This window comes from Vigna unguiculata, chromosome 4 (genome assembly GCF_004118075.2).
Source record: "Vigna unguiculata cultivar IT97K-499-35 chromosome 4, ASM411807v1, whole genome shotgun sequence".
Taxonomy (NCBI): domain Eukaryota; kingdom Viridiplantae; phylum Streptophyta; class Magnoliopsida; order Fabales; family Fabaceae; genus Vigna; species Vigna unguiculata.
Genome location: NC_040282.1, coordinates 14,817,350 through 14,889,438, shown reverse-complemented (window position 1 = coordinate 14,889,438; position 72,089 = coordinate 14,817,350). Strand labels below are relative to the sequence as shown.

The following is a 72,089-nucleotide window of genomic DNA, read 5'->3' as shown; positions in this document are numbered from 1 at the left end:
TGTTTTATGCGTGTTTGTGTGTTTTTAGTGCTCATTTTCACCTGAATTTTGGCTTGAGTATGTGCTCTATATTGCTTCATTATTGTTTTACTTTGAAGTCAATTCATTATTTCATTTGCTACTGCTTTGCAATGAGTACTTCAACCATATTTTGAGCACTTAATGAGTACTTCAACCATATTTTGAGCACTTTTGTCTTGTTGTTTTTTGTTGTTTTCATCTATTCTAGTGCATTTCTAGGTTTCTTTTGTGGTGCTTGCTTTTATTTTCTAGCCTTTAATTTCTTGCTTGTCACTTCTTAACTCTCTTTCCAGTCATGTTTCATTTCAATTCTCTTTGCTTTAGCATTTCTAATTAACTTTTCTTACTTTCTCCTTTGATGGGTTCATATACTTGACTCTTGGTTATTGGTTGTGTTGATAATGCTATGAAGTTTAGAATGGTAATGACTTGGTAGCATCTTAGGTGGTGGATATTGAAGTATAATTTTAGCTTGTGTGCTTACCTTTTTCCTCACCTTTGAGAGTTTTGGACCTATTCATTTGAGTGTGTGTGTGTGTGTGTGTGTGTGTGCTAACTACATTGCTTGGTATAGTTTTCTTATTGTTTTGTTTGTTTGGTGCAGGTTTGGTGGTTGTTTTGGCCTTAAAATCGAGACTATTGTTGTTGTTTTGCACTTCCATTTGGTGGCCTAAGGTGCTTACAAGTGCCTTAATTGGTTGTGGTCTTTGTTCAAATTAAAGGGAGGCTACAAGCCAAGCTCTTGGCTCTCAGTTATGTGCAAATTGGCAGCACCTTGGCAGCACATTTTGGAGTTGCATCGCTTCTTATTTTGGCTTTATTTCTTTCTTCTTTTACTTCTTTTTGGCACATCTTATTTGGTACCATTTTGAAGCCTCCTTGATTGTGAAATTGCATCTTTTAAGCATCAAAATTTGAGACATTAAGTGGTTTGAGGTTACTTCATTTTGAGTACCAAATTAGTGAACCAAAATTGCTTTAGGTTCTCAATTGTAACTTATGGCCTACTTAGGTGTCTTGGGGAGCCAAAGGTGTTCAATCTCATCTTCTAAGTAGAACCTTTTCATATCATAGTGCAACGTTTTAGTAATGTGTTGAACGTTCTAAGTGTTTTCTCACCTTGCTTTTAGGTCGCATAGTTAGACGTGTAGTGGCTTCAAATTAAGAGACCAAAGTCTCTAAAATTTTACCAATTTAGGGGTCCTTTTTTAGTGTTAATCTTTTTCCTTTATTTGAGTCTTGTTTGTGTTTTTTTGTGCTTAGTGTCTCAAGTAATTCTATTACTTAGCCTTAGACAATTGTGTGTTCTTTGAAACCTTTTGCAAGTACATCTTGGCAAGGATTGGCCTTGGTACTTAAGAAGTCTTTTAGACTCACCTCGACTAACCTAGAGGTCTACTTGTGCTTGGTTTCCTCTTTCACAATTTGTTAAAGTTTTAAGTTCTTTCAATCACCATGAGCACTAGAAGGGCTACTCGTGTTAGTACCCAACATCAACAACATGTTGATGAAAACAACCTGCACACAAGTGGTGATGAGGGGGTTGAGGTTGATCCTAGAGTCCTAAATAACCTCTCTCAAGAGGTTAGAGTCCTTAAAGCTCAAATGGCTTCCATGCAAGCCAATCTTCAATTAATTGCCAATCAATTTACCTCTCCCACCCATAATACACGTGCCTTTCTTAGGCCTTCTCGTGCCCCTTCAAGGCATGAGTATGATTTTGAAGAGGAGGAAGATTAACGCATCAATCTTAGACAATCGCCTCGTGTAAGAAGGCAAAGGCGCATCCCTCCTCACCCTAAAAAGGTTAAAATTGATTTGCCTCATTTCCATGGAAGGGATAATGTTGAGGTTTTTCTTGATTGGATTGCAAAAGTGGAACAATTGTTTGAGACTCATGTTGTGAAGGAAGAGGTGTGTGTGTCTCTAGCTACTCTTAGCTTTCAAGGGCATGCTCTTAATTGGTGGACTTCCTTAGTCCTCCAAAGAAGGAGAAAAGTGCTACATGATATTGAGTATTCGAATGATCTTAAGGAAGCCCTTCATGCCCGCCATGTTCCCTCCTACTACAAAAGAGAGCTCTTGGACAAGCTCCAAAGGCTCCAACAAAGATCTATGTCTATAGAAGAGTATAGACAAAAGATGGAGCTCTACATCATGAGAGGCGGGATTGAAGAAGAGGAGGACCTTACAATTTCTAGGTTCTTAAGTGGACTCAATTACAACATAGGAGATAAAGTTGAGTTGCTCCCCTGCCACAATTTTAATGACCTTGTACAAATGAGCGTCAAGATGGAGCAACAAATTTTGAGACATCCTTCTCGCAAGGATTCTCCCTTTTTTTCAAAAAGTGATTTCTAAAAGAAAGATTTTTCGAAGGAAAAATAGTCCACTCATAAGAACCTTACAAAGGTAAGTGACAAAAGTTAGTCCTCCACCAACAAAAAAGGTAGTGACATCAAATGTTTCAAGTGTTTAGGTAGAGGTCATGTGGCCGCCCAATGTCCTACCAAACGCACCATTGTGCTTAAGGGCAAAGACTTCTACACTAACCAAGAGGAATCATCTTCAAGTGACTTTGATACTTCCCATTCTAGTGATTCTCAAGAACATTCATATCCAAATGAAGGGAAACTTTTGATGATTAGGAGGCTTCTCAATAACCAACCTAGCCTTCCTTTCAATGACCAAAGAGAAAATATTTTCCACACAAGATGTGAGGTTTTGAAAAACACTTGCTCTTTGATAATTGATAGTGGGTCTTGTTGCAATTGTTGTAGCACAAGATTGGTTGAGAAGTTGAACTTGACTTTGTTGCCCCATCCCAAACCTTACAAACATCATTGGCTTAATGAAGATGGGGATCTCAAAGTTGAGCATCAAGTGAAAGTCAAGTTTGCAATTGGTAAATTTAAAGAAAAAGTTTTATGTGATGTGATTCCAATGGAAGCTTGCCATATTCTCTTGGAGAATGTAACATCCCTAATGAATATTACTTAATTTATTATTTAAAGATATAAAAAGAAGTTTAAACACCACAATATTATTAATCCCACACATGGGAAAAACCAAATTTACTATTCATTGCGACAAAATCAAATGTAATTAAATTAAAATTCATTACAAGTTCCAAATAAAACCATGAAAACAATAGTAAATCCCTAGCTCTATCCCAGCTAGCCCTCACTCTGTCGCCTGAGCACCCTCAGCACCACCTGTAACACCATCTGCTCCCGTGTAATGAATTACACGATCATCGCCAATCACAAACAGAAAGGGTGAGCTCAAAAGAGTAAAAGAAACATATCAATTAAATCATATATAAAACAAAACCCCCAATTATATTCTCATAGTTAGACCATAGTCACATCCTTAACACCACCAAGGCTTGTAAACCTCCAATTTAATCAACCAAGTTAGCCGTGGACTTAGGATTTATGATGCTCACACGAACCTGCCCGCTCGTGGTCCTGCCTCTACGAACATCCTCGCTCGTAGTCCTACTCTATGGACCTGCCCGCCCGTAGTCCAACACATGTGATCCACTAGCTACGTACCTCCCGCACCCAACATCTCTCAACTGTGAGCACGGAACATACGAACCTACCTCACTCGTATCCCCACAGGAGAGTAATTGAATATGAGCCTCCCCGCTCATACCATCACACGTCAACCACCATCCATGAACCTACCTGCTCATGGAACAACATCTCCTGATCCACGTTCGCATCAATGCATCCAACAATACACACAAACTACACTAAAATTGCTTGGGCTAGAAACCTTAGCTTAAGCGAGCAGGCCTGTCTCGCTTAGCCTAAGCTTTCTCGCTTGAGCGAGTGTGCTTTAAAGGTTTAACGCAAGGTCTCGCCTGGGCGAGCCCTACTCGCTTGGGCGAGATCATCCATCGCTCAACAACAATTTCCCTCGCCTAGGCGGCGAGATGAACAATAACAGGCATCCCATTCGCGATTTCTCGCTTAGGCGAGATGCCCAGTCGCCCAAAACATAATGCTACTCGCCTGAGCGAGATGCTCGACCAATACCAGGTTTTGTGTCACTGCTATTTTTGCCTAAGCGACCTTGCTCGCCTGAGCGAGAATAACAGAACCTCCCATCTGGTCACGCACACAGACCATAATTTCAAGTCTCTAATTCTTCATTCCAACATACCAAGAGTCTATTTTTAACAACCATTCACGAGAACAAGTTATGTACACAAATAAACCCCCAAAATGTGATATTACACCCTACCAATTCATGCATTGCAGAAGTGATTAGCATATTCATATACAAACTTAGGGGTTTGCTCAAATACCACAAACACAATCACAACTCCATAACAACACAAAAAGATTACAGATTAAGTATATAGCTACCAAAAAGAGCTCCCCTAACCTGGAATTTCTTGCTCCAATTGGGTCTTCTAACCTTAGCTTTGCAATGCCCCAATGGACTCTAGGTTTCAGACTTCACAAAACCCTCCTATAGAGATTAATTTGTTCTCATCAAGGGTTGAACCCACAACCCATCAATTACCAAGTCAAATGCATAACCAATTCAACCAAATTCACATTTGTGATAATTCCTATAATTTTAGGATTATATTATCACGTACAACATTCAAATATATTAACAAAATAATGCATAAATTAAAATAACACACAATTGGCATACTTAGGACTCGAACCCAAGTCCTATCACACAATCAAGTACTCTCAACCACTTGAGCTAGTACTTGATGAAGGATTATGCTATTTTCTTTTAAGATTATTGAATATGGTGTGAGTTGATTAAGAAAGCTAAGTGAAATCCCACTGGACATTAAGATAGCAAGCTATCTAGATGTGAAGGTTCCTTTCACAAAGCTCAAGAGAAGAAGATGATGGATTGATTCAAAAAAAAAGGAAATGGAAAGCACATAAACCATAGAAAACCAAGAACAATTAAAGGAAGAAGAAAACATAAAATGGAAAGGAAAGAAATGGTAAAAATGTGAGAAGCACGCCACTACAAGGCTAGGCTAGAAGCCATGGCAACCTTGAAGATGAGTGGATGTGTGCCGCCACTTGCTATGCAAGATAAGGCTTAAAAGTATTCACTCCCAAGGGAGGAAACTCTCACAAATGGTTGAGACACAAGAGTGTTTTTACTTCAAAATGTTCAACCCTTTTACATGTCTAGGAGCACCCCTTATATAGAAGAGTTTAGGGGCCTCTAAGCAAATAAAAGATACCTAAGGATGTCTCTACAAAAACCTAACCCTAGCTTCTAGAAACTAGGTCAAATAAGGTTACAAAAATGAGAGACAAAAGAGCTATGGTGTGTGCAAGGCTAATTTCGTTCTGGAGACAAAGAATGTGTCTCATATGTCTCCAAAAAGTGGCCAAAGTGTGCTAAAAACAAAGGAGACCAAAGGTACATAGGTACACTTGCTTCATGCCTTTTACTTTATGCTTTATGCCTTTGCTTTACTCTCCTCCACATCATTTATGCTCCCCAATCACCATGCGCCACCTAGCATTGCTTTCTTACTCCTAATTAACCTACAAAGCAAATAAACATAGATTAGCATGTTGGCTTAAGTCAAGTCAACTATAGTCAACAAGTCAAACCTAGTCAAAGGTCAACAAGTCAACTAAAGTTGATTCAACTAAGTCAACTTAGGGAATCAAAAATAACAAACACAAATGAAAGGGATGAAGGATTAGTGAACTTCCTTTCTAAACATGCTTAGTCTTCTTAAGCATGTGCCTCATCCTTGGTTGGGGTCAATCCTTCATCATCCTCCCCTCCTTGGAGAGAATTTGACCACAAATTCTTTAAGCCTTTGTAGATGGAAGCTTGACTTGATTTGGGGGAGGATTTGCGCCTCCCTTTTTGAGCTCTTGTTCCATCCTTTCTAAGGTATTACCCTAGCTTTGGTTAGGCCATCTTTATTTTCTAGAGTACTCTTCCTCTCTTGCTTGTGCTTTGGGCCTTTTTTTGGCTTGGGAAGAGAAGGAAGGGTGATGCACATCTTGCTTTGGAAGAATTTTTTTGTAGGCAAGTAACACCTTAGTGAAAGCTTGCCCCTTTTCTTTTTCTTCTTTATCTTTTCTTATTATATTTCTATCCTTATTAACTTCTTGAGGTGATAGAGGTTGTAAAGTGGTCTTTTTCCCATTTATGAAGAAAATGTATTGGTTGGTATGACCATCATGTAAAGTTTGTTTATCAAATTGCCATGGCCTACCTAGTAAGATATGTGTGACTTCCATGGGAACAACATCACATAACACCTCATCTTTGTAGCTTCCTATAGAGAAGTTAATTAGGACTTGTTTATTGACATCTATTTCTCCCTCTTTACTTATCCAAGCAAGCTTGTAGGGCTTAGCATGAGGAATGGTCTCTAAGCTAAGCTTTTCCACCAACCTTGTGCTAGCTACATTGGTACTACTTCCTCCATCAATAATTAGAGAGCAAACCCATTTGTTAATTTTGCATCTAGATTGAAAAATGTTTTCTCTTTGAGTTGGCTCAAGCTCACTTTGATCTTGACCTATCATGCGCCTTAATAACATAGGGTCTTTCTCAAAAATTTAGTTTTACTAGAGGAAGAAGATTCTTTTGAAAGAGAATGGGGAGATGAGTGTTCACTTTCAACATCATTACTCTTCTTTAAGATCATGGTCCTTTTGGTTGGGCAATTTAAAGCAATGTGATTATAACCCAAACATTTAAAACATTTAATGGAACTTGATCTTTGAGAAGTGGAATGGTGAATGTGATCACTTGGTGACTTACTTTTACTTGGTGGTTCTTGATGAGAGTTAGAAGGGAACTTATCATGTTTCTTTTTATCCTTTCCCTTCCATGAGTGACTAAAGTAGTGGTTGGGTGAGTAACTCTTCTTTGCCCTTCTTTTTCTTTTCAATTGAATTTCAATCCCAAGGGCAAGTGTGAAAACATTTTCAAGAGTGGAGTACTCATACAACTCTACTTGGTCTTGTATGTCTCTCCTAAGACCACTCACAAATCTTTTTATTTTCTCTTTGTTAGTTCTTTTATTTCAACCCTACGCATTTGAGACTCTAATTCTTTAAAGTACTCACTCACACTCATAGAACCTTGGTGAAGCCTTTGGAGCTTCAAAAGAAGTTCCTTCCTATAGGAGGGAGGAACAAATCTAGCGCGCATAAGAGTTTTAATGTCCATCCAAGAAGCCGCGGGTGGCCCTTGGTCATAATTCTTACAAACTTTATGCCACCAAGTATTGGCATACTCCAAAAATCCTAAAACTACTAGATCAACTTGTGCTTGATCCTTTACATGATTTTCATTGAAAATTTGATCAACTTTAGCTTCCCAATCAAGGAAGATTTTGGGATCACTTCCACTATAGAACTTAGGAATCTTTGGAGTTTGCTTCTCTTGTGATGGGTTGCGCCTAGAATGCCCTCTTTTCCTAGCTCTCTTTCTTGCTCTTTAGCTTCAAGCCTTTGAATGTGCTCTTGGATTCTTAGGTCACTTTGCTCCTTGTCTTTTCTCAATTGTTCAAAGGACTCCTTCCTAGACAACTCCAAATCCCGAAGCAATCTCATCAATGTATTGTTTTTGTTTGGTGTAGGTGCATTTGATGAACTTGCCATGATTCCTACAACAAAACACTCAAATCCGAGACAAAATAAATGGATTAGGGTTAGACAACATGAAAACCAAGACCAAATTCTAACCCAAGTGTTTAGATCACTCTCCCAAAGTAACAAGGCAAGGCTAGCACTCAAAATCCACCAAAGGAGTGAAGCAAACACTTTGTTCAAAACCTTTCAAATGCAATACAAGTGATTCGGCCACAACATCCCAAGAGTTTCAAGAAAAGAAAACTACTAAGACAAAACAAAGAACACCTAGTGACAAGCAAGAAAAGCACAAAAACAAGAAAGCTAAACTCTAAAGAAGAAAAGTTTGAGACAAAACTTTTAACAAGACTAAAACAAGAAAAGCACATTTTAAAGACTCTATGGAAAATACTTGAACAAGCATCTACTCTAAATCATGCATACACCAAGAAAGATCATAACCAAGTTAAAGCATGGAACTAATTTGCCAATATCACCCATTCTCAAGCATGAAAACTAGTAGCATAACACTAGTGAAAACACACTTTGAGTTCACCAATGAGCAAGTTGCTCTCGTTTTTGAAAAATTTTGGTGTAAAAATTTTCTTCTTTTCACAACTAGTTTCATAAAATGGTGAGAAAGAGTTTTAGGTGGCTTGGACACTTAGTTCCTCAAGTTTTAGGCAAAATCAATTTCATGGAGCATACATCAAGCAAGACATAAAGTGAAAGCAAGATTCAAATACTTGGAAAAACAAGAATAAGAAAACTTCAAGTTAACATATGACATATGACTCAAGCAAAAGTTAGACACATTTAAAGACTCAACATGACATACACAAAGACACAAACATGTAGCTATCATGCATTTAAACTCATGGATTTGAGGCTCAAAGACTAAGCATAAAAGACATGTTATCCAACCACATTAGGAGTAAAAGAGTCACAAAACCGAAGCCAAAATTGCCACAACATAACTGAAAACGTTGTTTTTCGTATTCTCGGCAGCTCTGATACCAAATGATGAAGGATTATGTTGTTTTCTTTTAAGATTATTGAATATGGTGTGAGTTGATTAAGAAAGCTAAATGAAATCCTCACTTGACATTAAGATAGCATGTTATCTAGATGTGAAGGTTCCTTTCAAAAAGCTCAAGAGAAGAAGATGATGGAAGGCACACAAACCATAGAAAACCAAGAACAATTAAAGGAAGAAGAAAACATAAAATGGATATGAAAGAAATGGTAAAAATGTGAGAAGCACACCACTACAAGGCTAGGCTAGAAGCCATGGCAACCTTGAAGATGAGTGGATGTGTGCCGCCACTTGCTATGCAAGATAAGGCTTAAAAGTATTCACTCCCAAGGGAGGAAACTATCACAAATGGTTGAGACACAAGAGTGTTTTTACTTCAAAATGTTCAATCCTTTTACATGTCTAGGAGCACCCCTTATATAGAAGAGTTTAGGGGCCTCTAAGCAAATAAAAGATACCTAAGGATGTCTCTACAAAAACCTAACCCTAGCTTCTAGAAACTAGGTCAAGTAAGGTTACAAAAATGAGAGACAAAAGAGCTAACTATGGTGTGTGCAAGGATAATTTCGTTCTAGCACAAAAGGAGACAAAGAATATGTCTCATATGTCTCGAAAAAGTGGCCAAAGTGTGCTAAAAACAAAGGAGACCAAAGGTACATAGGTACACTTGCTTCATGCCTTTTACTTTATGCTTTATGCTTTTGCTTTACTTTCTCCTCCACATCATTTATGCTCCCCAATCACCATGTGCCACCTAGCATTGCTTTCTTACTCCTAATTAACCTTTAAAGCAAATAAACATAGATTAGCATGTTGGCTTAAGTAAAGTCAACTATAGTCAACAAGTCAAACCTAGTCAAAGGTCAACAAGTCAACTAAAGTTGATTCAACTAAGTCAACGTAGGGAATCAAAAATAACAAACACAAATAAAAGGGATGAAGGATTAGTGAACTTCCTTTCTAAACATGCTTAGTCTTCTTAAGCATGTGCCTCCATCCTTGGTTGGGGTCAATCCTTCATCAAGACTTCTCCACATCACAACAACTAACATTAAAGGCTTTCACTACCCGCATTGATTAAATAATTATTTATTTAATTATTCAATTTTCTCGGGTCTTACAAAGAGACCTTGGCAATTTGATCGTAAAACCTTACACCATGCCACACTAATGAGATCACCCTCCAACATCAGTCAAAAACTTTTGTGTTGCATCCCCTCACTCCTAGCCAAGTTGCTAGTGATCAAGTTCAAATGTGAGCTAGGAGAGAGGAAGAGAGTTCCAAGAACTCTAAAGCTTCTAAAGATTCTAAGGACAAGACAAAGGTAGAGGAAGTTTCTTCTTCTAAGGATGTTGCTCATGAAGTTCTTTTAACTCATAAAACTCTTTTGCATACTCTTCATGATGAGCAACCTCCCTTCCTTTTACTTTGTCAAGCAATCCTTACTTGTCTTGAACATCCTTCTCTTAAGGATCTACCTCCTTCCATTTGTGCTCTCCTTCATGAATTTAAAGATATTTTTCCAAAGGATGGCCACCACGGTCTCCCACCTTTTAGAGGGATTGAGCACCAAATTGATTTTGTCCCAAGGGCAAGTCTTCCTAATAGACCCGCCTATAGGACAAACCCAATTGAGACTAAGGAGATAGAAACTCAAGTGAATGAGTTACTAGACAAGGGATGGGTGCAAAAAATTTTATGTCCTTGTGTAGTGCTTATGTTGTTGGTGCCCAAGAAAGATGGAAAGTGGCTCATGTGTTGTGATTGTCGGGCTATCAACAACATCACCATAAAATATAGGCACCCAATCCAGAGACTAGATGATATGTTGGATGAATTACATGGAGCTCAAATCTTTTCAGAAATAGACCTCAAAAGTGGTTATCACCAAATTCGTACTCAAAAAGGTGATGAGTGGAAAACCGCTTTCAAAACAAAATTTGGTCTATATGAATGGTTAGTCATGCCTTTTGGCCTAACCAATGCTCCTAGTACATTCATGTGCTTAATGAATCATGTCTTGCATGATTGCATAGGAAAGTTTGTGGTTATGTATTTTGATGACATATTTGTGTACAGTAGAAGTTTTAGTCTTCATGTAGGTCATCTTAGAGTTGTGTTATCTCTTCTCCGAGATCACCAACTATATGCTAACATTGACAAGTTCACTTTTTGTGTAGAGAGTGTCATCTTTTTGGGATTTGTGGTCAATAAGACTGGGGTACATGTTGACCCCGCAAAAATCAAGGCCATCTAAGAATGGCATGTGCCAAAGAATGTTGGGGACATTAGAAGCTTTGATGGATTAACTAGTTTTTATAGAAGATTTATTCCTAACTTCTCCACCATTGCTTCACCCCTCAATGAGCTTGTTAAGAAAGACATATCTTTTGAGTGGGGTGAAAGACAATAAAAGGCCTTTGATGATATCAAGGCTAGGCTCACCTAAGCTCCAATTCTCGCTCTTCCAAACTTTGAGAAAACTTTTGAGCTAGAATGTGATGCTTCTAGGGTTGGAATAGGTGCAGTTTTGTTACAAGAAGATCATCACATTGCCTATTTTAGTGAAAAACTAAATGGTCCTTCTCATAACTACCCCACCTATGAAAAAGAGCTATATGTCCTTATGCGAGCTCTTCATACTTTAGAGTAGTATCTTGTGACCAAAGAGTTTATCATCCATAATGATCATGAAACTCTTAAGTATTTGAAGAGCCAACACAAATTGAATAAAAGGCATGCAAAGTGGGTTGAGTACTTGGAACAATTCCCTTATGTTATCAAGTACAAGAAAGGGAAAGGTAATGCGGTGGCTGATGCACTATCAAGGAGATATACTCTCTTAGCCAAGCTTGGATCCCAAATTCTTGGATTTGACAACATATGTGAATTGTATATCCATGATCCCTTCTTTGCTACCATTTATCATGGTTGTCTCACTAAGTCCCAAGGCGGCTTTTACCTCTAAAATGGGTATCTTTTCAAAGAAGGTCGCCTATGTATTCCTCTAGGTTCTCATAGAAAACTATTGATCAAAGAAATGCATGAGGGGGGACTTAGAGGGGGGACTTATGGGTCACTTTGGGGTTGCCAAAAATTTGGCCACGCTTAAAGAGAAATTCTTTTGGCCCCATATGAAAAGGGAAATACAAAACCATTATGCTAGTTGTTTGAATTGTTTGCATGCTAAGTCTAGTGCAACGCCTGCAGGGATGTATACTCCTTTGCTTGTTGCTTCCACCCCTTGGGAGGATATAAGCATGGACTTTGTCCTAGGGCTTCCAAGGACTTCTAGGGGTGTTGACTCTATATTTATGGTAGTGGATCATTTTTCTAAAATGGCACAGTTTATACCATGCCAAAAAGTAGATGATGCTAGCAACATAGCAAGGTTGTTCCTAAGAGAAGTGGTTCGCCTCCATGGCTTACCCAAAACAATTGTGTCTGATAGGGATGCTAAATTCCTAAGCCATTTTTGGAGGACCTTATGGTCTAGGCTAAGAACAAAACTTTCTTTCTCTACCTCTTGTCACCCACAAACTGATGGGCAAACAGAGGTAGTCAATAAATCCCTTTCTATATTGCTTAGGGTTTTGCTTAAGGGGAATCATAAATCTTGGGATGAGTATCTTCCTCACATTGAATTTTCTTACAATAGAGTGGTTCATTGCACCACCAAACTCTCACCCTTTGAGGTAGTTTATGGTTTTAACCTTCTCACACCATTGGAAATATTACCTCTTCCAACTTCTTTTAATTTTTTCATAAGGAATGGGTTTCTAAGTCCAAGTTCATAAAAGATTTTCATGAGAAGGTTAGAAACCAAATTCAAGCCCAAGTTGAAAAGATTGCTCATTTTAAAAACAAGGTCAAGAGAGTTCGGTCTTTTAATGAAGGAGACCTAGTTTGGTTGCACTTAAGGAAAGAAAGATTTCCCAACCTAAGAAAATCCAAACTTAATCCTTGAGGTGATGGTCCATTCCAAATCATCAAGAAGACCAACAATAATGCTTATCAATTGGATCTTCCTGCAGAATATGGTATGCATCCTACTTTCAATATTACTGATTTGGTTCCTTTTGTAGGTACTTTTGATGAAGAGGATGACAACCAAGATTTGAGGGCAAATCCTCTTCAAGGGGGAGGGGATGATATGACCCCAACAAGCCCAAGCTCAAGTGCATCAACAAGCCCAAGCCTACATCAAGGCCTAATCACTAAAAGCAAGGAGCATGTGACATTGGCAAGGAGAGTGTGACATGCCACTTGGCATCATCAAGGCTCATCTCCTACATTCTCATTACATCTTTGTTGCATCTTCATTTCATTTGGCCAGCCATGTTCCCTATAAATGGGGCCATTCTACTCTTGTAATGGTTACTTTTGAATTGCTAATAGATGCTAGTGTTGAGATAACTCCACCCTTCTATTAATTTGAGAGCACACATGGCTATCCTTCTCCAACATTTCCCCTAGTCACCTTCCACTCCATAGTTCCATTTCTACTCTTCATCTTCACCAATCTTCCATGGCCAAGAGTTTACAACAACTCCTCCTCCATTTTCATTGCATTGCTATGGATCTCCTTCCACTCCTCCACCAAGGACGTCCATCATTGGCTTTACTTTAGACGTTAATGCAATATTGAACCCACTCTCTTAGGTGGAAATTATAGTACTTATTTTAGATCATGACTAGAAACTCTTTCACAACTGCAATCCTTTGTGTCTATACTTCACTTTTCTTTGCTAGACAACTCTGATTACCATAACGCTCTGTCCTCACCTTTCAACATGATCCATACTTGATACATAACCATTGACTTATCTATAACCAGACATACCACTTATCTATAACAACTTCAGTATTGCTAAGAAAGTAGTCAACAAAATAGAAAGGGTAAAGTAACCCAAATTTATCTCCCAACAAATACGGAATTTATTTCTAACAAATTAGTACTTATAAAAACTACACAAAAGAGTTAGTCAAACAAAATAATAAAAATATAAGAGGATTAAGATGAACAAAGAAAGAAATAGAATTGAGAAGATAAAAAGAGAGAAAAACAATAGTAAAGAAAATAGGTTGACTCCACCGTTTTTTTCAAAATAGAATTCATCAATGGTTTCCTCAAGATTATTGTTATTGATTTCTTGTTTAAGATTTTAAATTAATCAATGTAACTTCTCAATTAATTTGTTGGTGTCCTCACTTTTAGCCAAAGTAACTTCTCAATCAAAAACAAGAACTTTGTAGATTAATCATAGTAAATATAACCAAAGTAACTTCTCAATTAAATATTACTAATCCTAATCTTGTCCATTCTTTTACCTCTTATATCTAGTAAAAAGCTAATCAACCAAAGTAATTTTTTGATTAATTCTAATCAAATTTTTCACCTTTAATCAAAGTAACTTCTCAATTATTGGCAAAAATCCCATTCAATCATATGAAAGTTTATAAATTTAATCAATGTAACTTCTCAATTAAAATTTAAAAACCCTTAGACTCATATGATTATTATGTTATGTAGATTTAATAATGCGCTAACTTGCTACAATGTAAAACTCATTACTTTTGTTAGATTAAGAACCAAAAGACGTAGATGAAAATAAATCATAACAAGAATCAAAAGAACAAACAAATTTATTCATCTAACCTTAGAATCCAATTAAGAAATAACCCTTGAAGCTTAGCACTCCATGAAATCTAAATAAAAGAAGAATAGAGGAAAAGAGTGGAGAGAGAGAGAGAAAGAAAGAAATTAGCCCCCCTAAATGGTTCCTAAACTCTGAAGTTTCAAACTTGTCCTTTTCTGCTTTCCCTTAGTCTCTTTTTATAGGACTTGGGCTAGGCTTTTCTGTTTCTAAAATCTTTCAAATATCTTTCAAAATAAAGATAAATATCATTTATCTTTATCGTTATTATGAATATCTAAAAATATTTGGAGATATAAACTATTTGACAAATATAGTTGGTTCATAATTTCTTATATAATTAAATAAATTAATTACTTAAAGATATCAGATAAATTATCACCAACTAATATTTGCATTAATTTTCCAAATCACCCATTTGCAATCTCCTCTAATTATCTTTTAAATAATTCAATATCTTTAAGATATATTTGTTTGTTGCAGAAATCTAAAAAGATTTGAGAAAATCTTGTATATTTAAAAAGATTTGGTAGTTATTATCTTTTTCTATTTTATGATATAATTAAATAAGATAATTATTTTAAAATATCAAATAAAATATCTAAAGATATATTTTCCTAAAATTATCTTTTATCATAAATATTTGTAAATTATCAAAGCCTTTTTTTCTGAAAAAAAATAAAGTCTTAAGGTCCAATTTTTGTTGCATGTTGCCTCTTCTCAGCTTAGCCAACCTTCTTGACTTAGCCAAATTGTTTTTACTTTTTCAAACTTTTCTTGCCTTCTTCATGCAATGCTTGACTTGAATTTTTTGTAATTTTGATAATTTCTATTCTTGGATTTATCTTTAAGGTGTCATGAAGCTTTAATCAATTTATTTTCACACTTCTATGAGCTCAACTTAGCTGCAACTGCACTAACACACCTCAAAATATCCAAAGAACATTTATGCAACTAAAAAGCTATTTTTAACGCATGTTTGTATCTCATGCTCAATAAACCCAATTGTAAGAAATCCAAATTAAATAAATCTTTTAATTACAAAAATTCAATTAAATCCCTAAACCTAAACATTTAATGAGGGCATAAATATGAACTCATCACATGTATCTTTGAATGAGATCATTCGTGCTAACCACTTTAGCATCATCTATCGTTAACACCCTTTCAACTACTCAAAAATTTTCTTTTCCTTTCCTCCTTCATTATGCTCTAACATTACTAGATGCCCTTCCTCATAAGAAAAATCTTTAAAGATGTGTCTCTCCTTTTGGTACTTAAAACCTTCCATCTCACATCCAAGGTCAAGCCTTTCTCTCGTGTGAGCCAACTTACTTAGAACATCCTTTCTACTCTTGACTTGAATTGTTGCTATTGTTGAGAAAATTCAATTGCCTCCTACTAATGTTGATCTGGTATAAAACCCTTAATATACTTCCTTTTCATAAAATGGTTATTTTTCTCCTTTACTTAGAAAACACCTCCCTGTCGGACTAATCTTCCAAGCTCTGCCTCATCTTAACCTCTTACTAGATATTTGTCGACCTTATATATTTCATGGTCTTTACCCTTATTAGCTTTAAACTCAAACCTTCTATAACTTTCAACATCGGATATCAACATTGTCATGATCTAGAGTCAAGTTGATTTCTGAAACCTTAACATATAAGTGTGCATCGATACCTCTCCTTATTCCAACCTATAGACTTAACTTCTCTTGCAACAGTTGTGGAATTTGATCCCAAGAACTTGTTCTTGAAACGCTTTCAATCAAAAGTGCTTCTTTTGAACTTAACCTTCATTTCTCAGCCCACTAAACCAAAACTAAAATTTTCTCGTCTACTGATATACAACATTTTACATATTCACATATAACTACAAAATTATCATCCTTTAGAGGTGCTTCTCAAACTGCATCTTCATCTACTTCCACCAAAATGGTGATCATCACAAAAGAATAAAACAACACAAAATCACAACGTGCAAAGGTAAGCTAGTATACAAAAAAGTCATCCTAAGGACATTAAAACATATCAATTATAAGCCATACATGGACAAACTACAATAATTCACATAATTGCACATAGACAGTTGACTCTAAACTTAATTATCCAGATCCATGCATTTGGAATCGGAATCAATAGAGACTTGAACTTGTGGGGCCTCTATTACTATATAGAGCCATTGCCAATGGGTTTCACCCTACCATACAAAAGGTTAATCCATGATCATCTAACACCATTATCCTACCTTAGACTAGGACCTTTTGTTACTCTAACCATGAACCATTCTACTCTATTTGGGTGTGAATAATAATTAGAATTTGAAAATGCCGCCTTACTTGAATCCATTGTCAAAAATTCAAACACTAAAATAATGTAGGCAAGATATTCTCGCTTGGGGGACAAGGGCCCTCGCTTGAGTGACACAATTTTCGCTTGAGCTAAAATTTTACAGAAGCAAACTAAATTATAATGCCTTTCTCGCCTAAGCGAAAAGCCTGTTCCTTAGGCAACACCTATTGCCGCTTGGGTGAGAATATTTTCATTTGAGGGACAACTCAAACAAAGAGTAAAGTGGAATTTTGGTTATTTTCGCCTGAGTTAGATTTCTCTCGCTTGAATGAATTAGTTGATTTTCACCCTATTCTCAACACCCAAACTCAGAAACACAAACCATAACAATTCCACATGCAATCATCAATTCAACATACCAAGTCACAATTAAATACTACGATGAGTAATTCATTTTGAAAATTCAACGAAGATCTAGCTTCTCTTACCTAACAAAATGGCTCAGCATACTTAAACAACTATAGGAATACAAAAATACCTTTAGCTCCACAGGATGCTCTATCTATACCTAGGAACAACACTAGAACGATTAGGACCTACCGTTATGATCACTAACCGACAAAGACTCATAAGAAGGGTTAAAAACTCACATGCAACCAAATGAGGGCCATATGTGAGCTAGAACAAAGAAGACCTAGAAGAAAACGAGTAAAAGGTCAACTTACACGGATGAAAAAACTAATAGGACAAAAAGGAAGAGCTCACCAAAAGGATCACCCTAGCGGTCTATGATAGTCAAACATATGAACAGAAGATGAGAACTCCTCTAAAGATTGTGTGTTTTAAAATAATGAAACTCGTTGATAACAAAACTATTTATACTAAAACCTTTTAATATTAAAATAATCAAGTCTCACTATTTTAATTTTCTAGGGTTTTACATGATCACCTAATATATTAAATCGAATACATTTAGAGTTTCGTAATTTACAATCTCATTTAAAAATTATAAAACATATATTCTGCTTTAGGACTCTAAACTAGAGATCGACACGTTTATTTAGAGTATTTGAGTATATTTAATTTTCTCATGCTCTCTATATCGTTATATTTCTTAATTAATATTAAGTTATAAGGGAAATAAAAATAAATGAAAGTAACTAATAGAAAGTAAATATATGCATTTTTACAATCTTAAAGAATCTATTCTCATAATGAATTTAGTGAGAAGGTTGGAAAATAAATGTTCACATAATATAATTTAAGATTAAATTATTGATTTCTTCTTAGAGTTTTCACCTTGAGGAGTTCTTATAAAAATATGATAAAGAAAAAATAAAATAACCTATCAAGAAATGATAATTAGAAGGAAGGTTAAGAAGTTTTAAAAATAGTTTATTATTTTTATAGAAGTTAGAAATTTTTTATTTTTGTATGTTGAAAATATTGTTGAACGACTTGGAAGCATTTAGTTTATTTTTGAATGAAGTGAAATGATATATGAACAATTTTTTTATTTAGTGGTTAAGTTGGATCATAAATCTAAAGTGGTCTAGAGGAGACTAGTCTAAAGGTAACTTCAAGAACAAGTAGATGCAAAATGGGAAACATTTCTTTACAAATTCCAAAAGTATATTTACAAGAGGTGGACACATTTATTTATAGGCCTATAAACCAACCTAGGACAAATTAGCCCAATTGAAACCCTGGCTAAATTACTTTGAACTAGACACACTTTTTGCTAAACTCTTATGCCCAAAGTTACACTACTAGGCCCAAAGCCTAAAACAAGGCCCAAACAGCCTACACTACTTGGCCCAAATTAACCTATTTTAATTATTTACAATTGGTATTAGCCCATGAGACTAAAAGCTTAGGCCCACTCAACTCAGTTGAGGTCTAATCTTTACGTATGCGTCTAATTGTAGATATTGTGGTTGGTCCCTTGGCTAGGGATTTTCCATCGAAACCTTAATTGTGAGCTATGCTAGCTTCCCTTAGAAGGTGTAGAGATTGTAGATCACACCCATCTACAAGATCATGAATTATTTCCATATTAAACATATGTTAAATATGTTACATGCCTTCCATGAGTGCTTGGTCGTCCATGTGCTTTCAATGGCTTCGAAAACATTCAAATGCTTCTTGTTTTCCATGTCTTCTACTATCACAACCCCTAGTCTTATTGGGCTAAATAGGCCTAAATAAAAAAAATTATTATTTATGCTTACTTATAATTGAAAATAAATCTTAATGATAATTAAATTAAACTTATGAAAATAAACCACAAATACAAGAAGAGATGGTTGACATAACATGACATATCAAACCTAGACATATAACTTCTTTCTTCTTTAGCATAACATGTAGGTCCTAACATTGTTGGTTGACTTCACAACGTTGACATTCGGCCTTTTTAGAAAAGTTGTTTGTGTAGATAAACTTTAAGCATGTTCTTCAAGATATATTGATGTAGACATATCATTGTGAGATTCTCATGAGATAAATGAAGAGTCAAACATTTCTTATGTAAGAATGTATAAGTCTTCAATGTGTATAAGAAATGCTGAGGGCTTATCACCTATCAAATGAAGTATACTTATTGTTTTGTCTAAGAAAAAGCTTATCAAACAAAAATATAAACAAAAACTCTTATGTTTGTTCAACCATACTACTTATATTTGTAAGGATAAAAAATATACTTGTGTCTGAAAGACCCTGATGCTCTAAAAGATATGTTTTGTACTTCATTGTTTAAGCACAAAATTAAAATTAAACCAAGGGTTTATTAAACTTTGATCTAACTATTGGAAGTCTCAAATCGACTAGAGATAAAGCCAATTTAGAATATACATGTGGGTGCAAACCTCACTTCACAAAAGGGTTTTGTAGGTTGAGTTATGCTTAAAGTTCCCTTCTAAACATGGCATCAGAGTCAAGTTAGATCCTGTCCTAGTAAAATTTGATGTTTGTTGGATCTATTGTTCCACTCGATATCGGGTTGGTAACAGACCATCCATTAGTATGTAGTCTTACGCAAGAGATGTATATACTTCAGCGTGAGTGGTTATGTTGGAAGTCCCCCATTGACTAAAGATAAGGCCAATTTAGGATAAATATATGGGTGCATACCCACCTTAAAAACAAGTTTTGTAAGATTAAGTTAGGCTTAAAGTCCACTTCTTAACACTAACAAAAGTCTATTCTACAAAGAAGCATTTGTTCATAACTAATAAATTGTTACATTTTTTATGATAACAAAAAAGATTGAGAATTTTGAATGAATAAAATGTTAAATAATCCATCCTCTTAAAATTAAAGTTAAAGGCAATATGTTGTATGTATGTACAAGAAAAACAAACCATCTAGCATTTATATTTTAAGTATAATTATTGATTTGGTCCCCCAATTTTTTGAGTTGGTTCAATTTGGTCCCCTATTTTTTAGAAGATTCAATTTGGTACCCTTATTTTTTAAAGTGGTTCAATTTAGTACCTCTCGTTATATTCTAGATAACATCATTTGTATAGTGGTGAGCTGTCACTGTGCAACAGAAACGTGTCAATGATCTAGGTTGCTAATGGCAAATTACAAAGAAAGAGAAGTTTTTTGTATATCATGCCCAAATGTGGCCACACTTTTCATCTTTCTTGCATTGATATATGGTTGAGAAAACAATCTACCTGCCCAATTTGTCGTTTGCCATTGAAGAACTCTTATGAAACAAAACATGTAAGACTTGTGATGTTGACCATGAGCCAATCCATTGATGAGTGTCACACATAAGAAACAAATGAAAATGTTGAGACATATGATGAAGCTACTCCTACTGCTAGTATCACTCAATCAAGCACAAACAAATAAGCATGCATTCATCAAATAAAATACAAACCCCAACACAATATATACAAACCTACACCTTCCAAAAGCACAATTGAGTCAAGACTAGAAACTCACCTTCCATATGAATGTGAAAGCTTCTTCTACTGCAATGAAGGAACACCACAAATTCTTCCTCTCCAACGATCGGACGCAAATGTCACAGGTTCTTCTCCAATCAAGGAATTCCAAAGCATCTTCTCCGATGACAGAACACATATGTCGTCTTCTTCTTTTCCATCAAGATAAAACAAACGAACCCTAATTCCCAAATTCAACCTCTCCAATATCAACCTTTTTTATTTTTTTTGTAACGTAAATATTTATTTTACACGAAAGATCCAAATCAACAGCCTAGATCATTGACATGATTGACATCTCACCACTATACAAACAATGTTAATTGGAATATAACGGGAGGTACTAAACTGAACCACTTTAAAAAATAAGGATACCAAATTGAACCTTTCAAAAACTAGAAGACCAAATTGAAACCAACTCAAAAAATTGGGGAACCAAATCAATAATTATACCTATATTTTATTAATAAAAGAAAATACGTTTTTACAATAATTTCATTCAAAATCTTTTTTTTTTTCGTTGCTAACTGAAAGATTACAATTTTATCTAAGATTAGTACTAAAATAAATTAACATCCTTGCTTCATTTATATAAAAATTGAATCATCTATCTACAAAAATAATATATCACATTAAAGAAAAAATGCATTAATTTTTCATGAGATATTTTTGTATTTCCTTTATAATTTTAATGCGTAAACAAATACAACTAAATCAAAGATTTAGAAAAAGATAATTTCTAATTTGTGTAACTTATTGCCCAATATAAATATCACAAGGAGATTTACTTCATAAATAAAAGTATTATTTCTACAAAGAAAACTTTTTTGAAACATATAATACATGAGTTACAACATTTTAAAAATATTAATATTTAATAAAATAAGGATAACTTAAAATATCGATGCACAAATATATTGTTAAAAGGCTTTCAACAAAATCAAATTTAATCACAGCAATAACTTAGAATATTTTTAGTGACAATTACCATTGAAGTCGTGTTTAACGTTCATGACTTCGTCATGTATACACAAGTTGCGCTATTGGTATATGCCTTCACTTACATGGGTTGTCCATAACGAGCACAACTTCTTTCACATAAAGTTGTGTCACTTTAGCACGACTTAATTAACTTTATCCATAACTTAAACAAAAAGTGAACCCATATTCGTAATTAACAAAAAAAAAATGACCCACATTTGTAAGGAAAACAATTTTGATTGTAGTTAATTCCTTTCCTTTTGACTAACACCTTGTTACAACTAAATGGTCCTTGTATCCAATTGCTTCAACTCTAGGTGACTTTTCTTTATTCTTCTTAAAGACTATTTACAACCAACATTTTGGAGGTTTCACTAGTTACCAAGTTTGGTTCTTGTTAAGAGACTTCATTTTCTCACCCATATCAACAATCTACTATGCACCGACAAAGAATACATATAAATTGCTTTAGCCAGAATTCTTTTGGCAATCTAACATTAGAAGGCAAGCAATGAGCTCTCTTTAAAATATGTCTATTCATACCTTCTACAAAATCGTTTTTCTTAAGCTATCTTTAAATTGACCTTCACAAAACTCTAAACATTGTCAGTTCAAATATGCTAAATCTTTTTCCTAGTTTGATTTTGTATAAGCACTTTCCACTTCTTACAAGTGGGAAAGACAACATTCTTGTGGTTAAGAACAAAAATCCAAACTTTTCTTAAATAATCATCAATGAAATTTCTAATTCTTCATACCCCATTATGTTACTTGAGTCAAAAGGGGTTATTTACTTTCAAAATATAATTAAGTAATGCATTATAAGTGTTAAATTTATGTGGAAATTAAGGTATTCTAGACACTTATCACTTACCCACCCTACGCTCCCAAATTCACTTACTAGAATCTCCTTTTCTCAATCGAAAGGATTCATGAAATATCTACTTCAACAAGTATAACTTCCTAATTTGAAAAATCCACACAACTTACATACATGTAAAACTTTTTGTCTTCTTTTAAACTAGTTCATACTCATGACCTTTACCAATATATCTAAAACAATGTTATAGGCATTAATGATTTACATTTCAATCCTTAACTAATTTTGCACTTGATATTTTTGTAATCATTCTCATCTCAGGAATCCTCAATGACACAATTCACACGATAATCTTTAAAGTAATAATGATTCATGATCACAATTTGGTAAATAATATTTACTTTTTCTCCATGTGGATTGTGAAATTGAGGATTCCTGTGATGAGGATGATATTGACAACATGAAGTGGTTAAAATGGTTGAGGATATGCAGTTCACCATTATGCCTATAACATGCGTTAGACTATAAAGAATGTTATATATATATATATATATATATATATATATATATATATATATATATATATATATATATATATATTAGATATTAGGTGAGTAACTTACCTAAAATCTTGAAATATGTAATAACAATTAGAAAATATAAAAGAAACCTTAATATTAGTGTTAGTTTTATCATTTCTTCGGAATTGAGATATTCTATATTACATAAAAAAAGAACATAGAATAATGATTGTATCTTGATTTCGTATTTGATATTTTAATATGAGAATAAAATTAATAATTTAGTTGAGGATAAAAAAGGCTAAATGTTATTAAAAGAAAGGGGGATAAATATTGAGCAGATGCTACATATTACCTAAAGAATGAGATTATATATAAGATAAAGACAAATATAAGATAAAGACAAATAATGTCTGTCATTGTTTTAAATTTTATAAAGAGTGTCAAAAGTAAAGGGAAAAAAAGGATACAACTTTGCATATTAAATACATCAACAACAAAAGTATTGTGCAAAGAAACAATGTGAGTTTCTAACCAAAATAAATATTCATTTTAACTCTTCACAAAAATATAATAAGTAGGTATATGCATGTATTTGAATCATCTCAACAATCACCTCAAACTCCATAAATCAACTTACTTTTCATTTTATTTAAAAATTAAAAGACTACCACAAAAGAGGTGAACTCATAACTATGGGTACCTACACAAGAAACAAACTTAATTACATAAGAATGATCAAAATGACAAGAAAAAAAATCATGATAATAATAAAATACACAATTTTATTGTTTCTTTCCCCACCATCTTGTACTTCGACCGACAACTTACAAAACTTTTAGCAATCGTAAATAATCACTAAGAAATCTTATGTATGGAAATTTTGTTCTTCAAAAATGAATGTTTCTGAAAATTCAAAAGTAAATGAAAGTGCATTAAAAGAAGAGTCAAAGATAAAGAGAAAAAAACCTAGGAATGATTGGTAAAACACCAATCACTGTTACAATTTGACCCTAATCATCCTTGAGGAAGATCTATGGAGGTGAAAACCTCTTTTTCCTTTTTTTTTTCTTTTCATGCACTCTATTTGTGGGTTGGAAGTTCTCCACCAACATCAAATGGACAACAATTACACCGCTCTCTGGAAACCTTTACAAGTATGTGAGAATTGTATCGTACTCTATTGTTGTTCTCCATTTCTTGTGCATTTATAGCATTAGATTGGTAGTTGTTAATGCACTAGAAGACGGTCGCACCCAACAATTATGTGAATTAGGGTTTGAATCATTTTTGTGTACAAGTTCAACTTTAATGGGCTTAGCCCAATTTAAGATGGGCTCTTTTATCTTAGTTTTTTCTTCCTATGATGAATTTGTGGTGTCATTTTTATATAAGTTAGAATGATCGTATATTATTTTTTAAATAGACTAGTATATTGACCTATGCGTATGCACGGGGCGTGTTTGTTTTATTTTGTATATTAAAATAATAAAATAGTGAAAGTATTATGTAATGAAATATTATGAAAATTAAGTTATATTGATGTAATAATAATTTCAGTTTTAAATATAATAAATATAATTGATATCACAATATAATACAATTAATTGATTCACAATTATAATTATAATAGAACATTTTTTTTTGTTTTTTTTTTATTTTAATTTTTTTTAGAATAATAATATAATTGTTATTATATTTATTTAACCATTAAAAATACTAATAATAATATTAATATAAATTATAAATTATAATTATAAAAATTTTAAAAGATTAAAACTCTACTTAACAAAAGTATTTAGTATAACAACATTTTCTATAATTAAAAAAAGCACACTTATAATAATAACACCATTATGACTAGTAATAATAACAATAAAAATAATAATGATATCAATAATAATAATATTTATGCTATAAATATTAATATTTATTAATGCTAACACTAAGGCTATGTCAACTATAATAATCCATAATTATATACAAAGATATACATTAACAACAAAACAAATAAAAATGACAAATAATTAAAATACCCGTAGTAAATTAATTTAAGATGTGTGTCTAACAATAATAATAATAATAATAATAATAATAATAATAATACCCTTATAATAATATCTCGTAGTGATAAAAATAATAATAATGCAATAACTACATAAATATACATTTTTATGTCCTCTTTTGTTTATACAATTTTATCCTCTTAATTATTATTTATTAAATTAAAATAATTATTCATAATAAAAATTATTTGTCCATTTTATCATTATAATAATTTTAGTAACTATTTTTTTAATTCAAATAATTACATAGATATAAAAATAAAATGAACAACAAAATAAATAAAAAGTACAAATAATTGAAATATAATCATGTAGTAAATAAATGTAAAATGTGTGTTTAACTATGATAATAATAATAATAATAATAATAATAATAATAATAGATAATAATAATAATAATAATACAACTACATATATTGTAATGCCCTCTTATTTCAACCCCAATATTTAAGGGCTACCCCAAAATCTAATGGACCTAAGGGTTGGTCCATAGGGTGTCCAAGGCCGCTAAGGCAGCCAAACCTCTCTCACTTTTGTTATTCTTGCAAAAATAGTACCTTACTCTCTCCTTTTTTCCCCCAACAGAAGCTCTTCTAGGATTTGGATCTCCTCCATCTTCAAGCTAGCTCAACTTCGTCCTACGTCACGTAAGTTTGTCTCCAACCCATATCCCCTTCCCTCTAGCTATATTTTCATGTTTTCAGTTAAGGTTTACCATAGTGAGCTTGTCTTAAATTTGTTCCTCTATTTTTTCAGCTTCTTAGTTTGTTTCTAGAGCTGTTGTGCTCACTATTTAGCGTCAAAGTATTTTGCTAGCTATTTCCATGTAAGGGAAGCTAGAGTTTTGTGCTTTAATATATATATATATATATATATATATATATATATATATATATATATATATATGCTTGATTCCAGTGTTGTTTAGTGCTCTTGGTGATTGTATGCTATTTAAAATGACATAAACATGTATTGTGCATCATACTGGGAGTATTTCGGTGTTAGCCTGCATGAAGAGTGGAGGTGATCTGATAATCTCGTCCAAGCGAGTGGGTCTCGCCTAAGCGAGAGTATCAGAAAACCCTCATAGGTGTTGCGCGAGCTGTCGTTCAGATGACGAGCTCCTGTTTTGAGCGAGGGCCCATCTCGCTCAGGCGAGGAGATATCGCCTAAGCGCGATAGCGCGACAACACCCCTATTCCTCTTTTCTAGCTCCCGCATAGGCGAAAGGAGCTCGCCTAAGCGAGACCTTCCTGCCTTAGCGAGAAGCTGGGCGAGAAGCGTGCTTGTTTTGTTGTTTCTCTGTTCTTGGATGTTTGCCATATGTTTGGATTGATTAGTCTTGTGAAACATGAATAAGACGAATATGTTTGAGTAAAATGGTTCATGGTCTATGATTGATAAGTTTAACATGACCTTGGCATGTGACATGTATGGGATGGATGGTTATAAAAGTGGCATGATTTTGGCATGAGAAATGATTCTATATTTGTTGATGGAAACATGATGTTGGTTTGGTTAGGACGTAATTCCACGATAGTTTTGTGGTGATGCCTCATTGGTTAGGGCGTAATTCCATGAATCTCTAATGAGATCTCATGGTGGTGCCTCAGTTGGTCAGGACGTAATTTCATGACCCATGTTAGTGGGAATTCATGGTGGTGCCTCTTTATATAATTTAGTAAGGATTCAAGGTAAGGATGCATCTTGACACTCTAAAGAGTCAGTTAGTTTTACATAGAGCGTATTGACTCTAGTGGTGAGAGTAGCAGGAGGCCTAAAACACTTTAAGGGCTAACCTTGTGTGGGGGGAAGTGAGACAATGTAACAATTAGCTCGGTAGAGTAGCTCAGTAGAGTAGTAAAGGCCACCACAAGTGCAAGCATTCGCTGAATCTAACTAATTATATGTATCTGGATGAGTCATGTCTTGAGTCTTAGTGTATTGTTTGCAAGTCATAACATGGTTGGTTGACATATGTATCTTGGACTATGGAATTGTATGTAATTGTATGATAAATTATTTTCTGCTCTAGCTTACCCTTTGCTTATTTGATTGTTATGTGTGTGGTCTTCTCATTTTGCGATGATCATCAATTTATTGATGTGAGCAGATGCGAGAAATCCTTGTGGTCAATAGGAAAATGGTGACTCTGCTGCTTAGCCTGCCTAGGCCGGATTTCGTTTATTTGGACTTTTCTTTTAGAGCTATGGCCCATGTATTGCCTTATCCTAGAACTTTATTTGGAATATTTTAGATTCCTTAATATATTGTGTTATTGGCATCGTGGTGTGCCTTAGTTTCTTTTCTGTTTTCTTTTGGACAACTGTAAGGAGTAACGTTTATACTCCAGGACCGTGCTTACTATATTATTTTGTGTGACACTTCCTTTAATTAGAGTTATTAATTAAATGGGGTGTTACATATATAAAGAGATAAACATCTTTGGTGTCTTTTTATGTTTTTTCAATTTTAACCTCTTAATTGTTATATTTTAAACTTAAATAATTATTTTAAAAAAAATTATTTTTCAGTTTTATTATTTTACTAATTTTAGTAACTATTGTTTTGAATTGAAATAATTATTCAAATGTAAAGATAAATAAACAACAAAACAAATAAAAGGGTTAAGTAATTGAAACATGATTCATAGATAGTAAGTAAAAGTAAAATGTGTATGTAACCATAATAATAATAATAATAATAATAATAATAATAATAATAACTATTATAACAATTATAGTTCTAATTAATAATAATAGTAGTAGTAATAATAATAATAGTAATATATTAATAGAAATAATTGTAGTTAATAATGATAATAATAATACTTATAGTTGGTAGTAATACTGATCATAATAATTATAGTTGATAAAAACAATTATAGTTAATAATAATAATTATTATTATTATTATTAGAGCTGATAATAATAATAATAATAATAATAATAATAATAATAATAATAATAATTACAGTTATAATTGATAATAATAAAAATGATTTAAAAATAAAATAATAAATATCATGAAATGAAATGAAGTTGTAAATTCAGTTTTAAATATAATAAATAAAACTAATATCATAATATGGTGTAGTTAATTAATTTTACAAAATAACTATTATAGTATATGACCTCTGCCTGTTCGCGCATTTTTTTTATTTATTTCAAATCTGTTTAGAATAATAATACAATTTTTATTATATTTATTTAACCATTAAAAATATAAATAATAATATTAATATAAATTATAAATTATATTAAAAATTTATTTAGCAAAAGTATTTAGTATAATAATGTTTTTTATAATTAAAAAAACACTTATACTAATAACATCACTATGAATAGTAATAATAATAATAAAAATAATAATGATACTAATAATAACAAATAAATGATAATAATAATAATAATATTTATGCTATAAATATTAATGTCAATGCAAATACTAAGGCTAATGTTGACATATTAATTAATAATCTATAATTATATATAAAGATATACACATCAGCAACAAAATAATTAAGAAGGACAACTAATTGAAATATGATCTCATAGTAAATAAAATTAAGATGTGTGTCTAACTATAATAATAATACTAACAATAATACCATTATAATAATATCTCGTAGTGATAATAATAATAATAATAATAATAATGCACTAACTAAATATATAAAGAGATACACATTTTTTATGTCCTTTTTTGTTTTTACAATTTTATCCTCTTAATTATTATTTATTAAATTTAAATAATTATTCATAATAAAAAATTATTTATCAGTTTTATCATTCTACTAATTTTAGTAACTTTTTTTTTATTTCAAAAAATACTAAGATATAGAGATAAAATGAATAACAAAACAAATGTAATTGAAATATGATCTCGTAGTAAATAAAAGTAAAATATGTGTCTAACTATAATAATAATAATAATAATAATAATAATAATAACAATAATAATAATATCACTATAATAATATCGCATAATGATAAAAAAAATAATACTAATACTACTACTACTATTTCTAATAATAATATTAATATTAATATAACTACATATATAAAGAGATAAACATCTTTGGTGTCCTTTTTATTTTATATATTTTATCCTCTTAATTATTATATTTTAAACTTAAATGATTATTTATAATAAACAAATTATTTTTCAGTTTAATTATTTTACTAATTTTAGTAACTATTTTTTTAAATTGAATTAATTATTCAAATGGAAAGATAAATAAACAACAAAACAAATAAAAATGACAAGTAATTGAAACATGATTCCTACATAGTAAGTAAAAGTAAAATGTGTATCTAACAATAATAATAATAATAACTATTATAATAATTATAGTTCTTAACAATAATAAAAATAGTATATAATAATATTAGTAATATAATAATAGAAATAATTATAATTAATAATAATGATAATAATATTCATAGTTGATAGTAATAATGATTATTAATTATGGTTGATAATAATAACCCCTGACAGATCTTGACCAATAATTTTGGAGGAGCCAAAATAATTTATAGTAAAAAATTTTGAACTCATCAATAATTTATTTGGAATAAAAATCTCCAGTTATTCCTTTTGAATGTAAATAACCATATTGTGTTCAAGAAATTCATCTTTTATCGTATTCAAAATTTTGTTTTGATAATCTTCGTTGTAAAAAATGAAACATTAAGAGTTAAATAAAATGAATTAGACAATCAATCGGGTAAAATATCTTTAATTTATTTGTTTTGTTAAAGTGTAAGGCCCAATATTTTCTGCCCTTATTTTAAAAGGGGCTGCCCTAATCAGTTGGGCCTAGGGCTGACCCAAAAGGGGATCTAGACCCTAATCTGCCCTAACACTCTCCTTTCCATTCATTCTTCAGAAATTTGTTCCCTTACTCCTTTCTAGAGCAGCCACAAACTCTCTGCTAGGATTAACTCCGATCTTGGTCAAGGTTGCTCAAGTTTAGTTCATTTTCCACTCCATGTAAGTGATTCCCAAGCTTATACCAATCTTCTTTAAAGCATACTCTCGCCTTTCCTGTTGGGGTTCCATAGTAACCTCATTCCTTTGATCTTTCTGCTATTTTCCAGTTTCTAAGCCTATTCTTAGAGCTGTTGTGTTTAGTGGTTGGTGTCAAGGTCCTATGTTAGCTCATTCTAGGTAAGGGAAGCTAGGACCCTTACTATTTTTTGTGTTTCATTGTATATTGTTGGTATTACAGCTTTATTTCGTGTTCGTGATGATTGAATGATGATTCGAATGAATGAATATGTATTGTGGGACTGTTATGAATGAATCTATATGTTGGCCTACGTGAACAATGGAGTGAACCTGATAATCTCGCCCAAGCGAGTGGTACTCGCCTAAGCGAGAGTATCAGGAAACCCTCCCTAGTGTTGCTCGAATTGTTGCTCAGGCGACGAGGTCCAGTCTTGAGCGAGGGACATCTCGCTCAGGCGAGGAGGTCTCGCCCAAGCGAGAGAATGCGACAACACCACTGTTCCCTCTTCGAGCTCCCGCCTAGGCGAAGGGAACTCGCTTGAGCGAGAGAACGCTCTCGCCTGAGCGAGACTCTTCTGCCTGAGCAAAAAGTTAGGCAAGAATGCACCAGGTTCTGTTTTCTCTGTTGTCTCTGTATGGTCGCTATATGTTTGGGCGATTTGATTTGTTTAAGGCATGAAATACATAATGTGCATGTATGGGATTGGTTCATGGATTGAATATGATGAGTTTGGTATGGATTTGATATGAGATATGGAATGGTTCATGGGTGAGAAATAATGAATTTTGGGTATGATCTTGGCATGTGATTTAAATGAAAAGGTTAGTATTAAAGTAGCATGGTATTAGTATGAGAGGAAATTCTATATTCATGGATTGGGAAGAATGAGTTGGTATGGATTCCACATGTGATATGAATGAGGTCTGGTTATAGAGGTTGGCATGAGGTTTTAATGCATGATATATATTACTGGTTGTTTGAATATGATTGGTCTATGGTCAGTACGTAATTCCATGGGCCTCTAGGTGAGACCTCATGGAGGTGCTTCAGTGGTCGGGACATAATTCCATGACCCATGCTAGTAGGAGTTCTTGGTGGTGCTCCATCTATATAATTTAGTAAGGATTCAAGGTAAGGTTGCATCCTAACGCTCTAAGGAGTTAGTTAGTCTCACATAGAGCGGACTGACTCTTGTGGTGAGAGTAGCAGGAGGCCTGAAACTCATTAAGGGCTAACCTTGTGTGTGGGGATCGAGACATTGTAACACTTAGCTCGGGGGTAAGCAGCTCGAGGGTGAGCAGAGAAAATCCACTACAAGTGCAAACATCCACTGAATCTGATTAAATTATACGTATCCGGATGAGTCACGTTGAGTCTTAATGTATTTTTGGAAAGTCATAACATGTTTGGGTGACATATGTATAATTGACTGTGAGAATATATATGATTGTATGATAAAAGTATTTTTGGCTCTAGCTTACCCTTTTGCTTGTTTGTTGTCTTGTGTGTGGTTCTTCTCCTTCTGCGATGATCATCAATTTATTGATGTGAGCAGATGCGAGGAACACCCGTGGTCAACAGGGAGGTGATGGTTCCGCTACTTAGCCTTTGGACTGGCTTATGCTTTTGGGCTTTTCTTTTAGGGCAATGGCCCATGTACTGTCTGGCCTTTGGGCTTTATTTTGAAAACATTGTCGTTACTCCTTTATGCTTTCTTTTTGGCATCGTGGTATGCCTTGGTTATCGTACGAAATTGTATTTATACTCTAGGACCACGCTACTATATTATTCTATGTGACGTTTTTTTTAATTTGGATTATTAATTAAATGGGATGTTACACAAAGATTGACATAATTCAATAATGGTCGAAAAATTCTTCAAATTTGAATAGGTATGAACATCAACAATGAAATGTTGGAGTGAAATTTTAAACTAATCATATACTTAACAATATACCTATTTTTTTAAGTTTAAGACAACATAATAATTTATCATAATCTAATAAAAATTGAGACATAATTATTAACAAAAATATATAATAGTAATAATATTATATATTACAAATAAGAATAATAACTTTACTACTAATAATGTTAATAATACTAATAGTAATAATATATAATAGTAACATATAATAATAATAACAATTATTGTTATTAATATAATAATACTAATATTTGTTATAATTTTATTACTACCACTATAAATAATATTTATAATAATAATATTATTAATAACTAAAAATATTAATACTTATAAAAATATTACAAATAATATTATTTATAATTAATATTATAGTTAAAATCATAAATAAATGAAAAAACAAAAACAAATTGACTTTTGTAGGATTTGAACCTGGGTACTTTTGTACCAGAGTTTAAAAATGACGAAAAAACTAATTTTTATAACACATGTCAATAAAAGAAAATGGGGTAGAAATTTTGGTAGTATCTTATTTTCTATATATGTAATAGATTCTAAATTTAAAAATGTCATATTTTTGCAAACATATAATGAATTCATGATATAAGAATTTGTGACTTCTTATGATAAATGAAACATTTACTTTAGTAATATTTATATGATAACTAAATAAAAATAAATATTTATTTATATTTAAGTAGTGAATATGAACAAAAATAATTGATATTTTATTATTAATAATGACTTATACAATATAAATTATTAACCAAGTTTTGTGACTTAATTAAAATTAACAATGAGATTTTTAGGTAGAAATTCCTTATTGTTATTAGTTTAAAGTTTTTTTTGTTATAGGTTTTAAATCCATTAATTTCAGATTATGTTGTTCTTTAGAAAAGAGTTTGTTTTGTATGTTTTCTAACATGGATTTAGTTTGATTTCCCATGTTTTTTTAATAAATTGTTTTATATGACATATATCAAAGTTGATAAAAATTAAAATAATAATAACAATGCTAATATATTTAGCAAAAATGTCATCAAGCATATAAGGTGTTATATTGATTGATCATATTTGAAAGAAATTAGTGTTATATACTTCATCTAATAAAGATAAGTGTTCAATTTTACATTCTTTATATATATATATATATATATATATATATATATATATATATGGTTTCTATTGAACAATTTTTTTAACCAAGACATGCAACTAAAAATACTTGTGAAAGTTGGAAGAACTTAGTGTCAAAATACTTTATATTCATAATCTTAAAAGAGATTGCGATTATTTATTAAAAGTGTATTGCACCTATGCGGATCAAGGAAACTATCCATACATTTCTATACTGCACCTAGGTGGACTAGTAAAACTGTACGGACAGGCCCGCCTACATATAACCCCGCAAATAAAACTATCAAGTGAGTAACCGGTCAAGCGAAAGCACATAGCGTCCTAGGCCGCCTACTTCAGAAAACAGGACGTCATTGTCGACCACTCCAAACATAGAATATTGCAGACAAGGCCCCTGGTACCAACAAACACTACCTTAGGGCCTGGGCTTAGCCCAGACCCATCTAGGACCCAAACAATGGCTCAGCTCATAAGAAAGGCATACGTAATTAATAACTTTATAAATACACGTGGACCCCAACAATTAAAGGTACGCTTTCATTAATCCTTTAATTAGATATTTTACTTTTCTGATAGCCTTTTCGCTGACTTGATCGTTGGAGCCCTCTCTGCAGGTAACTCCTCAAGGGTGCAAACCATATACATCGACAGATGGCGTATTGAAACCGAGGAGGAGCCAACTCAAGAGGTCGAGGATTAAGGTAAGGCAATATTTGTGTCCCTAACATCTCTTATTTGTTTTCTGTGGGAACAAAAAGAAACATTATGTACTTATGTGAGTTATAAGTGACATGGAAGAATACTTGTCACCATAAATTTTGATCATAGTATAACCCTAAAGCAAATTTTTGAAAGAAAACTAAATGTCATTATAAGGGCTAGGTGAATCAATGTAAAGATAAGTTTGCTTTATCATTTTATAATACTAATAGATTATTTATCAAGATAAACTTTACGGTCTAAGGTTTTTGAAATTCTTATAAAAGTAGAGACTATTTTCATACATTTGTAAGAAATTATAAACTCGATCTGACTAGAATTGATATATTATTTGAAATGTGTCAATCATATTAATATTTATATGTTTTTCCAACTAGTTGTATCTTCCTTTAACAAATTAAAACAATTATATTATAATCATAAAAAAATTAATTAAAAATTATAAATATTAAATAATCCTTATACTATAAGAAAATAGATAGCATTAGCTTAGTAAAGTTGACACTAATTAGCTAATAATGTCATATTCGAGTCACACATACAACATACTCTAACAATGTTGACTTTTGAAGGATCTCTAAGTAGTGTCAACAAAACTTATTTTGTATATTATTGGCTAAGCAAATTGTATGTAGCGTCCTAATCCAATATTATTCCATCACTAAGTTTTAAATTAATTTTTAATTTCTAATATTGTTACTGAATAAACTCATGTTAAATCACTACTCCAAAAATGACAAACTATATCAATTGTTTAAGATATATTACATCGATTTCAAAACCAATATAGATCCAGTCGATGTAATAAATTAGACATATTTTACATTGGTTAACTCAGCCAATTTAATATTTTAAAAAATTTCTCGTATGCAAAGCATTGTAGCATCTCGGAGTGGAAATTATCACTGAAATCACTAAAGACGACGTCACTTTGCTATTCATATTCCCCGAAATGGTGGACAAGTGCCAGAAAATACCAAAGATGTTGGATGTGAATAGGTTTAAGATATCTTCTATGAACGAACATGGATCGACAACAAGCATGAGAACAGAGAAAAATAGGACAAGGAAAGATGAACCACCAGATCTATTACAACATGCCACCACAGCTTGAGCGAGAACGACGACGTGGAGATTAGAGTCATAGAGGTTGGAGAATGCTATAAGGGATGAACATAGACCAACAAATGGCATGGAACAGAAAAATAGGACCACGAACTAGAAGCCACTACAGATGAAACGACGTGCCACTACAGCTTGAGAGGGAACGAAAGAAACTATTGACGATTCTCCCAAACTACAATGCCAGAATGACCAAATGCTAAGGAAGAAGCTAACTTAAACAATGATAAGGGGATCCCACACTAGTTCAAGCTTAGGCAACATAAAATAAGCAAACCAAAAGGCACCACAATGGAGAACGAAAGCACCAATGGAGAAAGTGTGTGCACAAAAGAGAAAGCTTCAACATGTGAAAAATTAGAGTCAAAGTGAAAGAGTCAAGATGAAAAAAAATAGAGTTGATTACATTGGTTCCTACTTATAATCATTGTAATAGCCTCCTGCTCCCCAATATCACATTTGTTCCCCCATTTAATTAATGTAATATATGTCCACAATGTTACAAAAATGTCACAGCCTATGCAATTAAATCAGTTTTGAAGAAAATGATGTAAAATATTGACGTAAAATCATTAATTTTCACTAGTGAATATCTAAGAAATTGTGATTACCTAGTTTATTAGTTGTGTTAAGTTTTCTAGATATACTTTAAACTATTTTATATTTCATGCATAATATAATATAATTATGATAGAAAAGTATAACATGCTACAATAGGGCATATTGATGTGTGACTTCCTCACTAGAGAAGAAGGTTGGAATGAAGATCAAGAACAACTTTTGGTAGAAGAGTGACTTCCTTCTTATGATAAAGTGACTTCCTCCTTTGAGAGAGGAGTTTCCATCTTATGTAGAGAAAAATATGATGAATTTTAATTTAAAGACGTTTATATAAAAAAGTAAGTGAGAAAAAAAATTCTTAAACTCTCTTTTGTGCAAATCTTACTCGTACGAATCACCATATAAGAATAATATCATTTTTAGGTCCATTGTGAAAGATGTAGAGGAGGTACTTAACTTAGCTTAATAATTTGGATTACACATAAAGTTCCAAGTGCTAGATGTTCATACTTTGATTGGTGTTTATGTCCAGCTTTATGAATAAAATCCTCGGGTTATTTTGTTAGAATGATAAATATATCAATTATCTGAATCTAATCATGTATTACATATTTGTCCTAATCATTTCTTGACGAAAAAGTTAAGAGCTCTAATATTATAGTTGGGGTGAATGTTTTACATATACATTTTCCCTCATTATAGATTTTGTGAGAGATTTATTTGAACGACTTCATTTGCATTTGCATTTATTTGAATGACGAAAAAAATATATAATAGAAGGTCACCATTTTGATGTACAATAAACTTGTTTATGTATTGAAAAGTTATAGTTGTTTATATATTGAAAAGTTATAGTGATATTGGGAGGGTAGAAATTATAATGTTGTGCTTATTATTTATGCTTTCTTGTGTATATAAATTTTTGGATGGAACACCATATTTGTTCCACTAATATATTTTTTATTGTTGAATAAAAAAACTATTATACTGATTAAACCAAATGTAATTTAAATAAATATAGATATTAAAGTTAAATAAAATTAGCTTATATTATCTAATACTAATTTTAATAAATAGTATACTATATTAGAGTAATTTAAAATAAAATGATACTAATTTAAATAAATATTAAAAATAAATTAAATTACAGTCTTTAGTTAAATTAATTCTAAATTTAAGAATATTCTTACTAGTTAAAACATAGTCAGCAAATAAGTGAATCTACATCTAACTAAAAAAAATTCAATGACTCAATATTAGAAAGTAAAATCACTACGTGCATATGTCCAAAAAAAGAAAGAAAAAGAAAAACATGCATGACCATGCTTCCCCCCTTTCATGACATGAGGCCACAAATTCTGCGTAACGAAGGTGATCTCTACTTTTATATATATACATACATATATATATATATATATATATATATATATATATATATATATATATATATATATATATATATAAATAAATAAATAAAAAATTATGATAACTAATTTTAATAATAAAAAATAATTAGGTATTATAGTGAGCAAATTAAATATAAATTTATAAATTAAAAATTATTGGTAAGTATCAAAATATTATTATTTTTTCTCTAAATTGGTAAGTAAAATAATTTGTACTATGAATACTGAAGTTTTGATAATTTAATTCAAATCAATAATTCATTTCAGTTCTCATTTTAATAAAAATATATATTCATGTACTAACTTTTGGTATATACTTTTTGAGATGTTTTTTATGGGTGGTTGTATTGTTGGTTAGCACTAGAGACGTGAGTGTGTTGAATATTTGATAATGAGGTTTGAGGGATAACACCTGCCCATTCATGTTCCTCGGAATGGATATCTTCATTAATTCTTCAACCATGCATCAATCACATTTTGCAATCATGCATCTTACACTTAGATACTCCTACAAATCTATCTTAAACAATAATAAGTACATTTATAAATATATAAGCAGATGCAAAATTCATTTTACAAATTCAAAGTAAATAGACTAAATTACAATTAAATTCTGATATTCCGACCACTACATTTTTAAATTTAAATAAAAAAAGTGATATCTTAATTATCAATAATTTTTTATTTATTTTTCCAATGATAAACTTGATATAGTATGTATCATATTTATACATAAAAACTAATTAGTATGAAACATTTTTTCATTAAGAATAAAGATAAATAAGGTAGAATAAGTTATTCAACTTTGTAGTTTATATAAAATTTATGCTTTAACATTTTTTTTCAGATATTTACTTGATAAATTATCGTAACTAATTTTGTAAAATAATACTTAAAAAATCTTTTTGATAAAGTTTTCAAAGCTCTACAAAACATTATAGTAGTGATAGGCCAAACTAATTAAGGGCAATTTCTTTCTTTCCTTTTATTTTTTTGAAAAAATAAATAAATAACGTAAACCATAACAAGTGTCTCATCTTACAATCAACATGCCCAATAATGCTTTAACAATCTACAAGGTGATCCCTTACTTTTATTTATTGTTTTTCTTTTACTTTTAGCATTAAAAGGAACCCTTTACTTGTCTAATAGGAATAGTGATTCCTTAACACATATATTTGGATAATATATAATACATATATCACAATCCACCTCTCATAATAAAAGCAAATAAAATGAAATAACTTAACTTTAATTTCTACGCCAACGATGCCATCTGGATTTGCCCTAAGTTTTAAATTAAAGCATAAAGAGAGTTTGAATAAAGCCATACTTTGGTACAATTCATATTAGAAAATTGCCCAAGAGAAATAGTATAAGGGTATACTATTTAATACACTTTGTTGGAAGTTGTTTTCTTTGAAAAACACTTTAAAAATTAATACAGAAACATTTTGAAATATATATATATATATATATATATATATATATATATATATATATATAATCCATTTTGAAAGTTAGTATTTTTGTTATAATTTACTTTGCAAAAGCATCTTGGTTATGATTCTGAAAATGAAATTCTAAGGTATATATCAAAATATATTCCTTAAATAAAGATTAAGAAGTAATAATATTTGTTTTCTCTACTAATTTTAGTTTTCATTTTGAAACCTCTTTTTTATGTTATAATTTTATTTTTAAAAGGCACTTTAACAGATTAAGAAAAATAACGTATATTTTCCTTTTGGAATTTTGTTCCTCTTTCACATTTTTTACTTATAAAATATTTTAATAAATTAAAAAAGACAGATACATGTAATTATCATCTGTTCTCTAAAAGTTATACTTTTAAGTATATCAAAATAAGCTCGTTAATTAAGTATTAAGGAGTGAAAGTGTTGGAGTCTGAACAAAAATTATAAAAACTTACGTTATTATTAAAAGTTTATTTAAGATATAGTAAAATAATAAACTGCTATTGTCATACTTTTATAAACAAATAGGTTGTTCACATGCCGAAAGTGAATAATTTTATAGAATCTTCCAATTACAAACTACCACACCGTTAACGTTGGAGATCGTGAATTTTTGTTAGTTTGATTAGAAATTTTAATTTTGAGTTATAAATACAAATATGTTTAATATTTGGAGGGGAAATATTTGGTAAATGATAAAATTAATTGACAATTTTTACTCTGACACGTATAATTATTAAACTCATTTTAATTAAAAAAACAAATTGTTTTTATAATTATTGATACAAAATAAAAGTAGTAAAATAATTTTGAATAAAATAAATTCTATTGACAAGAAATGAAGACGTGAATTTCTCCTAGCGAAAAAACAAAAAAATAAGGATAATGATATTTTAATCTACATTTTTTGATCCATTTTTAATCTATTATTTCAATCACCATTAAATCATCTATTTTATTTTTTTTAGTTATGTGATGTGATGATCTAATAATAATTAAAATAATAAATTAAAAATAGATAAAAAAAGTGTATTAAAATATCATTATCCTATGAATAAACACGATTCTCACCAAATATAATTTGTTCACACATTTTCCAAATACAAGGTTGACACGTCTTTCTCGATAGAATTCATGATTTTATCTTACATACATATGAACTTGTGAAGTGAAAAAATTGTTTGTTTTCTCTTCAAAGAAAATCACAAATTTGAATAAGCCTCAACCATTCCATGTTTATTTTAGGAGAAACTATATTTAATATTTACAACGAAAACATAACCTATAAAATATAACCCAAAGTTGATTAAAATGATCAACATATTTTTATTGATCGAGATTTTATTTTTTAGAAAGTGGTTTGATTCATTTTGTAATTTAATACTTCAGATCAAATAGAAATAAAATTTAATATTATTAGATTAGCTATTATTTTAATCTCATATATATATATATATATATATATATATATATATATATATATATATATCGGTTAAGTATGTTTTTAGTCCCTGAACTTTGACCCAAAATTGGAATTCGTCCCTAGCCGAAACTTGGATAAATTTTGGTCCTTAAACTTTAAAAATGAATGAATATAGTCATTTTAACCCAATTTTGTTAACTTTTTTTTAAGTTTCGAACGCATTTCTCAGTAAATATTGAGCCGAGAATGTGTCAAACGGGATAAACAACTCCAATATTAACAGTAAACACATTCGACATGTTGAAAAAAGTTAACATAATTGGGTTAAAAGGACTATATTCATTCCTTTTTAAAGTTTAGGGACCAAAATTTATCAAAGTTTCGACCAGGGACGAATTTCAATTTTTGACCAAAGTTCAGGGACTAAAAACATACTTAACCCTATATATATATATATATATATATATAGTGACGGAGCTTCTGGGAGGGGCCTTGGCACCCCCAAATATTTTTGATTTTTTAAAATATTTTATATATATTTTTGAAATTTGTAAGAATTTTAATTTTTTTTTAAATTATAAATAGTTTATTTTAGAAATTGAAGAAAATTATATTATATATTTTTTATTTCTTTTATAAAATAAAATATTTAATACTAATAAATAATAAATCATAAAATCAAATATAACAAAGAATACAAATATTTATGTTTAATTATTATTTTATCTATGTTTTCATCTAAAAATATCAAATTGTGACTAAACAATTGAAATCAAATTGAGACTAAAAAAATGATAAGACTTTAATATTTTTGGAAATAATAACCAAAAGAGTAATTAAACAAAATGTTTAATAAGATATTTTTTATTTTCTTTCTCATTGCCTTTTTAATTTTTCACTCTCATGTTTTTTTTTTGAAGAAAAAATAAAGTTATATATATATATATATATATATATATATATTTATATTTATTATTTTTGCTCTTATTTCTTATTTGTTTCTTTTTTTTCTCGAATAACAAGATTTAACTCTCTTGTCTTACTTGATAATGAAATATTAGTTTAATAGTTATTAATTTTTTTTTCTCATGAGTATCTTGTATATTCATTTTTTATTATTATAGAAGTAAAGAATAATGTATTATGTGTTTTTTCATAACCGATTTTTAATTGTGACTTGACTACCATATATTTCTCTTTTAATAATTATGTCTCTCACTTTTTTATTAGATTATAACAAATTAATTTTTAATATATTTAAAAAAAGTATATTGATGAAGAATAAAATAATAAATATTTTTTTAAAAGTGATAAAAGAAAAACTACGATGAAAAACAACATAGATTCTACTTCTTCACATATTTTGAAACATTATACTAATGATTCAATTTGATGATTCAATTATTCAGTTACATAAGTTATTTTTTGAAAACATTATACTAATGATTCAATCAAAATCAAATAATCATATTACTTTGGCCCCTCCAACATTCTTAATCAAGATCCGCCACTATATATATATATATATATATATATATATATATATATATATATATATATATATATATATATATATATAATCGATAAACTAAATTCAGCTATTTGGAAAAAGGTAAAATATCGAAAACAATATGTAATGAAAACGAAGATATTATAAAACCACTTTTATTTTGCTATATCTTATATAAACGTTTTGAATATATAAAATCAAAAACGGAAAACGTTTTCATCAATACTTTTCACTGTCAAGTATCCACAAATACGTGTTTTCTTCATCAATATTTTTCATTTCATCATTATTTTTCACTGTCAAGTATCCAAATTTTTTTTATATACACAACTTAGAGACTATAATTTGGCCAATGGCCCTATCGGTCATAATCCATTTCTTGCTGGCTCTCTTTGAGGGGCTCCTAAAATGATGAGGTCAAAAAAAGTTTCGGTGTCTAAGGGATTAAGATACATACTTAAATACTTTAACTAATTCTTAAAAATAATGTTTTGAGTTTGAGTCAAAGATAGAGTCAAACCATTTCGGGTTGATTTGGATTGAAGGTCGTAACTGGACAAACAAGTCAAATAAGACCAAGGATCAAGATAGGTCAGTCTGGAGTTAAAACCAAAATGGGCCATTGCGGGCTAATGACCAAGACGAGAAGGAATATTTTAAACGAAAAAGGTCGACGGACAAGACGGACCAGTCTGGATCGACAAACAAGATGGACCAGTCTAGGCCCATAGTTGAGACGGACAGACCCAAGCTGACAGTAAAGAAGCGTCGACATAGACTCACAACCGAGAAGGGTCGGTCCGGGCCAATGACCGAGAGGGTCGGATCAACAACCGAGATTAACAATCCCAACAACCGATATTTGCCGGATCAAGCCAATTGATATAATTGTGATCCAAAGTCGACTATCGAGCCAAATTAACCTAAACCAAAAATTTAATAGTATATATATATATATATATATATATATATATATAATTTATGGATTAACCTTGATCCAAAGGATTTTTTTAATTGGGACCTTTTTAATCTTGTGAGCTTTTTTGACTCCGACCCACATGACCACATGGACTAGGCCAAACCCGTTGTGTCAGACTAAATCCCCCACTCTAACACTGCGTATTTCTTTGCAGAAAATGATCATATTAAATTGAATAAAATTATAATAAATTAATGCAAAATATCTTTTAAGTATTTCTTTAATGATGAAGCATAACCATAAATTGTTGTGTTGCTCTCTAATTCACTGTACCAATTCCTGCGTATAGATTTGGTTCATAGGAAGTGTTGTAATAATTAATGTAAAAACTAACGATGCGTGCATGTCATATATATATATCAGCTTCAGGTCCCATGGAACTGTGTTTTTGTTGTATAACATTCAAAGTGGTCTCTTACTTTTCCTTTCGCAAATCAAAACAAATCGCACATCACAAGTCACCAAAACACATACTCTTTGCTTTGCTTTAGGCCAAAGTTGAGCACAAAGGAATATGAGATGCTCAGAATAAAGGAGTGTGATTAGAAAAAAAAAATGAATGAGAATTTGGCAAAGCATCATGTGATGATGGATGCTCGTTCATAAGAAAAACTAACTATATTTGTAACTGTTCCTCTCATTTCAGGCATAACTCTCATGATTCTCACCATTCTCAAAATAAAATATGAGCACAATCCCACTGTACCCTTTTCAAATATTTTAAGGCTACAGCACGAAGTCCTAAAATAGAGGAGAAAATGGGGCTTGAGATTGACCCACCTGCTGGTTTTCTGCAGCTATGGCAACTCACAGAATGAAGAGTGAATTGGGTTTTGGTGTTGAGATAGCCAGTTGTGATGACAGAAAACTGTTTTTTTTCATCTGGGTGTGTAGTTTTCAATCCTTATCATCTTTGAAGTTGTTAAAGTTTGAATCTTTTCTACTTGAGGGGCTGAGCAATGGAACCTCCCACAGGATTTTGGGCTTCAATATGGAACTTTGTTTGCTTTCTACCTTTCTTCATCGGTCTTTGGCTTCTTGGCAACATCAAAGGTGAGGATGTCCATGATTACTTTTCCATTTTTCTGAGTTAGTTCAGCTGTTCTTTTTTTATATGCTTTGATTGAGAAATACAAGTTGAACTTAAAAAAAGAGATGGAATCTCCTACCTCTGCAAACTTTCTTTTGTTACAAGTTATTTTAGATAGTTATTCATTTTAATGTGATACTTTTTTCCCTTGACAAGGGTGAAGTGAACATTTGAAGATTGGTACGTAATATAGCATGTCTTCCATTTTAATACATATTTGTCGGAGATTTACTCATTTTATGTAGCTGGTGACAAATTCACACTGAATGATGTTTCCATGATTGTGTGTTATTAACATGGGAAAACAATTAAATCCCATTTGATGATCAATCTTGTAGTTTTGTTCATTAAGCACAACAAATTTTATGTTCTGGAAGTTAAAGAAAAAAAGAAAAGGAAACTATTTAAATGACATGACAAATAAGTATGTGGTATTCCAAAGTTTCAACCATGACAAGGAATTTAGCAGTTTATTTTTCCCTCTAAAGAATACAATAGCTGTTTTGTTCTCTCTCTCTCTCCCTTTTCTTACACATTCTATCTGTTGTTCTTACCATGGTAGAAGAGTTATAAGTGAAGTTTCTAAGTTTCTGAGTTTCTGCTTGAGGATTATGATTTATCAAGCTCACTCACTCTCAATCTCTGCTATGACTTTAGGTGTCATTTTGTTCCCACTGATATGCTTAATAATGACAATTGCCAACTCAGCTATCATATGTGGTCTTTGGCCTATACATTGTATTTGGACATATTACTGTGTAGTTAGGTACTTATCTTGGCTTCAGTCTCTCAAATTTGATTTTCTGATTGTTTTAGATTTGTTATCGTTTCTTGTACTGATTTCATTAACTCACAGATCAGAAAAATTAGGACCTGCACTGAAGTTTGTTGCATGCACATGTCTACTACCCTTGGTGTTGATGTTATGGCCATTGGTTGGCATTGTTGGAAGTGTTATAGGTGGAGCAGCCTATGGATTTTTTGCACCAATATTTGCTACTTTTGAAGCTGTAGAGGGAGGAAAAGAGTACAAACTTTTCCATTGTTTCATTGTATGTTTCATTTTTGAAGTTATTAAAATCCTCGTTAATTTTGTCCTTCTGTTGTCACTCAATACAGAATTTCATATTGCATCTTCAGGATGGAACATGGACTACTATTACAAAGACCTTTGATATTGTCAAGGATGTGAAAAATGAATGCTACGATACTTATTTATCGGTTATGGATGACCTCTTGCAACCAAAGGATCCAGATGGAAAATATTACGACATCAGGTTTTGTCATTACATTCTGAGTTTGGTTTTTGCTGTACCATTATGTCTTTAATGAAACCAGACCTTGGAATTTGTTGTAAATGCATTCAAATCTTTGGTTTTATGAAGCAGGGGTTTTATTGTGCTGTGAATAGCTATAGTATGTTGTAATGATGCTTTAACCCATGCAGTTGCATGTCAAAATATTAACAAAAGGTATTATTAACAGGTAGAATCTTTGAATTATAAATCTTCACCTGGGGTAAATAGTTCCGATTAACAAGTAAAATCTGATGTATGGAAACTTCGGTGACTAGAATGACTCCTTGTTAACGGGTACCGCCTAAGTTTCCTTCTCCTTACTAATTTTGCTATGAAGGTGATACTAAACTGTTTATGTTTCATTCCTTTTTGTGCATTTTTCATTTTTTCATTGTATGTTTTGTCCATGCTAGATTAAACCAATGATTCAACGGTTAGGTTTGGAATAAACTACTTAAATGAATTAGCCACTGGAGTCTTATAGGTAGTTAATGAATTAGTCAAGTGTAATGGGTAGTTAATGTATTAGTAGTTGGAGTTTTATGGTAGTTAATGTGTTAGTCATTTGTAGCCGTTTTTGTTTGTTTTTACTACAACAGTCAGAGAAATATGAGTCTATGAATTGTGTTGTTGATAGCATGACTGGAACAACAATACAGGAACTGAATAAGTTTATTCACATAAAGGTTTATTCGCCAAAATCAACTAGTGAGCTTCATTGGCATATTTTTGAGAACTCAAAGCAAAACAAAATTGTGGCCATCAAAGGTTTTCTAGATTGATAAGCAAACGTTTTGATGCAGGCTGCAATATCTTCCTGGAGCTATTGTGGCTATGGTTCTTGGGGTCATAGTTGACACACCAATTATATCTACAATTGCTACATGTAAAGCCCCTTACATGCTTTTTAAAGGGTGGAACCGTCTTTTACATGATCTTATAGGTCGTGAAGGTCCTTTCTTGGAGACAATATGTGTGCCCTTTGCAGGCCTTGCCATCATTCTGTGGCCATTGGCTGTTGCTGGGGCGGTTCTGGCATCTGTGTTGGCTAGTTTCTTTCTTGGTGCCTATGCAGGTCTTATCACTTATCAGGTCAATCTTCATACAAGTTTTAAGTATCTATCTATTGAGACTATTGTTACTAATTTACTGTACCATGTTATGTTATGCATGCTTATGTTAGCCTTAATCAATCTGCGTATATTAAAATTTGAACTTGAGATCACTAACTAAACTTGAATTAATCCACACACCCAGTAGTGTTGATTTTGTAAGACTGAGTTAGATTTAAGTCTAGAGTCTAGAGTCTAAAATCTAAAATGATATTAAAGCTTATGTTAAATTAATCCAAGAAGTGTTTGTTTGTTTCTAATGATTGCAGGAGTCTTCTTTTTGGTTTGGCCTAAGGTACATTGTTGCAGCTGTGTCCCTTTATGATGAATACAGCAATGATATTCTTGACATGAAAGATGGATCCTTCTTCCCAAGGTCTCATTCTGCTATGCTTTCTAATACGTGTTGATGATGTGACTTGTAGTTAATGCATTTGATTGTGTTTGATAGGCCACAATATCGAAAAAAGGCTGAATTGAAACCATCACCAAGGACACTTCCCCATTCAAATTCCCTCACAAAAACAAACTCCTTAACAAAGACACTCTCTCGTGCAATATCACTGAAAAATATACCCGAGTTCAAACCATTTGAGGTATTCTTTGCTACCGAGGTATCAAATATGATTTTTTGTGTTCATGTTATGCATTTGTACTAAATAAACATTCTGCATGAGTTATGTAGCTGTTGGATGGCTTGTTCAAGGAATGCCATCAGCTTGGAGAATCACTGATTTCTGAAGGGCTAATAACACATGAAGACATACAAGAAGCAAAGTTTGGCAAAAGGGGTAGAGTCATTAGAATTGGCTTGCCAGCTTATTGCCTTCTCCAAGCACTTTTTCGTTCCGTAAAACACAACTCTTCTGGTATATTGATAAGTAAGGGATCATTGTTGCACTACTAGTAATCATTTGTGTGTGTTTAGTTTTCATCTACTGTTTGTATAAAGAAAGCTTTATCAAGAAATAATCAGGCTTACACTTTGTCCATGCAGGTGAGGATACTGAACTAACTACATCAAACAAACCGAAAGAACAGTTTTTCGAATGGTTCCTTAATCCCCTTTTGGTCATTAAAGAACAAATCAAAGCTGAAAATCTTAATGTGTCAGAAGAGGACTACTTTGGCAAACTAGTCCTCTTCAATGGTGATCCCACCAGGGTAGAAAAATCATTTATAAGGCAAGAAGGTACTGAATTTGCTGAACGTAAACGTGCTGAACTTCATGCATTGGCAAGAAGGTACATATCAAACCAAAATCAATTTAGTTTTTTTTGTAATAACTTCTGCACTAAATTTCCACTAAGGCTTTATCCCCTCATTTTTTCTTCATGTATCTTTCACAAAGACTTCAAGGGATCACCAAATTCATCACAAGGTTTCCTACCTACAAGAGGCGTTTTGATGTTATCTTAAACACACTCTCTGATGAGCTTGCTGAGAAGCATGGTGCTTCCAAAATAATCAGATCAAAAAGTGCTTTTCCTCGGATACTAAGTTTGAGATCCTTCAATTGCCAAACATCTAAATCAAATGATTCTGGTCAGGAGGAGTCTGAACATACAAGAGATTTGGAAACTTCATTATAGCAACATCATGTGATATTATTACATAGTTTTAGTCTGCAAAGCAGATGTAAATCATTACTTTTTTCTTTTGTTTTTGTGTCACTGATAGTTGTTGACCCTTTTGTGTTTGTTTGTTGTACACCTACATACCCCTACTCATTCATAGATATGACAGAAAAATGTAGCGACAATTCAAGCAAAGTGCAATTTTCTTTTCACTCATGAGATCAATTAGTTTATTGAGAAAGGTAATATGTGAAGTGAAGATTGTCTACGTACTTTATATTATATGCTTAGGAAACCAACACAAGTAGCACCTTAAAACAATGCTGAATGAGCCAGTGAACTACCATGACCCATGATCCGTGATTATAGCATTTTTCTTCTTTTTTCTTCTTGCGTATGTTTTTGCTTCTCCCACCAAATTCCCTATCTGAAATTTCAACCGTGTTAATTTAATTGAGAATTGGAATCAAATTTACAAGTTAATCGGAAAAATTCAAAGTTTTACCACAAACTTCTACATTCACTCTGCTCTTGCTTCATCCTTTCAATGGCTTCTTCTTCTTCCACTTCCCTATCAGTGCTTCTCTTTGCCATTTTTTTCACTGTTACATGTTGCTTTGTGGCTTCCAATGAATTCCAAGTTGGTGGCTCAAATGGGTGGGTTGTCCCTCCCCAAAATGACCAACTTCTACAATGAATGGGCTTCCCACAACAGGTTCCACGCTGGTGACACCCTTTGACACCCTCTATAAGCACTTTAAATCCCCATTCATAATTAGTACAAAAGAGTTTAACTTCCAGTCTCATTGTGATCTTTAATATTGTAGAAAATCACAAACAACTATGTCCACCACATTTTAAAACGTAACAGACTACAAAATCCTTAATTTTGTGACTATAATCGTCATCATGAACCAGTTTTCAAAATCTGCTTGAAACAAATTTTAAGACTCCAGAAAGTTGTAGAAATTAGAAATTCATGCTAAATAAAATGTGTTACAGTTTTCATAGCTACCTTTAATATTTTGGAAACCACAATGTTTTAGAAAATCTTGAAGAGGTAATTCGTGTATGTGTCTTTTAGTAGTTTTCTGTGTCAAGTGCAGGCTTTAAGTACAAGAAGGACTCAGTGATGAAGGTGGATGAGGGTGATTACAAAAACTAAATAGCCACACACTGTTGTGTCTTGAATTTTGTTAGTTTTCATTAGTTAAAGTGTTCATTTCTCCATTCTAGAATAGATAATTTGAGAATATTAGATTAGATTTCTCACTCAGGGCAACTTTCGCATTTTCATAGAACTAGTGTTTGTAGAGTGTTTTTAAACATCATTTGAATGTGGTTGCATCATATTTTGAGTCCTAGGGTCTTAGGTTAGTCAAACCTAGTGTTAAGAGTCAAATTTTACTCATTCAACCTTTAAACCATGCATAGTTGACTTTAGAGTTGACTTTCTGAAATTCTTCCAAATTGAGTGATTTGACCTTGTGGAATCATTATAAATGCCTAATTACACTTGTTAGAAGTGGTCAAACACCAAAATTTGAGGTTTAGGGCCAATTGAGCAAAATTCTTAGTTTTCATGTTTTTTGTCAATTTAGCTTAGTTGTTCTAGTGTCTAAGTAGAGCTAATCCTTCCACTGGAGCTTTTGATCAATTTGCAGGTCCTCTATCTTTAGGAAAGGTTTAATTGAAGATTTGAAGGTCTAGAAATTCACATAGTAGCAAGGTCAAGTTTGTGGCAAAGCATGAAGTGTGCAAAAGTGACATGTTTGACCTTAGAGTTGACTTTTGTCATTTTGATCCCAAATCAAGAGACAACCATTTAGAGCACTTTAAGACACTAAATTTGACTGGTTTGGGCCTTGGGATTGCAAAAAATCTGAGAGGGGGCTGCACTTTGGAAAAGCATGAAGTGTGCAAAAGTGGCATGTTTGACCTTAGAGTTGACTTTTGCCATTTGGACCCCAAATCAAGAGCCAATCATTTGGAGTACTTTAGGACATTAAAGTTGACTGGTTTGGACCTTGATATTGCCAAAAATCTGAGAGGGGATTGCATATTGAAGTTTGGGCTCAATCGGTGAGAAGTGGCTTAGTGTAGGGTAGGTTTTTGGGTAGATTTGGTGAGGTGGCACCCAACAGCCTTCCAACACGTTTCTGCACATTCTCTGGTCTATGGAGAGGAGGTTTTGACAGCAACACACCATCTCCTGCAGCAGACCCGAAATTCCCTCAAAAATCACCCATTTTCACTCCATTTTTTCTTTTGGAACCTTGAATTGCTCAAGTCTTGGTGAGAGGAAGGTTGAGGCAACTCCTTGTACTCATTTTTTGTATTTTAATCTGGATTTGAGCTTCAATGAATGAAAATTTCAGTAATGTTCATTTGGTTTATAGTTTCATAATGTTCATCATCATTTTCCACTAAACCACTACCTTGGTACCACTTTTTGAGCTTGAACTCCACCCTACTGTACCAAATCTAAGTTCAGGAACCAGGCCTATAAAATTGGTGTGTCCAAAAGACCTCTATACATCATTGTTTCGGAGTAGCCAAGCTCAATGGTGTGTCCAGGCCTAGGTTCAAGATCAATGGTAGTAGCCAAGTTCATTTCACTCATATTTCTCCATTTCATTGTACTCTTGCTACAATTTCGAGTTTCTTTTCATTCCACCAGTTCACACACATCACTTTTAAGTTTCTTTAACTGTTTGCAAGCTTAATTTTGAGTTTATGCAACCAAATCACCAAAACTCCATTTCTACACCATTTTCATGCTCATACACACCATAGTTACTATTTTATTGAATTTCTCACTCATTTCTTAATCATTTTGAGTTTCGTAAATTCATGTACACTCCTGGGATGATTCCCGAGCATTTCAACCATCTCAGAACCAATTCCATCTCCATTTCATCAATTCACATGCTCTGTAATTTTTCCTCGTTCACATTCACTCATAATCACCGTTCCATTCGAATTTCGCATGATTTAAGCTTTTTGATTTGTTCTTGAGCTTCGTTCACCATCCTTGGATTTTCCCCAAGTGATTTGAATTATCAATTTCGCATTTCTTTCCATGAATCACCGAATTCGAATTTCTGCATTTCATCAATTCGTGTTTATGCATAATTCAATGGTTGCGCAATTTTAATGATTTTTAATGCAAATTGATTTGGGTGTTTCATTCATTGCATCATGACAAAGCTTTATGCTCATTCAATTGCATTTTCGTTGCACGAGTTGGTCGAATTGATCGAAATCGCATTTCTATTCAAATTTGAAAATTAGGATTTATGAAATTGGGAACTTTGGATGTAGTGTACCAAATCGAGTGATTCTAGTTTTTAAATGCAATTGGAATCATTTATAATCAATATGAATCATTACATTTTCAATTGTATTATCAAAAGATCCCAATCTTAGATTATCATGCACTTGGCTCATGAACATGTTTTTGATTTTGAGCAGATTTCGAGTTTGATGAATTTGGATCAATTTAACGATTGCATTAGTATAGTTTTGATCATTAAACATGTTTTGAGCATTTAGGATTAGCTAATTCATCATTTCCTACCATTTTGTACATTGCAAGTCATGCATTCATGCATAATTCATAGCATTTCTTGCATTTGATGATTTTGTGTTTTCTATTTTTAAGTGTTGTGTTTGAATAAATTTCTCCACCACAATTCAATGAACCAATATTGCATTTGACTTTAGCCATGTCCACTTATTGATTCCCAAGGTTCTCCCTATACTACATTTTTAAGGGAAAATTGGTTTTGATTGAGTCTTTTAGGTGACAAACCCTATACTCTTCTCCAATAGTGGCAACACCAAGTTGAAGCTTGGCCACCCAAGGACCTTCTACTTCATGAGTGGTGCTTTAGGGCATTGTGAAATGGGACAGAAGATGATTGTGAGGGTCATGGTGGATGAGTCTCTTCCTCAACATGCTAAGTCTTCTAGTTACCATATTGCAATTTCTCCAACTGGGGTGTCTCAAGTGCTCTTCTTTCAGTTTCTTTTGGCATGTATTAGGTAGTCTAAGTGATTAGGAAAATTCTATAGCTAAGTGATTAGGTAGTCTAAGTTTCTTTTGGCATGTTCATATACTTTTATATAGTTAAGGTTTTGCATAGATTTCAAAACTGCTTCTAAAGGATGTAATTTCTTACCTTTGTTGAGCAAAGAAAATGAGAATTCAAGTTAGGAATATTATGTCCTTTACCAAAGAAGTATTGGATTTGATGAACCTTCAATTTGAGTAGCCAGATTATCCATGTTTATAATTGGTTAGTAGAGATGATGAGCCTTCAATTTGAGTAACCAAAATCAGAAATTTCAAATGCATAGTAACGATTATTTTATGAAGAAAATGGTGTACTAACAGTTAATATAGTGTAAAAGTTATCATTAAATACATTTCACAGCATATGCAAAAGAATTTTGAAAATGTGAAACAAATTAGGACTCATACAAGAGTTGTTGAGCATTGTTAGTTAGATTTTTCTTTTGTTTCCTATAGGTAAAGGAAAACAAAATGTTTTTCTATTTCGCTATATTTTACGTTTAAGGTTTTGATAAATATTAGTTTATTAATACTTTTATATTAAAATTAAAAATTGTCAATATAACATTGAAATTATAATTCCATATTATTGTAAGTATTATTTTAAATTTTATTAAAACTATGTAAAATGATCTGATTCATTTTATTAAAATCTTATTTAATATTTTAGTATAGTTTGAAAATAGACATCATGTTATGTTGCTCTTAATACACATAAACAATACATCAAACAATTTACATTTTTATTACATTTATATGGAGCAAAATTTTGGAACAAAAACACTAATGTACAAAAGGAAAAAAGTGCAAAATATGGAGCAATCTATTTTCGTTGAAACCAAAGAAAAATTAAATACTTAATTGAAAAAACTTAAAACAACTTTATGTAAAGAATTTTTTAAGTTGAATTATTCATAGTAACCGTTAATTGCTCAGGCATGCAGAAATGAGAAACACTGATGTTGGACAATTTTCCCTATTGCACAAAATTGTGTTTTGCCATATTAGCAAACCATGGGAGAAGTGTTGGAAAAGAGTCTTCTATTAAGTTGCAGCATCTAAGTTAAACATATTGAACGTTTTTAGAGAAGATTGAGCTCACTTTTTCTCCACCCTCACTGGCTTCACGGAAAAGCCCACCTTCCTATTCATTTGATGCAATATCAACTAGTTCTGGCATCATGCAAATGCTTGAAAGGGGAACCCCATCAAAAACATTTTTCATCACTCGAACACTCAAACACAAATGTAACTTTTACAGTCGATTAAGATTTTGAAATGAAAGTGGGAATACTTTTACAGTAGTTTCTTTCAAGTCAATTCTCTTACATTTTCCATGTTTCTTAATACTTCTAGAAAATTTTCAAGACTGTGACAATGCCAAAGTTTGAGTTGCTCAATAGAGGTTAGTTTGATTGGAGGAAAACTCTTGAGCTTGGAGCAACCTTCTACATCTAAGATTTTCAGTTTTTTCAAGAACCTAACTGAGTAGTGAAGTGAAGATAACTTTGGACACCATCGAAATTACAAATTTTCCAAATGTGTGAGACAAGATACATTCGGTATCTGTTTTAAATATCGACATTCGTCAAAATTTAAACTTGTCATATTCACAAACTTCTGCACATAGAGAAAAAAAAGAAGAAAATCAAGAAAGTAAAAGAGAATTTATGAATATAAACATAACAAGGAAATTAAGTCAGTCAACTCTAGTGATGTAAACTCACAGTTGGTAACTTGAATATAACAAGTTTTTTTCGATGAAAACCCTATGGAAAATTCTGTGAAGGATAATTTAACAATTCCATCACTCTCAAAGAATTAGGGAGATGTCTTGGACCTTTGGAGAATTGACCATTTCTGATAATAAGTGTTCTGAGATTTTTCATCTTGTTGAAGGCATTTCCAACCCATTCTATTTCCATTTCTTCTAACGAAGGGAAATCCATGCATATGGTTTCAATCTGACCACTTCCCTTTCAACAGAAAAATCATTAAACAACCACAACACAAGATTCAATATTAGGATTTCGACAAGCATAGATAGAGAAATGAACACATTATAAAGCATACAATACAAGTAATCTTATAATATTTAAAAGGGATAGTTCCAAGTTAAAGATGAAAAGCCAAAAATGCACATGAATGAAACTTATTCACCTTATTGTCTTCTAAAACTTGAACTATATGCTCAAGGAACCATTACCTACTACGTTTCCCAGGCTCTTTGGGTGATTCTCTCCGCACAATTTCTCTACCCATGTCTTTTATCAAATCATGTAGGGTCACTTTATCATCCAAACTAATCTTTATGAGAGATTTTTCAACCAACACATCAATATGATGTTTAATGCTATGACCATGATGAGCACCAAGTATGTTTTCATCCTCCACCAAATCATAGTTTTTGAAGGTACAAGCAGTGTCAAGAAAAACACTTTATTCATTTTCCTCCAAAGCATCATACTCACTGATCCTGGATATCCATTTTAGGAAATTTCTTGTACTGATCCAAACCACACTTCCATTGTTCTATGTTTCTTCCAAATATGTTGGAACCTATTACTTCCAAAGCCAATGGAAGGCCTGAGGCATGGGTTACTGTTAGATTTAAAACATCCTTGTAACTTGGATCAAATTGTTCAAACTTAAAAGCTTTCCAAGTAAGTAATTCAAGAGTATTTTCATCATTCAATTATTTAACCTCGAATGTTCTTTCAACCCCATGACATTTTAGCAACTATTTGTCTCGAGTTGTTCTAATGACTCTACTGCCTAGACCAAACCAATGTGGTCTTCCAACAAGTGCCTATAGTTGTTCCTCTTTGTCAACATCATCTGGAATCAAAAGAACCTTCTTTTGCTGTAGCCTGTGCCGTGTTACAGAAATTCCCTTTTTGACACTTGTTAACTTAATTTCTCCAATTGTTTCAGAAAGAAGGTTGCTTTGGAGATGCAGTAACCCATGTTTGCTTGAAGTTTCTCTCACGTTTTCAAGAAAACATAAAGCTTCAAAATGATCAGTAATGGAATTATAAACTGCAACAGTAAGTGTCGTTTTCCCTACTCCACTAAATCCATGAAACCCTACTATGTGGACAACATCATCAGATCCAACATCTAGAAGCATCTTTACTTGTAGCACCTGTGACTTTATCCAACTAGGTAATTTGCAACATGTAAAGCAGCACGGTTAATCTTGCTGCAGACAATCTCAACAATGCTCTCAATAATATTCACATCTTTCCCTATTCAATCATACAATTTAGTCAAAAGTGAAGTTGAACTCTTTATAACATGCTTTTTCAAAGTTTGTGGTCCAAATTTATCAGTATGAAAAGTTTTAAAAGAAAATAATGGGAGAGGAATGGTGTACCCATATTTGAAATGGTAGCCAGACAAGCTAGCCACTTGATGTAGAGTCATCTTCCATATCTCAAGCTTTTTCATGTTGTAATAAGAATTCAACTTCTTTTCATGATGAGCTAATGCCTCTCCAAAAGTACTTCTGTGGTGTCTCACATTAGAAGGGTCAACTCCATAAAAAACTAGGAAAACCAAGTGACCCTTATGCTTAATAAACTTGAAGATGTAATCAAGTTCATTTAACTAGAAGGAGGAAGATGCATAGTTTTGAGAGATGACAATGATGAAAATTTTGGAGTTTTGGATTGCGTTCTCAAGTTCAAAGGAAATCTGGTCCCCTCTAGGAAGATGGTGGTCATCAATGAAGTTATGAATTTCTCTATGTCAACACCTAATTTCGTCCGGATGACTAAATAATAAGTTAAATAAAATAAAAACAATTTTTTAATAATAATAACTTTATTTTTCTTATTTCCTAGACAACTAATTTAAATTTATAATTAGCAAAATAAACGAAATAGAAAAAGATAAGAAAAATATTTTTATAGTGAAAATAAGTTTTTAAAAGATAAACAAAAAAAAACATAAAAACAATTTTTATGACTAAGAATAAGAATGAAAAAGTTTTATAATAAAAAATAATAATAATATAAATTGAAAAAATAGTTTTTTAAATAATCAAAATTGTTTTATAAAATAAATTTGAATTTATAAAAGAATGGAAAAAAGATAACAGTAAAAAAACTATAAAAATATTGTTTTAATATATATATATATATTAGACTAATAAGTATATTAAAAAACTAATAAAAATAAAAGAAAATAAAAAGATATATATAGTTTCTACTAAAGAAATTGAAATTGGAATTAGGAAAAGTAAGAAAAGTTTTTTTTTTTCAAAGTGGTTATATTTTACCGTTATTCATATTTCCTGCCAATTTTGTTTTGAAACTTTTTTTGTAGAAAATACTTATAAATTTTGTTATGAAAAAAAGATTTGCAAGAAATTGCTGCCAATTTTTTTGCAAAATATTTTGTATAAAACACTTTTCGCAACAAATTTTGTAAGAAATACTTGCAAATTTTATAATTTTGTAGGAAATAATTACCCACGAAGGAATTACCTGCCAATTAAATTTCTTAGAAAAAATAGCAGGAAAAAGTCTTTTCTTGCAAATTTCTTTAACAAATTTACAAGAAAATTCCCATGTAATATGAGAATTTGTAGTACTGTTATACTCCCACAATCTAGATTCTCTCCCAATTTCTCTCAACCTCCGCATACAGTTAATATCTTATACAATGATAAAAAAAAAGAGAAGAGAGGTCTCAGGATCTCATGATCTCTTACGCTCATCCCTCGAGTTCTTTTATCTTTTCTCCACTTCATTAAAGAGAGATTTTTTTCACACAACACAAAAGAAGACATTTCTCCTTTATCCACTATCATCTTCTTCCCAAGGTCAAAAATATCTTTATTGGATCTCACTCTCATCACCCTCCATTAATGATCATTCTAGAATAACTCACATTAAGGGATCATACACCTCGATACCAAACACAAAGATTAAGCACCTGAAAAATACTTCTAGGGGCAAAGCCACCAAAACATAGAGCTTTAATAAGATAAGAGAGATAGCTTTGAGAAGATAAAAGAGATACACTTGCAAACATTGTTTTGATTTTGAAACACTACTAGAAATTTTTATATTTCTTGCAGAATTTTTACAAAAATTTGTAGGAAAAGTGTTTCTTACCATTTTTCTTACAAATTTTGATCGGTAGGTAATACCTTCGTGGGTAATTAATACCGTGAAATTTAAAATTCGCAAAAAATTACTTGCAAATGTTGTTACAAAAAATATTCGCAACAAATTTTCTTACAAAATAAAATTCGCAGCTACTTTTCTTGCAAAAAAATCAATTTAAAAAATGGCAGGTACTTTTTCCTACAAATTTAAATTTTGCAAGTAATTTTTTTGGGGTTTTCAAATTCGCAAGTAATATTTTCTGTGAATTTGTAAGAATGTTTTTTCTACAAATATTTTTGCAACAAATTCCGTAAAAAAAGTAATAAATTTAAAAAATATATATAATTTTTTATTTTTATATTATTTTTAAATGACAAAACAACTTATAAATGAGTCATATTTAGTTATTTTTATAGATGAGTCATGTTTAATTATTTTCATATCGGCTAACTTAAAATTAAATAATCCTTAATTTTAACATTTATTATTTATGAGAAACAAACACATCAAACAAGTTATACATTTCTATTATTCCAAATGTAGTTATTTCTATAACTTTTTGTCTAACATTTTTTGTAACTACTTCCGCAGTACAAGAGATGTTCATAAATGAATGTAACTCACCGTAAAACAGTTTCTGTATCATCCAACAAATTATCATATATAATCAATTTTTTAATTATAATTTCTTAATGATTAACACTATAAACAACTTTTTTATATTAAGAGTACATAGTAATTAGACTCTAATCGTAAATAAATCTAACATAAATTATATATTAAGAAAACACAATAATGCGAGTTTTGTCTTCATTTCGAACATAGCTCCCTCCAAGTGTTTGAACCAGATTTGCATTCTTCTATGTGACCATTCATGCCATTCCAATAGCAGCAGACCTACTTTCCTCTTGGGAGCATTGTAGAGTGAGCAAAGTCATGAAGAAGGAGTGAAAGTAAACACAAGCAAATTAACATAAATTAATAAATCAAAAGAAATATTTTCTCTTGCACTACAACATCAAAATGAGTCTCCCAATTCCTATCTGAAACCTATTAATGTAGAACATAAGGATTGATTATTACCCGTCAGATAATATATGGATAAATTTTTTCATAAACATTGTAAGAGAAGAAAATAAGAAAAATTTCTAAGCAATAGCTAGTAAAAAAATTTATCATTAATGCATCAATAACAATATAAATTTCTCCAGTATATACAAAATCAATCAACACTTGACACTTGGCTCTGTTTTAGATAGATATCTCCTTTTTTTCTGGCTTTTATTTCTATTACATTCTACAGATTAGATTCAATGATGTCTAAATCTACTTATATTCTCTCCCATAGTGATTATATCAAGCATTCATGTTTTATCAACATTACAATTATTGCATAAACATCACGTAAACATTTTATACTTCCTTGGCTAATTAAAACATGTAATTCAGAATCATAAAGGAAATAGTTTATACACAAAGAAACTGTGTGTTAATCATTGCATGACTGATTATGTGAAGTGTAGGCTTTACTGACTTAAGGTTACCACTAGATGTGAATCACATAAAGATTAAAGAGTATTGTAGATTTTGCTGCATGAGACAAATTCTGTACTTTGAATAATTACCGTAAAATATAAGAGGAATCAAAATTAGTTGCCAAACCACATCTCGCTTCATAGTTGCATATGAAACTCAATGCAACAAAAATGTTTGAAACGCAGTGTAGCAAAAATAGCCTTCCCTCGCACCATAATATGAGTATCCCTTGACATTGTTTTTCTGTTGACTCTTCTCAAATACTGTGAAGTTGAGCACGACATTAGTCATAATCAAAGGCTCAAATACTCTAACATACTCTGCCACTAATTCAAATCGGCTAGGAATGCACTGAAGCTTAGTATCTTTGAATGACAGGATCTTCAAACCAACAATTATAAAAAAACAAAAAAGTAAATAAAAAGGAACCAAAATTTTCTACCATCTCTCAAGATCCTCCTAGCTTCTCTCTTCTTTCCCATAAACACACTACTCTTCGGCACAATCTCAATGACCACCGACGACAACCCTTGCAAACAATTACAATTCAGCCATAGGAGGCAAAAACCTAATCACTAACTAACACTCATGCACATAAACCGAAGAAATCCATTGGATTAATTAACAAACACGCAATTACTAATTAACATCAAAACCTTAAGATCGCAGCGAGCATAGAATAATCTGGTGAATTCGCAAAAGATCTAAACTCTGCAACACGGAACACAATAATTAAACAAAACAAAAAAATAAAATCATCCAAAAATAAGAAATACGACGAAGTCCAACGGTGAATCTGAAGCTTCAGATTTTAATCGGAGGCGAAGAGAGGGAATTGGATCCGAGGAAAGTAAGTTACCTTAATATCTGGACGATCCTTGAGGAGAATGTCATGGTTGCGTTCCTCGGGGAGAGCTCGTACCAGAGGCCAAAAGAGTCGTCCTGATCGAAGTCTTTGAGTCTCTCGAGCAGAGCTTGCAGCTGCAGAGAAAACGTCGTTGCCTTTGAGTCCCACCGACAATTTCCTCATTTCTCAATCACTCTCACATGCTATCTCTCGATTCCATTTGAATTCAGATCTCTATATTCGATTTCGATTTAGAGCTGAATTGTGAAAAATGAGTAAGTAAGGTCAAGTGTTGCTGTTATAGTTGGTTTGTTACCAAAAAAACAAAAATAATCGATCATTTAATTTATTTTGTTGCGAAAAAATATCATAGGAAGACGATAGATTTCTTGCAAATTCTAAAATACCATAAAACTTATTTACGAATTTCTTTTTCTAAGAAAATATGCATGATAAAACTTAAAAAATCTGCTGCTTTTCCTGCTTTTTTTAATTCCAAAAATAAAATAATAAATAATAAGTAAACTACAACAAGTTTTGTAAGAATTTTTGAAAAATATTTTTGCCTCAAATTAATACTCATATCAAAATTTATAAATATTTTATGAGTAAAAGTTTTCTAAAAAATTTGGCAAGTAATATGAATATTTTAAATAGTGAAGTTCCTGCAAAAGAAAATTAGTACTTTCCTGCCAAATTTTATAAAATATTTAACTTTTTCTTACTAATTTAAATTTGCAGAAAAATTTGCAACAAATATAAATTTTTTATTGAATTTTTTTAGAAATTTAAATTTGCAGGAAAAAAAATCATATAATAATAAATTCATAACAAATTTTGCATGAAATTCATGTAAAAAAAAATTTAGAATAACTTTGGTAGGTAATTGATAAATTTCTAGTAGTGAAAAGAAAAAATCATCAAACAGGTGTGAAAAAAATCCAGGTTTTTCTTTCTCCTTCTATATTTACTTGTGATATTTATTATGAAATCACAGCACCGAACATATTGATTATTTTTTCTCTTTTTTCCTTCTCTTACATTGAAGCTTGGACTCGTCATGGCACTATATGTACATTTTCTAATTATCATTGTTTTTATGAAATTGTCTCTTATAATGTAGGTTTGTTATGTCAAAAGAAATTGTTGGTTATGTAATATGCGAAATCTGAGATGAGCTTTATTGCCAATAATATTAGATGAAAGATGCATGTGTGTGGGCATAAAAGGTGTCAAAGAAACATAAACCTTATATGTATATATAAATCTCTGCATTTGAAAGCTTCTTTTGGTACATTAGTTTATTAATCAAAATCTTTTATACTTTTTCCTTAATTTTTTTTATCGGAATGCGAGTGTTGATTTTAATGGGTAATATAATATGTTGCTTATATTGGATGTTTCAAAATAATGCACAAGATACACACTAAACATGAATACTTGAATAAAGAATTTTGAGATAGTTATTGAATAATAAATATGTCTAGACATTAACTGAGAATTTTTTTTTGTGATATTCTTTTCTAAAATACATATATAATATTTTACAAATATTATCAATTATTTATTTTGTTTTTTATAGATAAATCGCATAACTTTAGTTATCATGTTGAGCCTCAAATTTGCTTGATAATTAAAATTTCAAATTTCTCATTACTTATCATGTTGGGTCTCGTACTTGCTTGATAATTAAAATCTTTCAAAATATTTTCATAACATCAACTATCATGTTAAGTCCCGGACTTTCTTGATAATCATTATTTTCATTATATTAATTATCATGTTAAGTCTCAAACTCATTTGATAATAAAAATTTTCATATCATTGATTATCATGTCGAGTTTCAGACTCACTTGATAATCATTATTTTCATAGTTTTAATTATCATGTTGAATTTCAAATTTACTTCATAATCATTATTTTCATAACATTAATTATCATGTCGAGTCTCGAACTCCCTTGATAATCATAATTTTCATGACATTAATTATCATGTCGAGTCTTGGACTCACTTGATAATCACTATTTTCATAACATTAATTATCATGTCGAGTCTAAGACTCACTTGATAATCATTATTTTTCATAACTTTAATTATCATGTCAAGTCCCGGACTCGCTTGATAATAATTATTTTTCATAATTTTAATTATCATGTCGAGTCCCGGACTTGCTTGATAATCATTTTTCATAACTTTAATTATCATGTTGAGTCTCGAACTCGCTTGATAATAATTATTTTTCATAATTTAAATTATCATGTCGAGTCTCGGACTTGCTTGATAATCATTTTTCATAACTTTAATTATCATGTTGAGTCTCAGACTCGCTTGATAATCATTATTTTTCATAATTTTAATTATCATGTTGAGTCCCAGACTCGTTTGATATAATTAATTTTCATAACTTTAATTATCATGTCGAGTCCTAGACTCGCTTGATAACCATTATTTTCATAACATTAATTATCATGTGGAGTTTCAAACTCGCTAAATAATCATTATTTTTCATAAACATTAATTATCATGTTCGTACTCACTTGATAATCATTAGTTTTTTTATATTTTTTAATTATCTTTTTGAGTCTCGGACTTGCTTGATAACTAATTTTTACAACATACAAAACTTCTCTAAAATAATTTGAGTTTACAAACCCTTTCATCTTTTTCAAACATCTTTTATTTAGAACTATGTGATCCCTGATTTTCCATTTTGAATGGAAATATGTAAGAGCGAGGTCAAGTCCTTGTCGGGTTTACCTCCCAAAAATTTGAATTTTTTTAAGATCTTTATCCAAATAGTTTTTAAGAACTACGTAACTTTGATTCTTCATTGCGAATGGAGATACGTAGAAGCAAGGTCAATCCTTGTCGGGCCCAACTAAAATTTTCAACAATATTTTCTTTACCAATTTTTATTTGTTTGTCTGTTTGATTTTTTGGGGGAAAACTAATATTTTAAAAATTACATTAAGTTTGCATATTTAATTAAAGGAAACCGTTTTTGGACGGATGTTGTGGGGTGCTAATACCTTCCCCACACGTAACTGACTTTCGAACCCAAACTTGGTTTCGAAGACTATTCTTTTTAAGTTTTTTCTATAGTTTTCCTTAATAAACTATGGTGGCGACTCCTATATTATTTTAAAATGATTTTTTCGCCGTCCCGTCATGACCCTGGTTGCGACACTCTATAACAAAGAGATTTGTAGAGATTTCTTGTGAAACCTTGGTGAGTATATTTCCCTCGAAAATTGAGGAACACATCATATAGGAATTTGTAATAGAGGGAAGATAGAGATGATTGCATGGCATGAGAAGTGAAAAGAAAGGTATTAGGAATTCTAACCATGAATGATATATAAGAACACAAGTTTATAAACTATTAGTATTTGTCAAAAATCTAAGGTAAGTTTGACGTGAAAAAAAATCACAAAGTAAGATACAAGGGTGATGCATGGATTATTAATTTTGGGCTCCCTAACTGCACATGTCCTAATTGAGATTGGTTTACTACTTACCAATCTATGAATTGTGTTGTCGTCCTTATGAGGAATAATATGTCTTGTAAGGTCAATGAAGTCTTGCTAAAATTAGAAGTGGTATCCTCATAGTGAGTTTGGTGAAAATATTGAAAAAAAATGGTATCCTTTCTTACACTCCTCCAACACGTCACCGAAACTCAACACTTTTTCAAAGGGCTAACAATGGGGGGCTTAATCTTAGTGAATTGGGTTTTGTGCCTTATACGTAGCAGAATCTCACCAGGACTCAACCTGCTTTCAATGAGGAAATTGGGGAGATTCGAACGGTTACAGTTGGGAAGTTGAAAGGAAGGTGGGGTTCTTGTGAGAAAGGGACTAAGGTAAAGCTGCAAAATTTGCCTCTTGTGCTTACATAAGTTGAAGAATGATTAAATGGATCTCTTCGTTTAAAATATAAACTACATTATGACTAACCAATACTACTAGATTTCATACACTTGAGCTTAAATTTCTCATTTCATATTTGAGCTAAATCCATAAGTGCACGACTTCTGATTTTCTATGTCAAATTAAGAGTCATTTTTCCAGGAAACAATTTCTTATTTCAAATATTTTTATCAAATTCGTGTTATGAGGGCACGATTTCTAAATTTATGTATTAAATTGAAAGTCGTCATACAACAACACGACTTCTATGTAAATATAGTTAAATTGAACTACTTTTTGTCTATGACTTTGGATTTAAAAGAATTAAAATTGTTTGCAAATAAGTTGTTTTTACCACCTATAACTTAGAAATAGTAATAATTTTAGAATTTGTCTATTTAGAAATTTGTATTCAAAGGGGCGCCCATTTGGTAAAAGGACTGACACCTTGGGAAAAATTGTCTTTTTTGAACATTGTGCATATGGGAAGTATACTAGAGCCAAGTTCGGTATGGTTGATTATATTCACTCTGTATGTGGAGCTCTATTTCTTTTATCATCAATAAAGAATATATTAATGAAACAAAAAATGTTTCATTTAAAATATACACAAGAAAGTAGAAATAAAAAGCAAAACAATAAATTCTACCCTTCTAATCACTAAGACTTTTCAAGAAAAGGGTAACTTAAAAAAATAAAACAATAGCATGATCTTACATTATATGTATGTTTTGCCAAACATATTTATGCGAAAGAAAAGGTATAAAATTCTCTCACAAGATGCATAATGAGAAAAGAAGAAAGTGTAAAACCAACACTCCAACCTACAATATTAGAGCTCTTGACTTTTTAGTCAGAGAATGATTAGGACAATATGTAAGACTTGATTAGATTTAAATAATTGGTATTTCTACCTTCAAACAAAATAACCTAAGGATTTTATGCATAAAATTGGACAAAACACCAATTAGGGTATGAAAACCCAGCTTTTGGGACTTTATGTGTAATCTAAATCCAAGCTTTTACTTTAGCTAATTTGAATACCTCCTCTATATTTGGCACAAAGGACCTAAAAATGATATTGTTCCTATGTGTCCATATTGCCTAGACTATAGCAATCCACATACACTTCCAAAAATTGTTATTTTTATTGGTTAGCCCATGTAGCCAAAATTGTTGGAAGTGATTTTTTCCTATATTATGATGTGTTGTGACAATTCTGTCCATTTGTCAAACATATTCCAAATTTTCTCTGCTAATGTACAATTAAAGAATAAGTGTTGAATTGTTTCTTCTCCCCTCCCACACATGACACACTCACGACTTATGACTATTGTACGTTTTCCTAACTCATTCATAAAAATATCAATATGTGATTTCTCCCATTCGAACCATTCTCTTCGCCATTCCAATTTCCATTCCCAAGACCCATTGTTGCAAAAACCCATTTCCCTTATTGTTGCATTCTTAGAAAGAGATTTTGCATATAGCCTTGGATACTTTTCTAGAAGAGTGACCCCACTTAGCCATTTGTCTTTCCAAAGCAAGATCTTATTTCCTCTGCCTTTATACCAGGAAATATTATTATCAAACCAATTTTCTCTTTGTATCTTCTTATAAGACTCGAGAAATTAAATAATAAATAAATATTTATTTAATATAAATGCGGGTAGTAGAATCTTTATAGTATTTAATGCGGGGAGTTATGATAAGGAATAGTAATAGCTCAAGTGGTTGAGCATGTGGATGGTGTGGAGAGGACTTGGGTTTGAGTTCTATATATGCCACTAGTATGTTAATTTAATGGTTTAATTATTTTGCATATATGCTTGACCATTGAGCGTGATAATATAATCATATATGTGTATGAATTATCACGAAACATGAATGGGTTGGTTGATTGTGCATTCACTTGGTAATTATTGTATAGATGTGAAGGTTCAGAAACCCTACCTGTCATAGGAGCAACTGGAAAGGTTAGGAAACCATCTTGTAATAACACTTAAATGGACATTAATCCCATTTTAATGTAATTTTCGTTTTTATTAAGTTAATTAAATTTGGGGTTGGATAATGAGAAAGGAGAAGGTTTAAAGATAAAGGAAGAAAGAAAACTAGGGAGGTAACTGGAAAAGAAATTTTGAGAGCACTAGGCTGAATTTAGAGAGAGCTAGTGAGCGTTGGTGTGGAGGCAAGGGGTTGGAACCATTTTGGAGCAAAAAGAAACTCTAGAAGGGCTTTTAGAGCAAGTAAATCCATATTAGGGGAGTTGCAATTGTATCTTTTATTTATTTCGATGTAATTACATGATGTATGGTTGCAATTGTATCTTTTATTTATGATTGAGGTCATACCTAACCAAATAAAACATGAAAATGTAATATACTCGGTAGTTCAACCAAGGTCGTCTCTCAATGACCAACCTCTCATTCAAAGCCTTCCAGAATTGCAATTCAACACAAAGGGGGTTGGTTTGGCAGATTCAGTTTTAAACAAAAAATTAACAAAACGTAATTGCAAAACTTAATTAAACAAATTTCAAAACGTAATGATTCCTTGATTCAACTGAAATTTCACCAATCATAGATTACACAATTAATTGTTCTATCCAATTTGCTCTCATGAAACTCAAAATTAATCAAGTGATAGTTAACACGAGTTAAATATGCCATTAAGCCAAGCATACTTCAAGCAATTGACACTCACAGATTAAGCATACTATGAACAACCCACACTCATTAAGCATGATTATAAGTCACTTTAGGTGCAAAAACACAAAATTAAGATTGAGCATCCATCAATTTCATATTTTTCCATGAAACACAACTTGAAGAAGGGAAAACCAGAACAGAAATTCAAAACGAACAACAACCTCATAGTTTCATTTCAATTTCTTCAAGGTATCAATACCAAAACCTTAGCTAGACATGAAATTCAAAAAAAGTTGGGTGGTGCTTCAATGGTCTCAAATCACCAAAAAAAGAAAAACCTTAAGTGGGTGTTGTCCTAAGAACGTGAAAACAAGAATGGGGAAGAAGAAGTGGCTGCCCTCACCAAAAATGACCTAAACACTCGTGTTCCCCTCAATTCTGCCTCTCCTATTTACAAAAATGTCACTCAGGGCTACAAAATTACAAAACTATCATTCTAGTCAGTAGAATTACAAAAATGCCACTATACGCTAAAAATGTTTGCCCAATGACGTGGACATGCTGATTGACATGGCGTAGATGTGGCAATGATTTGGAAATCACGTGGCAACTCTCTCTTGACCTTTTGATTACATCCAATTTAGAGACAAAAATTAGACCAATTAATGCCAAATTACTCAAAATTTGGAATAATGACCCAATGAAGCTCAATTGAGGAAAATGCCCTAACAAAAGATAATTAAGCACTAAAAAAGCATCAAGAATGGCACAAAAAGGCAATGGGATAAGGGAAAATAATGACCCATCATATGGGTGCATTGGGTGTTTTCTTTGTCTCTGAAAAATTATGATTTCGTTGAGTTTCTGGAAAATTTCTAGAAATTGCCTAGCGACAATGATGGCTTTCCAGGCGACTCATGTGATTCAACCCAAAATTGTGGGTTTTGCGTAGAACCGCCTAGCGGTGAGGAAGAATTGCCAGGCGACACGAACACGAATGGTTCGATTTCTACAGTTTTTGGAGTTTTGTGATGTTTTTGAATGCACTAAAATTCCTACGCTTGTATGTGAATGTTTATGAATGTAAATTTATTGAAAATTGCTACTGTCAACCTTGATGTTATTTCAAAGAACTAGAGAATTCTATTTATAGTCATTATATTGTGAATATCAGCCTAACACACAAACAAAGTATCATGAACGAATTGTAGCTTATTCACCTCTACTTCATTCTTTCCAACCTTTATTCCTTTTAGTTTATTTTTTTTAGCCGCTTGCTTAGCTAATCAAGCCAGACCTTTTGCCACAACTAAGAATAAAAATGGGGCTAATGGGTCTACTTTATTTTATCAAAAGATAGTGTTATATACTTATCGATTTTCATTGAAAATTATTTAACAAAAGTTTGGATTTTTGTTCTTACCCACAAGAATGTTGTCTTTCCCACTTGTACAAAAAGATTTAGCATATTTGAACTAACAATGTTTAGATTTTTGTGAAGGTCAATTTAAAGATAGCTTAAGAAAAAAAATTTTGTAGAAGGTATGATTAGAATTCTAATGTTGGATTGTCAAAAGAATTCTGGCTAAAGCAATCTATATGGATTCTTTGTCGGTGCATAGTAGATTGTTGATATGGGTGAGAAAATGAAGTCTCTTAACAAGAACCAAACTTGGTAACTAGTGAAACCTCCAAAATGATGGTTGTAAATATTCTTTAAGAAGAATAAAGAAGGGTCACCTAGAGTTGAAGTAATTGGATACAAGGACCATTTAGTTGTAAGAAGGTGTTAGTCAAAAGGAAAGAAATTGACTACAATAAAAATTGTTTTTCTTACAAATGTGGGTCATTGTTTTTTGTTAATTACGGATATGGGTTCACTTTTTTTTTTAAATTATGGATAAAGTTAATTAAGTTGTGCTAAAGTGACAACTTTATTTGAAAGAAGTCATGCTCGTTATGGACAACCCATGCAACTGAAGTATATACCAATAGCACAACTTGTGTATGCATGATGAAGTCATGAATGTTAAACACGACTTCAACAATAATTGTCACTAAAAATATTTTAAGTTATTGCTAGTGGCGGAACTTGACCAAAAATTTTAGGGGGGCCAAATTATATTTGTTATATATAAATTATTATTTTTTAATTAAAAAATAATAATTTCTTTTAATAAAAAAAATTAATTTCTTTGCATCATTTTTTTTTTGTTCAAAATAAGCACTCATGACAATAGAATCCAAACAATATAATAATATATATGAGAGAGTAACATAAAGTTTATCATCAACAATAATATATAAAAAAAAACAAAAGTTACCTTTATTCAGAGTGCTCATTTACGCTCTTTCAATGCCTTAAAATCTTCAATAATTGAATCAGAGTTGAAGCTAGTTGCAATATCCCTTTCAATATAGATTATCATAGTGCTTGCTAAAAATTCAGCCTCCATCTTATTTCTCAACTTGTTCTTGATTATTTTCATTGTAGAAAAAGATCTTTCAGTTGTAGCTGTAGAAACTAGAAGAGTCATGATAAGACGAAGTAATCTATCTATCAAGTAGTAAACTTTAAACTTTTTTGTTGTTGCCAAACATGTACATAACTCTTGCATTGTTGATAAATTCAACAAATTTGAATCTTGACGAGCATCAATAATGAAATGTTGAAGTTGAAAATTCAAATTAATTTTTTCTTGCTCATTGAAATCCATGGGATAATATTTTTCCACAAGAGTGCAAATTTTATCAATATTAAAAGCTTTATAAGCATCCTTAGGATCCAAAACAGAGCTTAGAATTAATAACTCCATTGCTTGGTCATTAAATCTACAATTTAACTCTTGTAATTGCTTATCAATAGTAACAAAGAATATTTCAACTTTGAAATAATGCTCCACTATAATATGATCCTTTTGGGGACGAGAGCGTCCTTGCCTTGCTACATAAGAAGCCCCAAAATTAGGCATCTCATAAATTTGATTTGGTGGGTATTGCCAAATTTGAAGACGCTTTCCCAGATCACGTTCTAAAGTATTTTCAAATTCATTATATGTAACTTTAGGAACCTTAGAGAGTTGTTTTTCGTTTTCTTCAATATTTGGATTCTCATAAAATTTCTCAAATTTAGGTGACGTAGATGCATTTTTTTCATCTGCATCACAAGCCTTCCTCTTGAAAAAAGAATCAATTCTTTTACTCTTTATCATAATTTTTCTAATATAAATTTTTCATCTCTTACCTATTTACAAAAAGATAAAATTATGAATACCCCAAATTAAATCTTAAAAGCAAGACTCAATATTTTAAGAAAACTAATAACTTCTAAATGATTAGCTTCCCTTACCTTAGAGTAGATTCCTAATATTATTCTCCCCTTATACAACTTCAAAGCCTAAAAAAGCTTTATCTACACAAAGAAGAGTTTGATCAACAATTAAAGCATGATTTTATGATCTCTAAAACAGATAGAGATATGCCTAGAGCGTAGAAAAGCCACATACAAGAGGGAAACATATTGCTTGAAAAAAGAAGAAGGAAAAGATGAACTTACTCAAAAGAAGAAATTGTTCGGTTCAGAATGTTCCTTAACTCTTTAGTTTTGTCGTAGTGCAATTTGATTTTGAAAATAATAAGGAATTGATGGTGATAATTGAGATGGAAATAAAACGAGAGAAAGAGATGGAGGCACGAAACAGAGAAACCAAATAAAAAATTATAATAGAGAAAAAAACGTGATTTTTAAATTTTAAAAAAGATTTTTCAAACTAAATTAATATTAATAAGGTAATAATATATAAATAAAGCAATAATATATAAATAAAGTAGTAATATATAATTTTTTTTTTAAATATATAGAAAATAAAATAAAATAAAATAAAAATAAGATAATATAAATAAAGTAATAATTTATAAATATTATTTTTTAAATATATAGAAAATAAAGTAAAAAAAAATGGTTGTGGGAGTCGTGGCTCCCCCTTGCCACTTCATTCTTCCGCCCCTGGTTATTGGTTCGATTAAATTTGATTTTGTTGAAAACCTTTTAACATTATATTTGTGCATTAATATTTTAAGTTATCCTTATTTTATTAAATTTTAATATTTTTAAAATGTTGTAACTCATGTATCCAAAAATAAATAGAGATGTATATCTAACTTAATCTATAGTAATACTTCCTTATTAGAATTGTTATTATTATTTTAATTTTTATCAACTTTGATATATGTCATATAAAACAATTTATTAAAAAAAACATGGGAAATCAAACTAAATCCATGTTAGAAAACATACAAATCAAACTCTTTTTCAAGGCACAACATAATCTGAAATCAACGGATTTAAAACCTATAACCAAAAAAATCTTTAAACTAATAACAACAAGGAATTTCTACCTAAAAATCTCATTGTTAATTTTAATTAAGTCATAAAACTTGGTTAAAAATTTATATTTTATAAGTCATTATTAATAATAAAATATCAATTACTTTTGTTTATATTCACTACTTAAATATAAATAAATAATTTTTTTATTTAGTTATAATATAAATATTACAAAAATAAATGAAGTATTTCATTTACCATAAGAAGTCAGACAAATTCATATATCATGAATTCATTATATGCTTGCAAAAATATGACATTTTTAAATTTAGAATCTATTTAAAAAATAATATATGATCATTCCAACTTATATAAAAATGACAACACAAATTCATCAAAGGAAGAAAAAACTAAGATAAAAGAGCCCATCTTAAATTGGGCTAAGCCCATCAAAGTTGAACTTGTACACAAAAACGATTCAAACCCTAATTCACATAATTGTTGGGTGCGGCCGTCTTCTAGTGCATTAACAACTAGTAATCTAATGCTATAAATGCACAAGAAATGGAGAGCAACAATAGAGTACGAGAAAATTCTTACATACTTGTAAAGGTTTCTAGAGAGCGGTGTAGTAGTTGTCCATTTGATGTTGGTGGAGAACTTGCAACCCACATATAGAGTGCATGGAAAGGAAAAAAAGTAAAAAGAGGTTTTCATCTCCATAGATCTTCCTCAAGGATGATTAGGGTCAAATTGTAACAGTGATTGGTGTTTTACCAATCATTCCTGGTTTTTTTTTCTTTATCTTTGACTCTTATTTTAATGCACTTTCATTTACTTTTTAATTTTCAAACACATTCATTTTTGAACAACAAAATTTCCATGCGTAAGATTTCTTAGTAATTATTTCCATGCGTAAGAACAAAATTCCTGGTTTTGTAAGTTGTCGGTAGAAGTACAAGATGGTGGGGAAAGAAACAAAAAAGTGTGTATTTTATTATTATCACGATTTTTTTTCTTGTCATTTTAATCATTCTTATGTAATTAAGTTTGTTTCTTGTGTAGGTACCCATAGTTATGAGTTCACCTCTTTTGTCGTAGTCTTTTAATTTCTAAATAAAATGAAAAGTAAGTTGATTTATGGAGTTTGAGGGGACTGTTGAGATGATTCAAATACATGCATATACCTACTTATTATATTTTTGGTGAAGAGTTAAAATGAATATTGATTTTGGTTAGAAACTCACATTGTTTCTTTGCACAATACTTTTGTTGTTGATGTATTTAATATGCAAAGTTGTATCGTTTTTTCCCTTTACTTTTGACACTTTTTATAAAATTGAAAACAATGACAAACATTATTTGTTTTTATCCTATATTTGTCTTTATCTTATATATAATTTGTTTCTTTAGATAATATGTAGCATCTGCTCAATATTTATCCCCCTTTCTTTTAATATCATTTAACCATTTTTATCCTTAACTAAATTATTAATTTTATTCTCATATTGAAATATCAAATACGAAATCAAGATACAATCTATTCTATGTTTTTCTTATGTAATATAGAATATCTCAATTCCAAAGAAATGATAAAATTAACAATATTGTTCTAATTGATATTACATATTTCAAAATTTTAGGTAATTTACTCACCTAATATCACACACACACACACACACACACACACACACACACACACACATATATATATATATATATATATATATACATATGCATATAACAGTTTTTGAAGTCTAACGCATGTTATAGGTATAATGGTGAACCGTACATCCTCAACCATTTTAACCACTTCATGTTGTCGTTATCATCCTCATCACAGGAATCCTCAATTTCACAATCCACATGGAGAAAAAAATAAACATTATTTACCAAATTGTGATCATGAATCATTATTACTCTAAAGATGACCGTGTGAATTGTGTCATTGAGGATTTCTGAGATGAGAATGATTACGAAAATATCAAGTGCAAAATTAGTTAAGGATTGAAATGTAAATCATTAATGCCTATAACATTGTTTTAGATATATTGGTAAAGGTCATGACAATGAACTAGTTTAAAAGAAGACAAAAAGTTTTACATGTATGTAAGTTGTGTGGATTTTTCAAATTAGGAACTTATACTTGTTGAAGTAGAATATTTCATGAATCCTTACAATCTGGAAAAGGAGATTCTAGTAAGTGAATTTGGGAGCGTAGGAAAGAGAAATAAAACATCTTAGTTGGAAAGACATTCATAAGGACTATATTACTGGCACAATACCCATAGTTATGAGTTCACCTCTTCTCTA

The 72,089-nt window shown here is 31.4% G+C and overlaps 1 protein-coding gene and 2 pseudogenes across 1 annotated transcript; 2 read left to right on the top strand and 1 right to left on the bottom strand.

The window, feature by feature from the left end:
* The first annotated feature begins 42,643 nt into the window (after positions 1-42,643).
* On the top strand, positions 42,644-47,491 carry LOC114181719 (uncharacterized membrane protein At3g27390-like). Its single transcript, XM_028068251.1, has 10 exons — positions 42,644-43,287; positions 43,982-44,090; positions 44,181-44,376; positions 44,465-44,601; positions 45,426-45,714; positions 46,004-46,110; positions 46,186-46,330; positions 46,420-46,615; positions 46,732-46,978; positions 47,086-47,491. The coding sequence occupies exons 1-10, from the start codon at positions 43,194-43,196 to the stop codon at positions 47,324-47,326; spliced, it is 1,761 nt and encodes a 586-aa protein (XP_027924052.1). The 5' UTR covers positions 42,644-43,193; the 3' UTR covers positions 47,327-47,491.
* Positions 47,492-47,858: 367 nt separating this feature from the next.
* LOC114180536 lies at positions 47,859-51,362 on the top strand (annotated as a pseudogene).
* Positions 51,363-52,913: 1,551 nt separating this feature from the next.
* LOC114180535 lies at positions 52,914-62,197 on the bottom strand (annotated as a pseudogene).
* Between the last annotated feature and the right edge of the window lie 9,892 nt (positions 62,198-72,089).

Coding starts and splice junctions, on each gene's coding strand:
- LOC114181719 (XM_028068251.1), top strand. CDS start 43,194: ATGGAACCTCCCACAGGATTTTGGGCTTCAATATGGAACTTTGTTTGC. Junction 46,616..46,731: donor CTCTTCTGGTATATTGATAA/GTAAGGGATCAT, acceptor TTGTCCATGCAG/GTGAGGATACTGAACTAACT. Junction 46,979..47,085: donor CTTCATGCATTGGCAAGAAG/GTACATATCAAA, acceptor TCTTTCACAAAG/ACTTCAAGGGATCACCAAAT.